At 43.1% G+C, this 72089-nt stretch overlaps 1 protein-coding gene across 1 annotated transcript; it reads right to left on the bottom strand.

Annotated features, from left to right (window-relative positions):
- Positions 1–25441: 25441 nt before the first annotated feature.
- EHF (ETS homologous factor) lies at positions 25442–66252 on the bottom strand. Its single transcript, XM_019738605.2, has 9 exons — positions 66095–66252; positions 45781–45880; positions 41791–42036; positions 39510–39572; positions 36768–36836; positions 36582–36650; positions 31473–31535; positions 29983–30178; positions 25442–29877 (listed from the first exon to the last, which is right to left on the bottom strand). The coding sequence occupies exons 2-9, from the start codon at positions 45875–45877 to the stop codon at positions 29778–29780; spliced, it is 903 nt and encodes a 300-aa protein (XP_019594164.1). The 5' UTR covers positions 45878–45880; positions 66095–66252; the 3' UTR covers positions 25442–29777.
- Between the last annotated feature and the right edge of the window lie 5837 nt (positions 66253–72089).

Raw genomic sequence — 72089 nt, 5'->3', positions numbered from 1 at the left:
ATCAATGTTTACTTACATTGTGATAAGTGTTATGAAGGAGAGGGAGAAATCCTATGAGATATTCAGCAAAATGTGGTGGTATGCTGGTGGGAAGAGCATCCCAGGGAAATGGAACAGCTTACAGGAAGGCTCTGAGGCAAGAAAGAACATGGTGAGTCCACCCGCTCCCTCGTCGCACTCTGTGCTGAAACAGCGATGAACCAATCATTGTCCGCTGACCACATCTGCAATGATGCCTGGGCTCAAATTGTTTCCTCTCTCTGCCCTGTCCTTATCCATCACCTATCTCCCACCACTTCTGTCTGTCGAAATGTCAAGATTACCCTTCTTTCCCAAAGGTTTTTCCATGAAATCTCCCTTGGTCTGGAATTTATTTCACTGCCTTTGTTCCCATTTGGTATCTCTATTCTGGTATTTATCTCATAATTCAACTCTCTATGTGTGAACTACATGAGGGCAAGGGATATGTTTTATTCAGCTTATTACGTTTCTGCTATGAGAAATCTCAGTTTGGCCATAGTTTGCTTATGTGGCAAAGTTACAACCAGATTGTTGTGCAGTGACGTCAGAAACTGCAGTGACGTCAGAAAAGAACTTCCAACTGGTTTACCAAGAGAAGGCTTTTTGAAAAATCAACCATGCCAAACCACAAGTTCATGGGGCTTTGGACAGTTAGCCAAGACCCAGGACCTTTTTCAAGCTTCCTTAGAATTGTGAACCCATTGACTAGACATGAAATCCGAAGCTCTGAGCTACATAACTTGATTTGGCCACGTTGGATAACGCCACCTATCCAGCTCTGCAGGCAGGGAGTTGATTAGGGTGGTATGTTTGACTCTTTCCCTGCTCCTAAGGAATGAATGCTAAGGACTATCTACCCCAAGTCATGCTAAGTTGGAGGACAAAGTGCCTGGGGTGAGAGGACACTCAGGTGAGCTTAAAGCAAGAGTTAAAATGAAGACCCACCTACCAGATGTTTACATATTTAAAATTTATAAACCAAAATTCCCAGTTATATAAAACATGCTTTATCATCCCACCTTGACAAACACAACTTGAAAACAACAGAAAAGGCTAGGTTCCAATGTGGAATTCTCTAGCGCTTTGCAACATGGTGCTCAGGAAGAACCAGCCCCTGGCGTTCTTCAGGATGCCTCCTCCGTCTCTTTCTACCCCTGACTCTATCCTATACCAAGAATGTCTTGTATGCACAGCTATGTAGGTGTCCTAGCCTACATACCCAAGTTCCATCATACGTCTCACAAATTGGTGCCCATGGGCCAACTCTCGCAGAGCCACAGTGCATCCTCAGGAGAATAGACCCAGGCAAGAAGCAAGTCCCCAGAAGCAAGTTCAAGACCATCTAAGCAGGGGAATTGTGGTCTTAAAGGAAGGATATGAGCTTCAGGTGAGCCCCTTCCTTTGATTCCATGGACCCTTCACCTTATAGGGAGGGTCATAGTAAGAGTAGGACCAGAGTAGAGTCTTCTAGAGGGTGGGGTCTGGGTCAGGAGCCCCTCTTACTTGCATCTAAGGGTAGCACCATGGAAAAGGACTGTGATCCATGTACTAAATCGTGGCAAAAAAGAGGAAGGCAGCTTCCAACATTTCAAGGTAGTAAAGCCATGACCAATATATCTTAAAATATCTTCTGTATTTACACTCACATCTAGATGATCTCATCCAGTTTTATGAATTTCAATATCACCCCTATCCTGACAATTCCCAAGTTTTAATCAGTAGCTCACACTTCTCCCTGACCTTAGAGTTTAATATCTATCTGCCTACTTATCTCCATTTGAATGTCTGATAGGCATCTGACTTAACATGCCCAAATCTGAGCTCCTTGCATTTCCCCTCTAAACCTGCCCTCAAGAAGACGCCCTGTCTCAGGTATTGACAACTCAAACCTTTCATTTTTCTCAGGCCAAAATCTTTATCCGCCTTGATTCCTTCTTTTCTTCATATCCCACAACGAATTATGACATTTTTATCTTCAAAATATATGCAGAATCTGATTACATATCTGATTATTTATCACCTTCACTGCTACCCCTGGGGTTCAAGCCACCACCATCTCTTTCCTGGAGTATTGCAATAGCATCTAGCTGATCTTCTGGTTTCTACCCTCGTACCCTACATTTGCCCACTCCCCTCACCACCCATTTTTTCTCAACAGAGCTGCCAAATTCAACTTTTTCAAACATTACATTATGTCACTTCTGTACTCAAAAGAGCAGCTTTGTGTCTGTGCTGTGCACCTGAAGCTGAAGCTGAATAATAATGAATGTCAACTACAATTATATATATATATGTGTGTGTGTGTATATATATATATATTTATAAGGAGTACGGCATTAGGAATAGAGACAGTGGAAATGTAACGGCTGTGTGCGATGTCAGAGGGGTAATAGATGGGGGCGGGGGGGCTGTCACTGTGTGAGGGATATAAGTGATAAATGTCTATTACATTGTTTTGTACACCTGAAACTAATAAAAAAAAAAAGAAAGCCAGACAGCAATAGCCGGCAGGCCCTGTGTGATAGCTCTGCTGCCTACTTGCCTGCCTTCCTATGTCCCCGTCGCTCTACTACTCCACTCTAGCCACACTGGTCTCCTTTTATTTGAATACATCAAGCAGTTTCCTGCCTCACAGCCCATGCTCTTTGCTCCTTGTATGTTAAATACAACTGATTTTTGTGTATCAACCTAGTATCTTGTAACTTTGCTAAATTCACATTAATTATAATGATCATTTAATAGATTTCTTAGAATTCCTATGTAAGAAAATTTTTCATCTGAAATGGAGTTTTCATTACTTCTGTCTATTCTATATGCCTTTTATTTGTATGTATTGGATGTTGTTATCATTATGTGTGTTCTGGGTAGCAAAATTCATTCTCTCAGTTCAATGTGTGACCTGAAAACATGGTGAATCCTCATGGGCTTACTTGCCTTTGCTGCTATCCTGAGATTATACTGAGGCGGGCAGGAGTGTCTTCTCTCATTAGTGGTTCACATAACTTTCCTTAGAAACTACTGCTAATCATTTGAAGCAATGGTTTAAGTAAGCTGTGTTTTGTCTGGGGACAAAACAGATACAACCTTCTAACCTGGAAGAAAACCAAACCACCTTGGGTTTATCTTGGGCTGGGTTTCCAGAAACAAAGTCTGAGATGGGGTGATTGATTAACTGAGAGAGTTCTCCAAGGAGAAATCTGTAATGACACAGGAAAGTAGGAACATGTAGAAGAAGAAGCTTGGCATGGATATCATTTCAGAAGACGCCTAGTCTCAGCCTGATTCAACCAGGAGCCCTAGAGTATAAACAAAAATTGTCCTTCTCAAAGGGAAGGGGGATACGCTCTTATATTCTGGCTTTAATCAGTCAATGCCCACATGGCACCTCACAAAGTGAAGTTGTGAATCCTTCAGGAACAGAGCTTCTGTCAGGCAACTGGCTGGAAAAGGATGCAAGTGTGATCCATTAGCATCAACACCCAGAACAGCTGGGTGGGGAAAAAACAGCATCTGCTACAATGATGATTCTATCTATGAGATCCTGAATTGTGGTAGGGGCAGGCGCTCCAAAATGGCATCATAGAACTTGATTCTGGGAAAGCTCGGGAGAGCCAAGTGGAAGCAATCACAAAACCACAAAACAGTGTGGACACAGAGGCTGGGCAACTAAGAATGAACATAAAACAGTCACACAAAGTAAGACTTCACACCAAAATTCCACCAGAAAAAGAAATAAAATGCTAAGAAAGTCAGTAATTAAGATCAACAATCAAGACACAGATTCACTCCAAATGAAATTAATGTTATGCAGCTATCTGACAAAGACTTTCAAATAAGTCTTCTTAAGATAGTCAAATAAACAACAAATAACTCCCAAGGAAAAGCAAAAAATTATACAACAAAAATAGAAATGAGACAAGGAACATAGGAGGATAAAAAAGGAACAGAAATATTGGATATAAAAATACATACTCATAATGGAAAGAAATACAAAAGATAAATCAACTCTAGATTAAACACAGCCAAAAAGAGTGCTGGTTAATTATAATGCTGTGCCAGGGAACTCAAACAAAAGATAGCACAGAGAGACAAAGATGTGAAAAAATTAAGATAGCAGCTAAGAGACGTGAAGGATGGATCATCGTGGCTCCAAAAATCATTTAATAGAAATCCCAGAAGGCGACAAAAGAGGTACTGGTGGAGAAGCAATATGTGAAAAAATAATAGCTAAGAATTTTCATAATTAAAGAAGAACCTGAACCCTCAGATTAAAAATGCAGTCTGAATATTAAGCAGGATAAATAAAGATAGATCTATATTTAGGCAAAATGTGATAAAATTTTCTAACAGTGAAAGTAACTAAAAATATTAAAACAGACAAGCTACAGCAATAATCTCATTAGCAATATTGATTTTCAGAAGCAATAGATTAATCTCTTCAAACTGTTTAGGAGAATTATCTGCCTGTTTAAAATTGTATAACCAGTTAGGAAATTATTTAAGGGCAAAATTAAGACATTTTTAGACATAAAAGCACAAAGACAAATTACTTTACAGATTCTAAGAACTATTATAGGATATGTTTCATTAAGAAGAAAAGCAGACCCATAAAGAGGATGTGAGAGCAATAACGAACACAAAACTGTATAAATTATGCCAATAAATTGACTTCGCTAGTAACCGTAATTTTAAAAATTGCATTTTGTGTGTTTTAGAAGATGAAATGAAAACTTCAGACAACACAAACAAGAGGAGGAATATGCAATGGATACATTTAATATGGCCTATGTTCTGAGTCTGTGTATGAAAAGATGCTGTAGACTTTGTTAGAAAAAATATGTGGTAAAGTATGTGTGGGCAAGTTATAATTCCGCTCAACATATTTTCTGCTTCTTATGGTGTTGCCCTCCCTTTGGAATATTGACATTAGACATGGCCATTTGACTTCTTTGGCCATTGAAATGCAATTGGGAATAGTATGTGTTATTTCCAAGTGTAAGTTTTCAAAGCCAATGCCCGTGTGTACTTCACCGTGATCCTTTCCCCTGTTACCAGACTGGTTACCAGATGAAGTACAGCATACTCAGTTAAATTTGAATTTCAGGTTAAAAAAAATAATAATAATTTTTAGTATAAATATGTCTCACATAATATTTGTGACATACTTACAATAAAAAAATTACTCATTGTTGATCTGAAATTCCAATTTAACCGATATAAATACCCTTCACAAAAATTAACAAAATGGATCACAGATCTAAATGTAAAATGCAAAACTATGAAACTTCTAGAAGATAACATAGGAGAAAACCTAGATGACCTTGGGAATGGCAATGACATTTTAGACGTGACATCAAAGGCACAATTCATGAAAGAAATAAATGATAAGCTGGGCTTCATTAAAACGAAAAACAACTGCCATGCAAAAAAAAAAAAAAAAAAAACAACAACACACAAAAAAACAAACGTTAACAGTCTGAGAAGACAAGCCACAGACTGGGAGCAAATATTTGCAAAAGAGACATCTGATAAATGACTTTTATCCAAAATATACAAAGAACACTTAAAACTCAACAATAAGACAAGAAATAACCTGATTTTAAAGTGAGTCAACAACCTTAACAAACACCCCACCTAAGATATACAAATGGCAAAGAAACATGAAAAGATGCTGCACATCGTGTGTCATCAGGAAAATGCAAATTAATACAACAATGAGATGCCATTGTACACCTATTAGAACAGTCAAACTCCAGGACACTGACAACACCAAATACTGGCAAGGATGTGGAGCAACCGGAACGCTCATTCATTGCTGTTGGGAATGCAAAATGAATGGTATGGTCACTTTGGAAGATAGTTTGGCGATTTCTCACCAAACTAAACATACTCTTAGCATATGATCCAGTAATTGTGTGCCTTGGTATTTATTCAAAGGAGTCGAAAACTTGTGTACACACAAAAACATGCAAATGGATGTTTTTTTGTTGTTGTTTTTTTCCCCCTTCTTCCGCACCCCCCCCCCCCCCAGTTCAAGCCGTTTGTAATGCAGAGACTCAGCTCCCGCTCCCCGCACAAGAACGCGGGATACAGTGAGGCCAAAAAGGAACAACAACAGAGCCATGGATAGGGGGTTCATACCACTATAGTCTCCCTGGCGGCGAGGGTGGAGATACAGGAAGCAGGCTCCACACTGCGCAATCCTCCTCCGTCTGCTTCTCTACCAACCCACAACCAACCAACTAGTGTAGCCACAGCAGTTATATTAGTGGCTAATGGCTAACCGGTAACAGCTGGTGGCCACCCAGTCACAGTGGATGGCCATCTGATTACAGCTGATGGCCGTCTAATAACCAAGCCAGCACCTTTCCCCTTGAGCCTGGAAACTGGAACTCTATCCCCACACTATTGTTTCTCAGCCTCGTTGTGTAGGACACAGCTCACTGACTCATGCTGGTATTGGGAGCCTTGCGCTCCCCCTGGTTGGCCGTTCACAGCAGCTCATGGCAGCACACAGCAGCCCAGCTATAGAACGCGCAGCTCCTGTATAGAGGGTGCAGCTCAATGGCCCATTTGGGAATTGAACCGGCAACCTCGGCGTTAGGAGCCCGGCGCTCCAACCACCTGAGCCACAGGGCCGGCCCACAAATGGATGTTTTAGAAGCAGATTTTTTCACAATTGACAAAAGTTGGAAGCAACCAAGATGACCTTCAGTGGGGGAATGGATAAACTGTGGTATATCCAGACAATGGAACATTATTCAGAGCTGAAAAAAAATGAGCTATCAAGCCATGAAAAGACATGAAGTAACCTTAAATGCATTTGTTAAGAAAAAGAAGCTAATTTGAAAAGGCCATGTACTATATGATTCCAACCGTGTGACGTTCTGGAAAAGGCAAAATTATAAAGGAAGTGAAAAGATCGGGAGTTCCCTGGGATTGAGGTGAGGGAGAGGGACGACTAGGAGGAGCACAGAGGACATTTAGGGCAGTGGCATTACATATATTATACAGTTGTCCAAACCCATAGAATGTACAACACCAAAGTGAACCCTAAGGGAAACTACAAGCTTTCGGTCATAATCATGTGTCAGTGTAGGTTCATCATTTGGAACAAATGTCCCACTCTGATGGGGGATGTTGGTAACGGGGGAGAGTATGCGTATGTGGGGGCAGGACGTAGATGGGAATTCTCTGTACCTTCCCCTCAATTTTGCTGTGAATCTAAAACTGCTCTAGAAAAGTAAAATATTTTTTAAAAAGGCAAGCTATATACTCAGTACAGATACTCGTAACATATGTAGTCAAAAATTGGCTCCTGTCCAGAGTATATTAAAAATGCTTCCAAAACATTACAAGAATAATCAATGCAATGAAAAGTGGGCCAAGTATGTTAACAAGCAATTTAGAGGAAAGAAAAATGTAAAAGACAATAAATGTTTGAAAATGTGCTCAGCCTCACTCATTTTTGCAGGATGCAAATGTTAACAACCAGATGCCATTTCACATCCATCACATTAGTGAAAATTCAAAACGATAGCAATGCTAAGTGTTTGTGAGGACACAGAGTAATGGTGACCCTCACGCTGGCTGATGGGAGGGGAAATTGATACCACTGTTTTGGAAAACATTTTGGCATCATCTAAGAACACAGAAGATACTCATACTCTTTAATATAGCATCCTGAAGAAATTCTAACACATGCACAAGGAAGCATGTGCAAGAATGTTTATTGAAGCTTTTTCGTGGAAGCAAAAATTTGGAAATAATTTCACTACCAATAAAAGAATGGATAAATTGTGATCTACGTATATAATGGAATACTAGTCATCACTTAAAATGAAGCTGACGGAGCAGCATAAATGAATATTGGTAAAATTTAGAGAATGATACAGGCAGCATAAGATCATCTATATAAAGCTTTTAAATATGCATAACTTTGCTACTTATAGCTTAGGCATAGATACATAGATAGCAAAAGTGTAAAGTTAAGCATGAGCTTTCAGGAGTGTACTTATCTCTCAGGAAAGAAGGAAGAGAATAGAACTGGTGGTAGGGCACCCAGGTGTCTTCAATTGTATTTGTCATAGTTCTTTATTTCTCAAAAAGAAAAAAAGTCATACATTTTTTTTTTGTTTAACATATTTCACAATCATTTAAAAATCCAGAAGGGAAAGTAAAATCAAGGTTTTAACAGTGATCATCTCTGGGTATATGTGAATTAATTTTGTTGTCTTACTGTCATGTGGAGTGTCAGGCCCGGTCTCTTGTCCCGCTCCCCACATAAGAACACAGGATATGGTGAAACCAAAAAGGAACACCCACGGAGCCATAGCCCTATAGTCTCGCTGGCAGCTGGGTTGGAGACGCTGGCAGCTGGGTTGGAGACACGATCTGCAATCCACACTCTGCCCTTGCTAGCCCCCATTTTCTGCTAGCGTAGCCACAGCAATTATATTAGTGGTCAATGGCTCACTGGTTACAGCTGATGGCCAACTAGCCACAGCTGATGGCCATCCGATCATAGTTGATGGCCATTTACTACCCGAGCCAGCACCTTTCCACGTGAGGCTGAGAGCCTAGAAACTGCACTCCTGGTTCTGTCCCCACACTTAGGATTACTTTTCATTTTTTTCATCTTTTTATTGTGCAGAGGGGCTTTTTTTTTTTTCCTGACGATGAAATAATTAAGCTTTTCCCTCATCTAAATACTTTGTGTGTGTGTGTGTGTGTGTGTGTGTGTGTGTGTGTGTGTGATATAGCACATAGTCCTTTAGTAATAACAGTTAACACAATTGGAGAAATTTTTTTCTCCATTAATCATTTAGGACGTTTGGTAAAAAAAAAGTGATTTTTCTGGACTATGCAGATAATAATCTCAGAAAGGTCTTGGCATGTGTGGAATGACGTCACCCACGGTGGTTTCCAGAGTTTGGATGGAAACCAGTTTCTGGCTATTTCACCACCACAGGAGAAGTGAGAGGTATTGCTCCAGGGGCCCAAGTCAGCACTGCGTCTACCTGAGAGGCCTTGCCCAGCCATGCAATTGTTTCTGAAACTAATGAGATCAGCGGCTTTTTATGAAACCATGAGTCATCTCGTTTGGTGAGGATTTCCAGGAGCCTGAGGAGTGCCTTGAAGTGCCAACTTCACCAAATGTGCTGGTATCACCAACCCTTCCCCTAACACTAAGCACCACATCCGGCCCATTGCCAAGGGTCACAAGGTCACCAACAGCCAAAAACCCCTGCTGGGCTTCAGATGAGGACCTGTAAAACTAATGCAATCTCAATTAAAATTCCAGTTGAAATGTTTTTCAGGAACTTGATCATCTAATATTTATATTGGCTCACGACGAATCAAGACATTATTAATTTTGAGACATATTAGAAAATGAGTAATAAAAAGTGTGATACTCGTTCCAAACCAGAAAAATCAGCCAATGGAAGACAGGCAATTAGTGTCTAGATAAAGATAGGTAGATGATAAATAGCCAGATAGATAGATAGACCCACAGATTCATTGAGAAACTTGTTTAATAAATAGTGGGAAACTAGGAAACTATTATAGGAAGAAAACCGAAGCTAGATTCCTATCTAATTCCATAAACAAAGGTATGTTATACATGGATTAAAAACCGAAATGTGAGCAGTAAAAGTATAAAATTAATAGAACAAAATGTAGAATACCTTTGTGACCTAGAAGCTGGCGAAGTGGGGGCTCATAAAACTTCCAGAACACAAATGCTACAGCAAAATTTAAAAAGGATGGATTAGACTATAACAAAAGTAAGGATTTTTGTTCACTAAAGGGTACCATGACCAAAGTAATAAGTGAATGACAGAACAGAATATATTTGCAATCTCTAAAACCAGTATCTAAAATTTTCAAGAAAATTCAATAAAAGACAATGCCCCCTAGTAGAAAAATGGGCAGAGGGTGTAAAAAAGACAATTTATGGGGGGGGGGGGGCGGGGCGGGGGGGCGGGGGGGGAGATTACTTAGTATATGAAAGGCACTCAGGACACTCAAAATTACTAGTAACCAGAGAAGAGCAATTTAAAACAAGATATCCCCTTATACCTACTGGGTATATACAAAGCTGGACGATGGAAGTCTTGGTGAGATCAAGGAGCCACAGGAAGCTTTGTGAACTACAGGTGAGAATTTAGCCCTGGGGATTCCACTCCTCGGTTTATATCTTGCCTGAATTCTTTACCCAATCCCATAAGAAACCAAGTACCAGAATGTTCACTGCAGTGTTATTGTCATGGTGTCAGAGCACTGGAGACAGCGAGCACATTCGTCAGTGGAAGAGGGAAGAGGTAAATTGTGGGGACACTTACCTGGGGCATTAGGTAGTAGTGAGAAACGATGGATTGGATGTAAATAGACAGAAATGCACCGCTTAATGATGGGGATGCATTTTGACAAATTCACCTGAGGGGATTTCGGGGTTGTGCAAACCTCACAGAACGCACTTATACAAACCTGGATGACCCAGTGTACTGCACAGCTGGGCTGCAAGGTGAAGTCTACTGCTCCGAGGCTACAAACCTACACAGCATGTTACTATAGTGACTACTGGAGGCAGTTGTAACACGATGTTCGGATTTGTGTATTTAAAAATGTCTAAACATAGGAAAGGTACTATAAAAATACAGTATAAAAGATAAAACATGGTACTTCTTCATAGGGCCCTTACCATGAATGGAGCTTGCAAGACTGGAAGTTGCTGTGGGTGAGTCAGTGAGTGAGGGCTGAGTGAATGTGAAAGCCAAGGACATGACTGTAGAATTTATAAACACTGGCCCACAAGCCCTCCCTCTGCTTCCTTCCAACAGGGTCAGAAATAGAACATCGAAGCTGTCAGTGCTGCTTCATGAACAGGGATGTGGGCTGGATTGATTGGAAATATCAAGGAGAAACTGGCTGGGTCAGGCCTACATCACCATAATAGCAACTGTCAGAGGGAGTGAAAGGCGGGCTGTGGGTCAGTAGGAATAAGAATCAAGTTGGGTACCACCACTGAATGAGCAAACAAATGCACGGGTTGGGGGGCCAATAAATGTGCCTACAAAGAATCCATCCTATCACTTATTCCCACCTGAGAAGGACACTGCTCACCAATCACAGCCGCCTGGGATTCTCCCCCTGACTCTTACCTGAGACTTACAATGCTGCTCAATACAATAATCTACCTCTTTCCTTCTAATCAGTTCAAACTGCACAGCGGTGAAGCCTGTCTCTGGTCTGGTGCATTATTCCTCCCCAGGATATTTATACGTAAACTGTTAATATATTTGATTAAATGTATTCGATAGATCAAAACGTTAGACTAAAGACAAAAACTCAAGGTAGAATTTTAGGGAGCCAACCTTTGGGAAAGATTTGGAAAGAGGTGCCTTTCAATCCCAACAACCTCATTTTCTTTTCCAAAAACAAAATTGTAGGATTCATGGCAGAGTTCCGTGTTTTAAGTCTATGTCAGCATTCCAGATTTTTCCAATCAGTCATAATATCAAATATTCTACCACTCAAGCTGGTCAGGCAATGTGATCCAACCTTGGTTTTGCCCCTAAGTTCCCATGAACTCATCCCTTTTCATATTCCAGGCACCTGGCTCTCAACAGATTCTAAATCAATCGGCTGCCCAATGATCAATTTCTCCTAGCAAAAAGGTCTCTTTCTTTCTCAGCAAAGCCATAAATTCCCCTTACTGTGACTTTGTTCCTCGCCTCCTCCAATCTACTCTACCAGAGAGGTAAACTGTGGGACTGACGTGTGGCCTGTCCTAAGAGCCAGTTTCCCAGGAGATGAAATGGGTGGTCAGAGCCATGCCATGCCCACGCTTTGGAAAGCCACTGGAAATGACTGGTAGGTGAGTCATTTGGCTGTGTCACTGTGGTTGTTTACAGGGACCAAAACTACATTTGTGTCCATCCAAGCTTACAGATTCAGTAAAGAAACAATCTCAGGGAAAAACCAGAGACTCATATTACTCCAAATTATCTGCAAAAGGTAGGGTGCTAGTCTGCGAGCAGGTGGAGGTAGGATAGCCTCTGAAACTCCATTGAAAGGCTACAGGCACCTGTCCCCGTGTCATGGGTAGTTTGCAAAGAGATGTTTACCTATGAAAGGCTGTCCTCCCATATACCCAGAGGGGCAGATGGGAGGCGATTCTAGGACAGCCTTTGGAATTGCTGGTTGATGTGGCAGAAAGAACCTGTGACTTGGTTCCACAAAACCTGCCTTCAAGTTCTGTATGGCAGTATAATCTTGGGTGAGTCTGTTAACTTCCCTGAGCCTCAGTTTTAACATCTGTAAAATGGTGGCAAAAATTATAGGGTGTTGTGATGAACAAATGAGACAACTTATATAGATCTCCTGGTATGTAGTAGGTGCTCAGTGAACATTTCATTCCTTACCCATTCTCTTTCCAGTTTTTTCAGATATGGAAATTTAGTCTTGGAGAGATTCTACGACTTGCCAAAGAATCTGCCACTTCAATGGTGAATGACAAACATCTGTTCTCTGCAAAGTGGGAGAACTGGGACTCAAGTCTATTTTTCTAATTTAAACTCTAACGCATTTTCTGAAAATTGGTTTTCTCTTCTCACCTACCAGTGTTAGCTGGGGGTGGGGGGTTGGAGGGAGGACTAGTTGGGGCTGAGATGAAGGAAGGGAGCCCAAGTTCTTTGGGCCAAGAGAGGAGAAAACCCAACAGGAATAACTCACTGAGAGAAGCCCTTAGCTCTGTGGTGGTATTGTCTTCCCCAGCCAGAGAGCCAAGCAGAGGCAGCACATGGGAGGGTCCACCCCAGTAGCATTTCATGTGGGGGTTCCCAGCGGTCACCCGGCACAGCTGACCCAACACCATGTCACAGTAACAGCAATTACCATGTATTAACACCTCCCATTTACTGATTGCTTCTCATGAAGCTAGTGACAGGCCAAATATCCCACCTCGCAAGGTTGTTGTGAAGCTGCAATAAAGACAACGCATCTCAAACACTTAGTAGAGCTTGTAGCATATAGTAAATGCTCCACAAAGGGTAGCTGCTGGTGTTTTACATGCAAGGTCTCATTTCATCTTTGCAAGAACTTTATGAAATGGTTATTACTATCGTCTCTATTTTAGCAACGAGGATACTGAGGCTTAGGGAAATAAAGGAACTCGGCCATGGTCCAAAAGCTGGCAATCAGGGAAAATCAGGATTGCAACTAGCTACGTCTGAGTCCAAGGCCTCATTAGGATGTGCTGGCTCCCAAGCCCGTTCGTGGAAGTTGGGACACGCTGAACAGTCTGTTTAACGTTGCCAGAGTTTCCCCTTTCCCTTGGGGCCAGGACCCTGACATTAGCACAGCAGAAGGGAACAAGATTCCGTGTGCTGCCCAGAAAAGTCTGGCTCCATACGCAATCTTCATTACCAGGAGCCTGGGAGACAAAAGACTAATGGCTCAGCAGGAAGGAACTGGAGTGGGTGTTCACAGCAGGGACCTTGGAGGTTACCTCATCAGCAAGGTCAGGGGACTTGTTTGTTTGTTCCAGTTTGATTGGTTTGACTTTGCTTTGGAACATTTTGCTCAAATGAAATTTTACAGGAAAGCTCAAAGTGTAAAGTCAATAAAAGTGGAACCACTGGGTTGAAAATGAGTGGGAGACCCAGAGCCTCACCTCCTCCGAAGAGCCTGGACATGTGCACCTCATAATTCAAGAAGGATGGCCATGCATCTGGGGACAAGGGACTGTGTCATGGAGACAGTATGGATAGTGGAAAGTGCGTGGGACTTTGACGTTAGACAGTCCTGGGTTCAGAGCTCACCTCTGCCCTTTACGATGTAATTTGGGCAAGGAAAAGAACCTTTCTGAGCAGGTTTCCTCCTGTGTAAAATGGAGCTCTGATTCCAACCTGAGAAGGTCGTTGAGGGAAAAGTGCAACCATACATGAAAAGGGCCTCGGACAGCAAACGACATGCAGGAAGGAAACAACTGTTAGCTATCAGATCACCAATCTGGGTTTTTGTTTTGGCTTATTTTGTTTTGGTGGTGTGTCTTGTTTTGTTTTTAATGGAAGGAGAAGGAGATTTTTGAAGGGTCAAAATGCATAAAGAAAATATAAGTTAAAACAAGTATATATCATCCCAGAGGCTGAAAAATGCACATCCTTGCTTTCATTCCACACTTACCGTGTCCAGGACGGGGTGGTACTGAGATGGAACAGGAATATGACTAGTGCCTGCCCTAGTGCTCCCAGTTCAGTGTATGTACAATCACACACACACACACACACACACACACACACACACACACAATTTCCAAACTCTTCCCACTGTGGCAAATTATAACAATGCAGCAGCTTAGAGTCCTGGACCCTGGGAATTCCTATCCTGGTTATTGTTACAGCAGAAAAACACCAGAGGCTTTTCCTATGGGTCAGGCTTCCCTAAGGTCTTAACAGCTCAGCTTTGTATCTTTCCTGGATCTGGTTTGACCCTGGGATTTATTATCAACCTCTGCTTTGATTTTACTCAGGTCCTCATATAACAAGATGACTTGAAAAGCCTTTTTCTTTCCCACGAGTGCCCCTTCCACCCCAACCTACTCTCTGGAAAGAAGTATGAAAATCAGAATGCAACAATTTTAAAAGGATGCTTTCCTCAGGAGCTCAGACATAAGCTTTGTTAGTCAATGGGTTGAAATTTGTAATGAAAACAGGCCTAAAAGGAAACAAGTGTCCCCACAGCTTTTGGATGCATAATAAGGCCTGATTTATTATCTCTCAAGGATATTGGTCCATTCGTTGCCATGGAGACGGGCCAACCCAAGTCAAGAAGCCTATAGTCTAACCATCTTGCCCCATCTGACTGAAGGCAGCATGTGAGCAGGAGAAAGATCTGGGGGAATAAATATCACGATCAAGAAGGCAGAAGGCAACTCATTGGTAAGGAAGAGACAAGCATGGGAGGCAAGGATGGAAAACCAAATACAAATGCATTAAATTATTCCACAAATATTTATCAAGCACCTATACGGGGGATATTAGCATCTATTGCTGTATAACAAATTACTCTAAAACTTAGCATCTTAATTGTCACGTCCAGCACAACAAGAGTTGTGGGAAGCGAGGAGAGTGGCACAGGGTTAAGAAAGACAGTAGCCAAGAGTAGAGTGCAAGCGGAGCCAAGGGACTCCAGCCTCAAGGACTGAGCCCCGAATTGGGCTAACACATAGCTTTTATTACTTAGGTGGGGAAGTAAAGGAGATAAGGCTTGTCAATCTCATAGATCTGTGAATCCCATACATTATAATAGGAAACTGATTCAAACCAATCACCCTTCAGGCAGTGGAATCGTAAGTCTCAGGATGTATGTACCTCCCCAAGGGACCAAACCTTTATGCCAGGGGTGTCCAAACTTTATTCAACGGTTTTCACCAAGGGCCATGTGCGGTAAAATACACAAACTGCCAGGCCACTCACTCGAGGGGAAGTACGTATTGCCTCACCTGGTTTATTTAAGTAAACTAAATATATTTTTGGAATCTGCTGCGGGCCAGTTAACAATGGGTTGTGAGCGTAAGTTGGCCCGCAGGCCGCAGTTTGGACAACCCTGCTTTATGCATATGAATAGGTGGAGAGCACATCACTGAGTCACTTCCCCTGCAGGTTGTGGGAAGGAATGCAGCCACAGAGGCAGAAACTCTCCTTAGCCGGGGGTAGGTGGGGGGCTGTGCCCACCTCTATCTATCCCGTGAGTTCCCCAGATGGTCCCCATGCGACTGTGTCTGGCTTGGGTTGCCCCTCTCCCCCGCCCCCGCTTCCCCCCTCCCCCACCGTGGGGAATCTTACCCGTCATTGACTAGCCAGCCATCTTTTTGGGGCCAAACAGGGAGACATAAGGTGTAAACACAAAGGTGAAGCAAAATCCCTGAAAGGATCCATCTCACAGACTCTCCTTTCTTTAGGGGCAGGTACTAGGAGACAGACAGGTAGGCTGCTGTGTGGTAACATTTAATGTAACAAACATTTATATCCTTACACATTTTCTAAGGACCAGGAGTCTAGCAGCTGCTTACCTGGGTATGGCTCAGAGTCCCTCGTGAATTTGCAATCAAGCTGTCAACTAGGGCTTCAATCATCTGAAAACCTGATTGGGGCTAAAAGATTCACTTCCAAGTTCATTGGTGTGGCCACTAAATAGAGGCCATTGTTGCCCTCGTGTGGATTTCTCTATGAAGCTGCTCATGACATGGCAGCTGGCTTCCTTCAGAGCAAATCATCTGAGAGGAGGGAAAAGAGAATGCCCCATATGGAAGCCTCACTAACTTCTGTACTAATGTTAGCACTGACATACCATTCCTCTGCCATAGTCTATTGGTACAACAGACCAAACCTGGTACATTGTGGGAGCATACCAGGAAGTGGGGATCCTTGGGAGTCCATCTTGGAGGCTGGCAACCCCGAGCTGATTCAATCTTCAATCCATTTGCCCTAAAGCAGCGAGTCAGACTATTATCCTCCCAACTTAGACGATGTGGAATTCTAAGACTTTACCTGAAAAAAGAAACTTTTCTATTATCCTTCATCCAACAAGACCAGAAAGGTAAATATTTCAGATGAAATCTAGTGATGATACACTTATCCCTTTCATGGACTGAGTACTGAATGCACAGACTTTATACAAATTATCACTGGACTTGAAGCTACTTGAGAGCAGGGAGTTTTGTGTTCCTAGAGATGAAGGAAAAGACAAGATGATCTTTTCAGGTCCTTTCTGAGTCTTATGTAAAAGTCTTTATATGGCCTTAACATTTGAGAATATTTTTGCTGGGTATAGAATTTTAACATCTTGACTCCCGTGCATTTTTCAGCCCTTGATAAACACTTCCTGTGAGAAAATAACTTATACTATGATAGGCAAGCTGTCACCACAATGTTCTACTCCTCTTTAACAAGAATAAAGCCCCTTATAACTTGAGAAAAAGCTAAATTCCCAAAGGTTAGGCCACATGCTGTCTGTTCTCTGGCCTCCAAAGCTTTGTTCATGCTGTTTCCTCTATAGGAATATTCTTTCCATTAGCCCTTGTCACCAGCTACCTTCACAATTGTATTAAGTAGTACACTTCATACTTCATTTTGCAATCAGAAGAGAACACAGAAATATAAAGTAACGATTTATATAGTCTTCTATAAATGAAAAGTCTAGTAGTAGAGAAGCCTTCAGGTGCAGACTGACCCAGCGGTCCATGATTCATCAGGGATCCAGCAAAAGTTTTCTGAAATTTGGTTTGTTCTGCCCTCCTCAGTGTGTTGACTTAATCCCAAGCTAACTTCCCTTACAGAAGGAAAAAAAGTTGCAATAGTTCTATGAGTCACATCTTCATATTACAGAATTTTGAGGAAGGGAGTTCTATGTCCCAACATTCCCAGCAAAATGTTCTGATACTCACTCTGATTGCACCAGTTTACATTGTAAAGATAATCTTCAGCAAGAGCATAGAATGCTCTGATTTGCTCAGCCTGGATCATGTTCTCCATACTTGGAGGTAAAAGAAGAACTGGTTTTCTCAAAACTACATAAATCCCTAAAGGAAAATGAGAACTACTAGAAAGAGAGAAGAATGTGCACTCAGGAGGAACCAATAGAAATTTATTACATTATGAAATCCTGACACCCAAAAAGTGAATCATAATAAAGATATACAAAAGGACTGGTGGCAAACATCTAACATTTAAATTTAGATCTAAGGCTAAACAACTTTGGAATTTTGGGTTTGATTTTGTTAACAAGAATAAACATATTTATTTAATCCTCAGCAATGTAAAACTAAAAATCTACTAACCCAAATCAGCAAATGGGGAAGGGAAATGAGAAACAACACAAGGGTTAATTCTATCATCTCTCACAAGGAGTTAATCAATCCTGTCTAAAACGGAAACTTGTACTTCTAGAAAACATAATTACTCCAATGTCAATATTTTCATACTTTGGTTTCATGAAGTTAAGATATCTTTTTTGAATGAACATACCTTATACTAAAGAAAATTTATTTGAATTCAGAGATTTCTTTCTTTTTCTTCAAGTCGAGTTCAAGTCAAATTGAACAGTTTTTAATTTTTGAATAGTATGTCACATTTTAATAAAATTATTCCTGCCTATACACCTATCCAGTTGTTCAACGAATAGCTAATACATTAATATGCTTCAGATACAATGTTTTACAGTAAGAAGTCTTGCTTTCACCCACATCTTCCACTCTCCCAATTCCAAGCCTTCAATACATCTATCATCTTATTAATCTAGAAGCCTCAAATCATGTCCACCAAATGTGTACAATGGTTATTTTGAGTAGAAGGATTTGAGGTATGTTTTTTTTAACTTTCTTACTATTTTTCTATATTTCTCTTTTTTTCAAATAATCATCAGACATTGTTTTTTGTTGTTGTTGTTTGTTTGTTTTTAAGATTTTGTTGGGGAAAGGGAACAGTACTTTATTAGGGAACAGTGCGTACTTCCAGGCCTTTTTTCCAAGTCAAGTTGTTGTCCTTTCAATCTTAGTTGTGGAGGGCACAGCTCAGCTCCAGGTCCAGTTGCCATTTTCTAGTTGCAGGGGGCGCAGTCCACCATCCCTTGCGGGAGTCGAGGAATTGAACTGGCAACCTTGTGGTTGAGAGGATGCGCTCCAAACGAGCCATCCGGGAGCTCAGCGGCAGCTCAGCTCAAGGTGCCGTGTTCAATCTTAGGTGCAGGGGGCACAGCCCACCATCCCTTGTGGGACTCCAGGAATTGAACTGGCAACCTTGTGGTTGAGAGCCCACTGGCCCATGTGGGAATCTAACCAGCAGCCTTCGGAGTTAGGAGCATGGAGCTCTAACCACCTGAGCCACCTGGCTGGCCCCAGACATCATTTTTTAAAGTTATTGTATTAAAAATGAACTCTCCTTCAATGGCCGATTAAACCCCACTCTTGTGAAGAGTTTGCTGGTTGTCAGGACCAGAATTTACCTTTCTCTTCTCCATCACCTGAATCCATTACTCTGCACCACTCACACACCACACATACTCTCCGAGGCCAGTGCTATTTGTGGATGTGTAATATATTCCTGCTACGGGAGCTCCCTGGGAGTTCAATCTGTGGTTCCACTGTTAGCATTCCCGGGACCAATCAGACTCCATAAAAGGCACTATCTGTCACGAGTTTTGAATTTCAAATTACACCCAATGCCGCCAGGACCTGTTTATTTTTGGCAAAATTCTAGTTCCTGTTTCTAAGAAAGCATACTCAAAGGAAGAAAGGACTTCATTCAGCTGTTCAAACCTCAGCTAGTGCTTCCTTCAGCAACTTAGGAGTTCATGCAGTACAAGTGTCATGGCTTGGGAGCTGAGTTTAAGTCATAATTCTTCCACCTGGACAAATTGTGTAATCATTCTGAGCCCTGTTTTCCTCATCCGAAAGGAAAGATAGTAATAATGAAATTAGCTACCTCATATGATTAAACGAGATCAAGCAAGTAAAGTGCATGGTGGTCTGCCTGACAGAGCAAGCAGCGCTAGATAAATATCGGCCATCACTCTTACCCATGAGCATATTCCCAGGAAGCAGTTTATCATGTGGAGACAGAGCTCTTAGATCACAAAGGGCAACCTCTCCTGGAAACTGGCCACAAACATACAGGGACCCAGGCTCTGCTGTTTTTGTGTCCCCTTTAGCTCCCCATCCCATGCCAGGGAGATGAAGATAGCCATTTCTAATTAGTGTGGCAGATATACACAATGAAATATTATTCAGCCACGAGAAAGGAAGACAGCCTCCTACTTGTGGCAGCATGGCTGGACCTCGAGCATGTTATGCTAAACAAGATAAGTCAGACAGAGAAAAAAAATGCACTGTATCATATCACTTATATGTGGAATCTAAAAATGTTAGAACTGTAAAAACCAAAGAGTAAGGGGGAGAGTGATGGCGTTTATGGGTACAAACTTGCAATAGGTAGTAAATAAGCCATAGAGACCTAATGAACAGTATAGTGAATATACACAATAATATTGTACTATGATTTTGTAATGTGATAAATATTGCTACATCGACAATCATATTACAATAGATAAATGTACCAAAGTAACATGTTGTGCACCTTAAACTTACATAATGTTACATGCCAAATTTCTTCAATAAAAACAGAATTTACAAGTTGCTTTAATAAATACTGGGGGTGCCAAAAAAAGTACACATTTTAAGAGATGGTATCTATATATTACTTTTCGAAGTTGAGTTGGATTACGGTAGCAATGTGTAGTATGACGCTTGCTCAAAAGATGGCGTTAATCAAATGAATACTAGCGTCCTTCATTGTATTACAATTTTAATACAGTTTTGTCCTTTCTTAAAACGTGTATACATTTTGTGGGGAGCACCCTCTGTTTCATTTAATTGGTTATCAAAATAAATTAATAGAATGGCAGAATCATAAACATTTAAATAAATTTTGGACTGCATTCAAACTTATTTTCATAAATTCCTGGAACTTTCTATTTGAAACAACCTCAGAGATGATCCAGCCTAACCTGTTGATTTATAGATGAAGAAATCAAAGCAAGCGAGTTTAAGAAACTTGCCCAAGGGCCCACGGCTAGTTAGTTAGTGGTGGAGCCGTGACTGGAACGCAGGTCCCATCTTCCTGCATTTCCTGATTATCGATTGCACTGCCACTCTGGTTATTTGCCTGTCTCCACCATAAAGTATTAAGCTTCAACTTAGAACACCTGCTTGTTCATGAGGAAGCTGAAGGTTAAAGAGGTAAAGCCACTTGCCCAAGGTCACCCAGCTTGTAAGTGATAGTGTGAGATTTGGAACTGGGGTTGTTCCAATTCAAAAACATGTGCTTTTTACTCTGTTGGCCTGTTGGTCAGTCCTGGTAACTTAAAGATACTTCCTTCCTAAAGAAAGAATGGGCATCGATGGTAGCAGTTCAGCAAAGTAGAAGTGGGCTCTCACACTGGGCCCTGTGTGAACTTGGACCTGTCACTTGCCTTTGCCTTTACTCTGTCTTGGGCACTGTGGTAGCAGCTGGTGCGGTGCCTGGCGGTGATCAATGCATAGTTGAAAATCGTTGAGCACGTAAAGTGATTTTTTCCCTGTGTGTCCCAGGCAGCCACATCCTGTACTTTGTGGTTTCCTTCTCACGGGGAACCTTGGTGGAGAGTCCAACATGAGCCTGGAGTCCTGTGTATCCCCATTCAGGTGAGACGTGTCCTCGGGTCAAACTTAAGAGATGGCCTCTGTTTTCACAGCTTCAGCAGGGATCACCGACTCGATCTAGTGTGAATACACTGTTTGTTTTCCTTCTTCTCTTTCTGTTTGCCATTGGAAAAGTCCATTAGTGCTGAATGACATGACTAAATAGTCAAGGAGAGAACAGTTGATGTGTTAATAACTCTTAGGTAAATACCATTTGTTATTGTCACCACTGAGGCTTTCAGAGAGGTGGCACCATTCCTGGTCCGGGACTGTTCTCTTGTCAGCTTTCTGTCTTTCAGCAACCTGGAAAGACAGGTTTGGAAGAAAAAAGAATCTGAAAGGGCCTGATGAGCAAGAGGAAGGAAGGGTATGGGAAAGAAGCTGGGACTCTGAAAGAGACACAGAAAGCAAGGGAGAGGAGGGCAGATACACACACACACACACACACAAACACACACACACACACACGAGGCAGAGGAGAGATATCAGAAAGCTGATGATTAAGGGATCTTTTTACCAGATTCCATACTCTCTTATGCTCCTTCCTTAGTAGTGCTGGGAACCTCTGCATTCATGGTTTCTTACCAGCTCTGACGTGGTCCCCTGGTTCCACATCTGCTCCTCCGTTAATGTCTAGGATGTGCAGTTTCTCCTCCCAGACCTGGCTGGGACCCAGCGGGGAGATGATGTTGACTGGATTTGAAGATTCAGTATAAGAAAGTTACAGAGCATCACCGTGGAGGCCAGGAGGCAAAGGCGCTTTCTTGAGGCTGTTTCCATGTTGGGTGCGGAAGACCTGTGTGATGAGGAAGAACCCGTGGCCAGGAAAGCTCACACTTGGGCAGAAGGATGCATGAATGGGAAAACCAGAAAATTGGCTTCCTTTCCTCGCTAAGAGCCTGGGTGACCTTGAATCTGTGCATTAAGCTCTGTTCCCTTATGATGGGTTTGCACCAAATGGTCTTCCAGCTCTAAGCATGTCTGGGACCATGAAGGCAGGTCAGACATCAAATCCTCTGTAGTCCCTGGTAGGGATGATCAGGTCTGACTTTGACACAGGGTGAAATGACATGGCTGGAAGCCACCCTTGTTGACTAGATATCATTGCATTCCCAGACTAAACGCTCTAAATACCTCTCCTTGAGTTGTCACAAATGTAGTTAGAATGCCTTTACTTTGTTCAGCTCTTAATTTTTCCATAATGCTTTCCAAGACAAAACATGAACATGAACACACAATGTGATATATAGATGATGTGTCACAGAATTGTACACCTGAAACCTATGTAACTTGACTAACCATTGTCATCCCAATAAACTTGAATTTATACAAATAAAAAATAAAGAAACAAATAACTTTTAAAAACATAAAGAAGGAAAATGAATAGTGTCCTTCACTTATTCAACAAATATTGACAGAGTCAGGTACCTACGTGATGTACATCCTTGCTCTAGGAAGATACGAGCATGGCAGACAAGGTCCCTGCTCTCCTGGAGCTTACCTTCTGGCAGAAAAAAAAAAAAAAAACACTAAAAAAGTCCACTAATAAATTAAAAATATAATTTCAGATGGGGTAAGTTCTGAGAAGATAAAATGAGGATAATATAATATAATAAGAAGTGAGGGGTGGGTAGGAGAGCCGCTGAAGCCAGATTGATAAGCAAGGGTGACTTTTTGAACTGAGACCTTCATGAGTAGAAGGAGCCCAGCCACATGAAGATCGAAAGGGCATTTTAGGCACAGGGAATAAGCGAAGCAACGTCCCTGAGGCCGGGATGTTTTAATATGAACTTCAAGAGGATATTTTCAGTGACTTGATGTGAACAGAGGCCAGATAATGATAGCTAATGGAGAAGAAGGGACTTACATGGAAATAGCCTACGGCGTAGACTACTTATTCAAGAAGGTGGTCTTCAAAAGAAGGAAGAAAGTGGTCTTAGGTCATTTATTGTAGACAGTAGGCAGCGCCAGCCATTCCTCTTTGGGGATTTTCCATTTCCCTTCCCATATCAGTGATCTCCCCTCCACGCCAATATTCTCAACCAGAAAGCCACAACCTTGGAACATTCATTTTAATGACTGTAGGGTATTTGTGGGGTTTGGGGATAAGAATAATCAAATCCTCCCAGTCCAAGGCTCCACTGACAACACCAAACATGTTTGCACTCGCAGATACTGTCACCATTCCAGCAAACAGAGATATTTGCTTTGGACCTTTATTTTTTTGTTCTCTACAATTCAGGGTCACCTTTGGTTTCCAAGGCAAACTGGATCTCATTTCAGTGTTGGTTAGTTTCGCTCACTCCCTTTATCCCATCCTCCCAGGAAGTTCTGGCGTAGTACTGTCCAGTAGAACTTTCTTTGATCATGGAAATGTTCTATATCTGCTGTCCAATACAGTAACCACTAGTCAGACGTGGCTGGTCAACACTTGGAAAGTGGGTAGTACAATTAAGAAGCTACATTTTTTATTGATATAATTTTAACTAATTTAAGCTTAAACAGCCACACGTGGCTAGTGCCTGTAGTTTCGGACAGATAGTTCTAAAGAGTTCAAATTCAGGAGAGTTCATAGCTCCCAAAGAAGAGTCACTTTGAAAGTTCTATGTGATTACTGAGAAATGCATCAATGAAAATAAATAATGTCCACAGAAGTGAGGGAATTTCTTCTCAATGAGAAAAAAAAAAAAAAGGAATATGTACAAAGTTGGCCAAGTTGGATTGTGCATAACGTTATCAGCATACTAATTTGACCCAGACATGAAAATACTGCTTCTGCTAAGTCAGAGAAGTAATCGCTAAACATCATCATTTCCCTAAGTGTGTTATAAAGGGTACCGGTTTCATAAAATTGTTGATGAAAAGGTCCATTGGGAAATTAGGAACACTTTATCCCTCTCATGGACTCACAATCCACATCACCCCAATAAAGGCTTTGAGAAATCATAACAGTAAATAGCTCTGTAATCCATTGTTTAACTTAGTATTAATAATGAAACTGTGTGCGTGTGTGTGTGTAATATTAGTATCCTGACTAACTAGAGAAATATTAGGGCTACGTGTATGGACTTTGGGAAAAAGAGATCTGGGTTAGCAATACCAATCTCCCACTTATTACTACGGTAGGTGTATAACCTTAAGAAAGTTATTTCATCTTTCTGACCTTCATTTCCTCTCATTTGAAAATTGGGGATAATATCTCCATATCACAGAGTTCCATGAGGATCGAAATATACGTAAAAAACATATCACAGTTCCTGGGACTAAGGGGATTTTCCCAAGATGGTTAGCTATGAGGATTTTCATTATTATTTATGAAGTTAAGTGACTGAGACTTTCTGAGCCCCAGAGAAATACTGTTATAAACAGGTAGGGTTCACATACTACCTTGAAATATTTTTAAGTATTTTATTGGAAACTTGGATGTGAGAGTGAGCTTTTCTATTTCCTTTTATTCATCCTTGACGAAGAATGTACACTCAGCATTGAAAGCCTTCCTGCAATTCATTCTCAATACAACAGCTAGAGGGGTCCTTTTAGAAGCTGGAGTATGTCACTCCTCTGTGGCCCCCATCTCACTCAAAAGAAAAATTGGAGGCCTCATTAACAGCCTCCAAGTTCTATATGATCTGGCCAGTCGGTACCTCTCTTATATTATGTCCTCCTCTTGCTCAGTGTACTCTGGCAAACAGACTTCCTTGCTATTCCTTGGACATGTTAAGGAACGCACTCGCCTCCAGACCTTTGCACTTGCTGGTTTCTCCCATGGGGTATCATTCCCCCAGTTACCTTCATGGCTCTTTCCCTTACGTTCTTCAAATCTTTACTGGAATGTTTCCTTCTTAACCCTGCCTAACTTTGCAATACATCCCTCCATTCTTCCTTGCTCTTCACTTCTTGACTATACATCTGACATGCTGTTTTGTTTATTTGTGACTGTTTTGTTTCTTGTCTGTATCTACCCAATAGGACACACTTGAGAGCAGATGTTTTTGTCTCTTTCATTCTTTGATATAAGTCAGTGCCTGGCACAGAGTAGATACTCAAATAAATGCTTATTGAATAAATAAATGTGGGAACTGCCTATATTTTGTTGCTATAGACTGTATATAGTTTGTTCCATTTTCTCTAAGCCCCTTGTAGATGGCTTGTTGAAGCACGAAACACACAGTTACAAGATGGTCTCTGTGGTTTTTATTAGTGTTTTTCAGGGACCCATCAAACAAAAAGTCATATTTTGAAAAATATAATCCTTTCATAAAAGAGAAATACTCAACTTGAATTTAACATAGTTTAAAGGGCAAGATTTCTGATTTTTAAAAAACAGCAGCAGTAGGGTTGTTTCCCACAATTTGTCAACCCCGAAGCCAGATGGGAAGAAAAGCAAGAATTATGCAGATAGCTATGGAAAGATTAATCCCAATTTAGCTAAATCTGTGAAGGCTTATACATTTCACTGGTTCACAAGGCTTAGTCTCTACAGGTTTTTGTTAAATGCTCTATCTGTTAGTCCAGAAATGGAATCTTGAGGACCAACACTGAGGTTAATTCAGTTCTGATGTTATGACTGCTGTACTTTTCTTTCTTTATACAGTAAACGTCCATTCAGTAGGTTCATATAGAGTATCTATTACACCCTATATAAGTAGATAAGCTCCTACACATGGTTGCAGGCTGTGCACCTAGTAGGCACTCAACAAATGCTTTTTTAACTATAGAAGAACATAACTGCCTTTCCCTCTTACTATTTTACCTTTTCCTATATTTTATACATTTAAAAAACAACACACTTGCAAAACTAAAATCTAACATGCCTGACTCACCTTATCAAAAGATCCCTCCATATTTTTCAAAAAGAAAAAAAAATATACATGTATATATATAAACCAACCCCAAAATACTAAAACTTAGAACTGCTTTACACTTAAATAGCAATTTACATCATATAAACACATTCATAATCTTCATTGGTTGAAACAGGTCAAAGGTTCATTACTGGTTTCTTAAACCAGATAAATCTCACAGTTCCTAATAAGGCAACAGAATTCTCATCCAACACATGACTTGCGGAAGCAAAGAGCCTGTTTTGGTTTCATTTCAGCGCAAGTAGGAAGGCAAAGTAAGGCGTCTCACAGTAAAATGTTCATCTAATAGATAATATGTCCTTGACGTTATGGCCCTGTGCTCTTATTCTAGTGAAGAAATGATTCACATCCGATTATGGAGATAGCCGCCGAATCCGAGGAGTCTTCCAGAAGACTTTCATTCATTAACTCAACAAATATTTATTGAGCACCGATTTCATGTTAGGTACTGGGGAAAAAAAATATTGATAAGATATAGTACCTGACCCCAAAGAGCTTACAGTCCAGCAAGGCAAAAACTTTGAGGAAGGACCAGCATGTCCAAAGGAAAACTCATAACTTGGGTCTGCCCGGCTCATACGGCAAGTACAAGAAGCTGTAGGTGTGTCCCAGGGCCTTACTCAAGTTTCATCAAGTCAAATATCTAGAAGCTTCAGATGATCTGAGTCTGATAAAGTCTTAGCAATACATTTCCTGCCTCGAGTTCCCATGAAAACTACAAATAAGCACCCGAGCTTAGGGAGGGTTCGAGGAGACCATGTGTGGTGACCATGTGAGCATCTAGAACAGACGAGCATCTTCAGTGAGAAGCTGTGTGCCCCCCAAAAGAAAGGGGGCTTCACCTGATGCTGGCTTATCTCTGGGATTTTGCTCTCCCTTTCAACACTGTGGTAGGAAGTATTCTGTTCACACCCCAAGTTGGCAGGGCTTGATTACCTTGAGTTCTCCAAGTCACGAACAGCACATAGAAAATGCATCAAATTCAAGCCAAGACAATAGAGAGATATGCTGAGAACTTAATACTCCAGCCTGTTTAAGTAGAAACCAGCTGCCAAGAAACTGCCACATTCAACAAACAACACGATCTGCTAATTCTCTGCAGAACTGTTCCAGTCGGTACTCCCCAGACTCGCTCACTACTTAGCAAAGATTGCTGTTCAATGGAGAGGGCGCGGGAAGAGCCAAGGCTAATTTAGAGAAATGTAAGAAACTTACAGGTCTGGGGAAGGGTAAACTCAGAGAAAAATCTAATCACCTTAGGTGACGAACAGGCAAAGCCAGGAAAGGAACAGCAGAGAGAGAATTAGCAGATATCCCAAATAACACAATTCAGACACACAGGGACACAGTGACATTACATCAAATATCTGCATGTTTAATTCACTCTGTGGGAAGTATAGAAAAGTGCTGGGAAAGCCTCATGCTTCTTTAGCCTTGTCTGAAAAGCAAGGTGTGTCATGCAGGAATGTCTCGGATCTGGGCTGCTGCTTTGTTATTTCTCTCAGTCCCCTCAGTAACTGTTACTTGACAACACTGAGCAACACCTTTGTGGAGGTGATCAAGCCAGGTAGAAACAGAAACAGACTTTGTTGGACTTTTAGAAGGTCATTTATCTCACTAAGCTGGTACCCCCAAGGTCCCATTCATAATGGTTCTCATTATAGTAGGACAAAGTCTTAACTCTTATTTCCAGCCTTCTGAATATATTACAAGCACTTTGCACCCCTTTGACTAAGAATTGCTCACATCCGCTGGGTGACCCACTGTGGCAGGTGCTCCATTAGTTGATGAAAAGCACTCTCTCTTATTGGTACGTGTCTTCACCCCCATACGAATGCTCAAGAGAGGCAGATGGGAGGAGAAAGCCAAGGACATGGGGCGTCAAGAAGAAAAGTTGCAAAAGGAATCTGGATGGCCAAAGCCATTTCAAAGTGTTTACAGGCTCACAGTCTGTAAACAAGATTGCAGGGTCCGGTGAGAAGTCTGCAGGGACCCCAAATTGTCCCGTCATTGCCGAAATCTCCAACTGCTTCTGACCATAGCACCTGAGCTGCATTTTCTGGTTTTCTCTTACATCCTTCCTTTCTTTTCTGTCTCATTTTTGAACATTTCTCTGGTTGAAAATCTAGGCAACATACCAGTCACTTTGGGATGAATTCATATGAGACAGGAAAGAAATGATCCAAAAGAGGAAAGATTATAAGAATTGACATCTGCAAAGAAGATTTTCCCTGGACCTTTATCTATCTATCTATCTATCTATCTATCTATCTATCTATCTATCTATCATCTGTCTATCTCACACAACACACAAACACACACATGCACGTACACACACATTTTTTTCTTTCAGCATTTCCTTCTGCAATATAATTTTTACTCTGCTTTGTAATTCTAGTGAAAGTGTCTTCTTTGTAGTTCTTGCTACATTAGCCTGTTTAATTTGTCTGACTTTGGCTCTCATCTGGGGTTCTAAAAAGAAATCCTTCTACATATTTAAACCCATTGTCCCTAATATTTTAAAAATTAAAAGGAAGTTGACTTGAAGTCTTGCTTTTGCTTCTTTCTAGGGACTGAAAGATCTTAGACATCTTTTTATTCTGAGAATAAATCACCATTTTCATTTTGACTGGCTAAATCAGTGGTTCTCAATCAAGGGTAATTTTGCCCCCCTGGAAATACATAGAAATGTCTGATGACGTTTTTGGTGGTCACAACTTTGGGGTCAGGAGTGCTACTGGCATCTGGTGGGTAAAGGTCGTGGATACCGCCCAACATCCTACAATGCACAGGACAGCCAAATAATACACAACAAAGAGTTACTCAGCCCAAAATGTCAACTGTGCCAATCGAGAAACCGTGGCCTATAGGAATACAAGAGCGAACTCATCACATCCTTTTTCCCATTTATTTTTAAGCAATTGGGATAAAAATAGCCAAGGCTGAACTCTTTCTCAAATAACTAAAAGTGAGTCGAGGTGGCAATTAAAGATTTTTTACCAATCATCCAAGGAGGAGGAGGAAAGACAGCCTCGGCATCAGGAAAAGCATTCCTGAATGAGTGTAAAGCCCCCACTACTGTTCTTTCTGATTTAAACATTGCAAATCATCTGACCCTTGGAAATCCTCATTCTCCACTCAGTGGCTCCTAAGGGTCAGATTAAACTTCCCAGCATCCTCCGGTTCATCCCATCAGTCTGAGACCCTGGAGTTCATCCTAGCAGCCCTGCCTGTGGATGCTTATGTGCGAAGGACACATCACCTTTTCCTAAATCATTTTATGTATAAAAACATTTAATGCCCTCTGATTTTTTTCTTTCTCTTAGCAAGAAGCACAATGCAACAAACCCTGTTCTTCTTGCAGTGGAAAAGAACTTCACAATAAAGGCAAACACAAATCACAACCACATACAGCATCATAGTTCACAGAAAACTGTGTACGTTTGTTCCCTATATAGGACATACTTGAAAGTAACAAAATAATTTTATCAACTGTAGTGTTCCTTCTTCCCATTAGAAGTAGATTTTTTTCCCCCATCGTGGTACATAAATATCACAGAAAAGTCGTCTTTGAAATATTTACGTCCAGGAGTTCTTGGGTTGTTGTGATTTGGGATATGTTTGGGTTTGTGTTCCAAGTGTCAGCACCTTCAGTTTTCGTTTTCTCTCCATCCACGTGCATTCTTCCCAAATTTATATACCAGTCTTCGTCCATCCACACGTTCCAGAATTTCTCTTTTGTAGTAGTATCTGTAACAAAAGACAGATTGCGTAAAGTGGCTGGTCAAACGAAGCCTGCCAGGAAAATTACTGGTCGTGTGGCCTTCTCATGTTCAGAAACTAGAAACTGCTCACCTCATTGCTCGGCTGAGCTTTTCGTAGGTCATGCTGCTGTTGTTTTTCTTTTTCCCCCACAGCTGAGCTACAGCCTCCGATTTCAAGAACCTAAAGATGCCCTCAGACCGGTCTTCCCACTTGATTAACCCTGGATTCTTGTCTGGGTTCAGGAGGATGTCGCGGATGAATTCCCATAAGTGAGTCCCTCGCGGATCTGAGGAAAAGCGGAAAAAGGACCTTAATAATGGCCTCAGTCACCGCAAATGAGGGGCAGAGGAAGCAGTTTTCCATCAAGTAGCAGATACTCAATTCTCCCCTATCCATCAGCGAAGGCAGATCACAGAATCCCCAAATATTTGATTTTCTTTTTTTTTTTCAAGGTATTTGAGAACGAACTAGCACAATTTTTCAATTTGCAAATCAGGAAACTGAGACACAGAGAATTTAAGGGACGTGACCAAGGTTACACAGGGAACTAGTGGCAAAGCCAAGATGAAAGAATAGGTCTTAGTTGTCCTGTACCAGGGGGAGCATCTTCTAAGTATTGCTGACAAATTGCTGAGGAGTCATTTCAACTTGTTACTGCCAGGGACAGCAACTTGCAACCACTTCTATTCAGCACCTCAATCAATTAAACTGTGCCCACCTAGCTACTGTGCTTCAGCCAAATGCTGAACCCAAACATCATTTGGGTTTTAGAATTTTAACTCCCAGAATAGACTGGGGCGAGGCCTCACAGGGATTGAGGGGCCCAGTTTGAAAATGAAGCAGCTACCGCAATGAGATTAGCAACCAAATTGAATTTTACGCCTACTAGACTTGTGACACACAATGCCATCCCCAGTCTTCCCGTCTGAGAGGCTGTGTTAATTCTGTTCTGTGGGGTCACCTGGAGTAGCAGATAATAAAGATGTCCAAGTCCCTATGATTCCCAGATTATACCATCTTGATTTCTTTCTGTGCCTCCCCCAGCCCCACCCCCACCCCCACACACACACATATACACTGTGTCTCTGAATACACTTTCATAAGGTTTAATTATTGGGGGAAATACAACTCCCAAGGAGCACTGTTGCATCTTAAGAATAAACAGTCATTTCTTGAAACATTAACTGCACAAAGGTAGGGAGCCAACATTCAGCAAAAGAAAAAAAAATACATCTCTGTTGTTTCTTTCCATCTTTCTCCTCATCCCACCCTTTTTTCTGGAGAAAGGAAAACCTCTACCCCCATGCCTGTGAGCAGTTCTTATTTACTGGGTGTTTCCGTTTTAGAATAAGTAGAACAGATTGAGAGGGAAATCACCATTGGAGCACCACTTGGAGAAGCAACTGCAGAGAGAGCTACTTTGCCAGCAAGTGATGCCTCCACTTTCTCACCATCCTGAGTTTGAAGGGAAGAAATGGAGGCAGCAGGCAGAGGCAATACTTGTCTAAAAACTAGTGGCCTCTAGTTAAACTCAACTTGAAGGAACAGGCCAAGTGCCATCTGAAAGCCAGACAACTTACTGTGCTTTTTGGTGTGGGACTTGGCAGGGTGGTCTTGCTCCTTCTTCATATCAGGTGACTCTACTAAAGAGAAAAATGAGAGCTGCTTAATTCACCTTTTTCCTACTAGTAACATTTTCATTCATTCATCCCACATTTAACCAATATTTATTGAGCACCTACTACATGGCACTGTTCGGGTATGTGGTAGTGACCAAAACAAAACAGAGATGATAAGTACTATGGAGAAAAATATTGCAGGGTAAGAACTAGGGATAGAAGTATGGAGAGGGGACTCATTTGCAATTTACTCTAAAGTGGCCACAGAAGACCTTTCTGATAAGGGGACTAGAAGGATGTGAAGGAGACGGTCATACAGAGAGCTTGTGGAAGGGTCTTCCAAGCATGAGAATAGTAACTGCAAAGGCCCTGAGGTCCGTGTGTGTTTGCTGTCTCCACAGAGCAGAGGGAAGCCACTGTGGCTTTGAGCAAGGGGCAGAGGGCAGCAGCTGAGGTTCAGAGCATTAGAGCTTTGTGGGCCTTTTTTAGGATTTTAGCTTTTATTCTGAGAGATGGAAAGCCATTGAAGGATTTAGGTCATTAAAAGGTTTGTTGTTGTTGTTGTTGTTGTTTTAATAATACAAAAATGTGAACATTTATAACAAAGAAAGCCGGCTTTTAAGCCAAAGGAGTGCCTTTTTGGCATGCAAAGTTATATTTTAATCAGCCTGACAAAGAGGCCATTGACTGGTCTGATCTCAGCACAGAGAGCCACCACCGACTATGGAAACACAGATTAGTTTAACAAATGACTCATTATGGTCACCCTTGTGACCGTCACCAAAGAGACGACAGAGGCGGATCTGTGAAATACAACTTGAAAAGAAAACGCAAGGATCTAGCCAGCTGTGTGTGTGTGTGTGTGTGTGTGTGTGTGTGTGTGTGCACTTTGGGTGTCAGAAGGACCAAGGTAGATCTTACCAAAAAATCCCAGAATCAAAAATCCACCAATTTTCATACAGAGTAGTCCTTAAATGCAAGCTAATCCTGTTAAGAAATTGGGCTGGTAAAATGCATTTCTTCTGTATGTGTTCCATCAGGGCTTCCTAACCTAGGGTTCACTGACCAATGTGGAGCCTCCAAAGGCATTTCATACTGACCAGAACTACATACAAAGGGCGAGGGCCCATAGCGCTCATTCAGTTGCCAAGAGCGGTGGTCCATTATTCAAAAAAGTCTGCATATCCACTATAGCTCCTAAGTAAAATGGTTAAGAAGAGTAGCTACTGTTTGTTGAGCACTTACTATGTAACAGGCACTGTGCTAAGAAAGCATTTTACATGAATCACTTTATTTCATTCATACAATAACCCTATGAGGTAGGTACTATTAGGATCCAAAGCTTATAGCTGAGAAGAAGCTGAGACAGAGAGGTCAAATGTCTAAAATCATACAGCCTGAGAATAGAGCCAGGATGTAAACGCACAATTTGATCACAGAGGTTCTGCTCATACCACCATTCTATGCCATTTCCAAAGCTGGTGGCACTGAACAGATTTCGCGAGTCTTCCCTGCCAAGAATCAGGCTCAGTCCTACAATGGTCTAGTTAGTGGGGGAAAGACATTCCAGTGATGCTTCTGTATTTCCCAATGTGCAGGGACACATTCACCTATCTGATCACCCAGCTTGTCATGGCTCAGCATTCCCAGCATTTTCCCTTGAAAGCCCAGCAGGATGGAGGAAGGGATTTAATAAGATCTGGTTAGTAAAGAAACCTCTTATTCTGGTTAAGAATTTCTCCCCAGGCATTGTCAGCAGGAGACCTGCACTTGACTTGGGTTTCTCTGAAATCTAAAAGGACAAATTCAGGGGAAATGCAAGGAGTCTCCACTCTCCCTCCCTGTAGGTTTCAGGGTGAGGTTGCAACATCTCATCAGGATGTGACAATATTGCAACAGGTCTGGCACCCACCCTGGTTTCCAAGTGATACTTCACTCTGACAGGGCCACGTTGTTCTGCAGACAAAGAGTGGCATTTACCCAGCAGGCCACAAGCAAAGCTCATCTTCAGGTGGCAGCCAGGAGGGGTGCAGGGCCATTATTCCAGAGCCAGAGTGGAATTTGGAAAAACCCAGTGTCTCTCAGTTTATTAGCCTCAGTCATTGTGTATGGGTTCCAAGCTGATATAGAATCAATTACTTTGGGGTTAAGGTAACTGTGAATAAGGTGGAAACCTTGGACCATGTCCCCAGAAAAATGCACATATATGTCCACTTGTGAAAAATCTGTAAACAATTTCACAGGTTTGTGGCTTCAGATTAAAAACCCCCAGACAGGATACCATGAAGAAATCTTCTCTTTGAGATGTCAGCCATTTTACCTAGGATATACCTCCATTCAGATTAGAAAAGATAAAATTAAAACAAAAATAAAAAATTCCCAAATAAAAATGTTTTCATCACCATATGGGGGAATATGCAACCAAAGGCAAAAGGAAACTCGAATTTCTTCCAGCCTCCTTGTCCCGTTCCCAGTGTGCAAGAGCAAGCTGTGGAACCACTGACCTGCCTTAGTACTAAAATCTTTTGATCTGAAACCTCCCTTTAATATGATGGCCTCTCCCCCTATGCATTCCCCTTGCCCCCCAAACAAAAGTCAAAACCTTTGAAGGTAGCCACGTGGTGAAGTGATTCATGCCTATAAAAGAATGGTTTGTTCTGGGGAAATGGTCCAGCTTGGCTTTCTCTCACTCCACTCCGCTCCCAGGTACCTCAGGCCAAGGTCCAGTCTGGACCTGGGCAGCACCAAGTCACAGGTTTATGATGCAAGCTCCAGATCATGACTTCAGCTAAGCTGCTTCACAAAAAGCAAAGATTAGAAGCATTTGCATATGATTCAGCTGTGAGCCATGTCTTGACGGGATATACAAATTTCAGTGTTATAATAGACTGTGCCACCCTAGCTTTAGGCTCAACAAGTCAGTGAATAAACAGATCAAGGCTGAGTTGGCGTGATTGGCTCGAGGACTATCGGGCAGATCAGGAACACCGGCGGCCATTTTATGAAATGGGCAGATGACAGAGAAATCAAAACAAGGCCCGCTTCCCCACCTGCATTTATCACAGAGGGCATCAGTTTATGTTGGGCCTCGCCTTAGCTCAGCTTGTAACTTGCATTAAAACATAGAAAGATATTTAACTGCATTCAATTTAATGGGAGCTTGAAATCTAAAAACTCAGACAAATGACAAAGGCTTTTTGGGGGGGTGTGGGGGCAGGGGTCTCGTCCCATCCAATAGAGACTAAACTGTTCTGAAATGAATTGACCCAAACAAGGCTGTAATTAAATATCCTACCGGAGGGCTGTTATTCCAAAGAAATGTGCCAACCCCTGACACTGAATTGATTCTTTAAGTAATAATTCTGATAGAGGGCCTGGAGTGCTTATCTCATTTTTCAGCCTGTGTTATGATCACGGGATAGAAATGAGGGATGAGGGGTCAGGGAGATAATGTGGAGCAGATTTGTAAAGCCCGTTTTAAGAAATACTATTCAAAGCCAGTATGGGTTGACTCAGGAAATAGTTCTCTGTTACTGCAAATAGGAAAGCAGAAACTGGCCTCTAAGGCCCCTCTAGGGTGAGATTCTAGAAAGTAAGTCAGGATATAGAAGACAGAAGAGTAGCCTGTGATTATGGTTTTTAGGTTTCCCAGGTGCCTTAAGACCTAACAAACCCTCAGGCTCAAGAAGTGGTTGGTTCAACTTTATTTTTAGTTGGAATCTTTTGCCACAAGCCAAAGATCCAGCCGGAAGGACATGGGAGGAGACACCTTAGGAAATGCGAGAAGAAGTCTGAGGGTGAGCAGGGTGAATGGTTTCCTCAGCTCTGAAACCCTTGCTCTTGACTAGGTGGCCAAGATTGCCACAGAAATTTTACCTGGATTGGCTCAGCTCCCCCAGAATGGCAAATCCACTGCAGAGCCCTTCCAGTGTTTGATCTGTTCCCTAATTTCAACAAATACTTAAAATGACACATAATGCTATGGGTCGTTGGGGGGAGGGGAAGTAGAGAAATGAATTGGCCTCAGTTCTTAACCTCAATTCCAGAAGCATTTACACTGGCTCCCAGCCCTCTCATTCAAGGGGCTTGACCCAAACAAAACCTCAAACCAAAAGCTTTCATTATTTCAGTTCTCAAAAACACACTCAACAAAAGAAAAAAAAATAAAGGAAGGAAGGAGAAGCTGTTGTTTGATTCTGTGCTTTCTTTCACAAACACTCATTTAAACCTGAAGTTGCCCCAAATTCAATTCCAGGAAAAGTCTAAGCTCTATTTCATAGATCAGACAAGTTTGCACCCAGATCTAGGAACAACACGAAACCCTGTATTCACCTCCCCGGTGCATTCATTCCTACACAGTACATGCCAATGCTGGTGTATTTATTTATAAAAGGAGGGGGGAATATAATCTGAAGGCCCCGCTCCTAGATTCCCAGCCAACCAACTTTGATTGAGTCATGGATAGCCCCCCGTTGTATCCTGTCTAAACCACATGAGACTAAAGTGAACATAATTCATAAAGTGTACATTGTCTGACTGGAGAGTCTCGATGAGCCATCAGGGTCAGACTTGAAAAAAGTGACAAAATAGTGTGATTCCGGGGGTCCTGAAATTTTCCAGTTGCTCCCCCTCGACCCAAAGACCATCGCCATAGGTTCACGGACTTTTGAATGTCACTGTTAGACATTTTTTCTCGAAAGCCAAACGTTTGTTGAAAATTAAACATAGCCTTCTGGCCCCATAAGTATACTCAAGTATAAATAATTTTATCAGATAATTTCCCAAGAGCAAGTTCTTGTTAAAAAGAGAGGTTTTATGGTCACAAGAGAGTTGTGACTTGGTTTCACAGGAGACACACACTTTTCCTAGAGTCATCCGTGCCGGTCATCTTCAATGTACAAATATTGGCTCAAAAGCAGATCTTTTATAAATAGTATCTCCATTCCTTTCCTAGCCTTTTAATGAGAAAGACTCCAGCAAAGTGGAAATGTAGAATGTTGGTAATTCTCATTCATGCTCTGTAAGCACTTGCATGAGGCACACTTATGCTCTGATGTCAGGACAACTTACCAACAGGAAGGTGACTGGTGGTTGTCATGGAGATCTGGGCCCGGCAGAACGTTTTGCTGTCTAACAAATCTGTAGCAATGAAAGAAAAGGGACAGTAAGAGCCCCCTCTTTACAATGGAAACTTCTTACTTTTAGAAAAACAGAATAAGAGTGTAACAGGGCCTTAAGTATTGGGGGGTTAGTTACCTACTGTGCTACCATAGTTGGTGTCATATAAATAGTTTTCTTCTTTCCAGGTGTTCATGATAGAAGGGTCTACAAAGGACAGAAGATGGGAACAGTCAGCAGTTGTCATCCCCGGCGGAAGAGTTTGCCTTTTCTATTTTCTAACTCACTGCTCATCCAAGAGGTGTGGGACATAGGGGGTGGTCCTCAGAGAGAAGGGATGCGATTCTGCTTCAGCCATATTACTTTATAATAATGTTACCCCATGCTTCTTCCAGTGTCCTGGGGGAAATGGACTTTGTTATGGCTCTCTCCATAGGTTCTACACCTGTTGTATTTTTAGGGAAGTGAGGGAATTTGCAACAGTGAGATCCTGTCCTAGACCAATGCTTTGGCTTCTTGGGCATTTTCTCAGTCTGCACAGGGCAGGGGGTGGGTTCAGGAGTCTGGCATTGTCTTGCCCTTTACTATATAATCACCAAAATACTTTTACACTAGAAAAAGAAATTGTTAGAGACAAATACATTCATGATTAATGAGCATATTTTTCTAGTAATATCCTCCTGGGACAATTACAGATTTATTTTTTTTTCCAGGAAAAGTTTAGTCAGTTTTATCATAGCATGTTCATTGCTGCAATCCAGAGAGATCTCTCCTCAAATTGGATGACAGCCTGCCCCCTCTAGGATTTCTCCAGTTAAATTAAGGGAGATATAAAATTCTCAAGACAAAACTGAGGAGCAGGGGAGGGGAGTATTACCAAACCAAACAACTTTTAAGAGTAGGGTCACATCATTGCCTCATCTTAGAAAAGCATCTCTCTCTCTCTCTCTCTCTCTCTCTCTCGCTCTCTCTCTCGCTCTCTCTCTCTCTCTCTCTCCAATGTGCTGGGTAAGCACATCTCATTCCAATTGACTCGTCAGATTTCAGACTCAAAGAAAACTCCCTTCCACCTACCCCAAATGAAGCCCAACTCCTACACAACCCCCACATCTGGGCTAGTCTCCAACAAAAGCATTATCTTTCCTGGCTGGCCAAGAGCTGTAAGATCTGGCAGGAGCTCTCACCTCGTCCCCACCAGGAACTTCCTGCTTTCTTCTCTTCACCGATCAAGGCTCCCCTCCTGCCCAGGTTCTGAATTTCAGGGCCAGCGTGGTAAACTACTGGCCGAGTTTCATTTTGTTTTTATAACATAAAAGGTATAAAACCTGACTCACTGGCTAAGTCCTCCTGTTTACGACATAGGGATTTAGCTGGTATTTTAACTAATAGCTACGTGTTTGGGCATCCCAAGCCCAATCCATTGGGGTTACACCCTCTCTCCTTGTTGGGTCACCTCATACACCTGTTGTTGTCTCTGAAAACAAACTGAACCAAAAAGGTTTGGGGGTGTTGGCCCCTCTGTGAGCCTCTTCTCCCCTCCTCCCAGGGTGGACCTTCTTCTCCACCCTTTGGCTCAGCTTTTCTGAACTGGCAACACCAGAATGTCTGGATGGTCAAGAAGGAATTATCAAGTCATTTGTGACCTCTCCATACCACCCTGGCTTCTCCAATGGGGCTATCTGTGGGCTCACAGTGGGCTTGGGGGGTACCATCTTTCTGCCAAGTCCTGTGTCTGCTTCTAGGGCAGTCTGACTCATAAAGCACGTAGACCATCCAGGTAACCCAACCCCTGGTCTGTGGGGGAAGGGCAGGGCTAGGAAAACCTAATTAGCATGCTTAGCAGCTATTGTTTTTTCTTTAATAATGGTAGACTAGCCCCCTTATAAAAGAGTAAATAACTGCATGGGGATAATTTTGGCTCTGAGTGACTCAAAAATCACCCCTAGGTCAAATTCTGCCCTTGGTGACTGGCACGCAACCCTCAGGCAGGGCTGTGGCAAACTTGGTCAGCCCACGTGGCTTGCAGTCTCCCAGATGAAGGCCTGCAGTGTGACTCTGGAGCAGTGGCAGCTGCAGTTTCATCATAGCCAGTGGACTTTGTGGGGCTTGCATAGGTTTCCCTAGACTAAGAGGCCATAGGCCAAATATCAATATGCAAGGAGCTCTGATTGGTGCAAGGCCACGGGGCACAACTTCTTGAGGTAGTTACTGTCCCCTGCAAGTCTCCAGGAGAGACAGAAAGTCCCCAGGAGAGAGACGGGACAGGGAAGGAGGGATGATTGTAGATACTATGGGATTGCAGACCCTCCTCAGAGCCCAGAAGAGTGTCTTTCATCTAAAAGTGCACTGAAGGCAAGAGTTGGGTTCCACAGTTCCCTACAGAAGCCCCCTAGAAACTACAGTAAGTACAACAGCAAGTCCATATCTTCCTCCTTTTTGGGTAACACCCCCACCAAGGGAGGAAAGGAAGAGGAGACATTGACCCTTCTTCTTCTCTCCTCTTGCTTCTCCTAGCTTAGCCAAGTCCTCTGACTCTTTGAGGTGAGAAGGAGACACACTTAGTCTTGGCATTTTTCCCAGCGCTCCCGGACTGGAGCCTGTATGATGCCCTGACCAGCAGTGGGAAGCACAGAAGTTGTGGGCAGAATTAGGCTCACCATCCACCTAGAAATCAGAACTAGTTGGCAGGTGGCTGGTCCCAAGCACAAGAGATGTGGCTCATGGAGCATGGCCCATTGGAGACAGCGCGGGAAGAGGTGTCCCTGGGTTTTCTGCCAAAATGTTGGCTCTGTCCTGCTCCCACACTCCTTCGTATTCCCTCCCAACTCTCCTCCCCAGGGCTTTGCCTACTAAGGTGACTCTCTGTCTGTTACTACTCACCAGTTTGTTCGGTCTTGACAATGACATTGTGTGTGGACTGGAACAGGTCACTGCTGCACTGGCCTGTGAAGGACGGATTGGGAAAGTCAGAGAGGACTCACAGGGAGCCAAAACGTGATACTTAAACAAGGACAGAGCTGGCTTCTTGAAAGAGCTTCTGCCAATCCCACCGCCTGATGACCTCTGTTTTCTTACGGGAGACACTTCCCTCTCTGCATCTACACTCTCCAGGCTGGAGTCCCTGGCTCAGAAAATTAGCAGCTAGGGCACCTGTATCAGATGGAGTTATTTGGTCTTATATAAGGAAGTCATCCAGTGTGGTGGAAATAGAACTTCAGAAGTCAGAAGGCAAGTTTTTCCACTAATAACTGCAAGGCACTTCACCTTTCTGGGTCTTGGTTTCCTCATCTGCAAATTTAGGGGATTCAACTAGATAAAGTTATTAGATAGCCTCTAAAGTGCTTTTCAATACTAAGATATGATACAAAATGAAAACAAAAGTGCAAAGAAAACCGTTTTAACTAGTGTGATTCTCCTTTAACCTTAAATTTAATCAAGCCCATTTTGATTAGATCCAATCTATGAAATATGTCTAGATATATGCAGTGAGTCTTCCCTTATTTATGTCTTTCAACTCCTCTCTGGATGTGTCACATATAAAAGCACATATATGCATGTGAATGACTCTCATATGTTTTTACTCCCAGCCAGATTATAAATATCTCAGGAGTAGGGGGTCATGCCTTTAACCTCTTTGACCCTCAGTTTTCCCACCTGTAAAATGGGAACAGTGTTTTTTCATAAGGTCATTAAATGAATCAACTCACTTAGCATGCCTAGTATAAGTAAACACCTAACAAATGTAAGTTAATAGATTGTCTATAAAAAGGCAAACAACAAAACAAAGGTGAGAAATCTGGTCATTAGGCACTTACTGAGGCACCAGCAGCACACAGTTGGACTAAGCAAGTCATGGAAGGTCAAAGATGGAAGGTCAAAAATGGCCACATCACCTCCCAGGACACCTTGCCTTAGGGTTTAATCAAGGCAAAGCTTTAAAGGAGTGGATTTAATTGGAGATGGGAGGTAAATATTTTTAATTCTTCAAGTGTAAGTCTGCTCTTTCTGAAGATTCCTGGGAGTTATTTATAGAGTCTTGTTTGGTTTGGTTCTAGTAAAAGAAAAATGAGCAACTACCTCTGTGACATGGGTGGGAAGAAGGGAGTGCCCAAGAGCTGAATGAGGTCATCCAAAATGGATGACCATGCTGCCAGCTCCTCTGCCAGACTCTGGGTCCTCCTCAGTGTTGATGGCAGCTGTCAGGGTCTGAATCTGGTTCGTTGCCCTGGAACTCATGCTTTCCAAAGCCCCAACTACCTGCCTAAATACAGGTTCTGCTAAGATAGACTTGCTCATGTGGATGTGGACAGACCAGCTCACTATTCTTACACATCACTGCTTTCCAAACTACCCATAGTTCTCAGAGGAGCTAGCTTTGTCCAGCCATTATCAGGGGAATTTTATGCCAGTGTCAGACATTCTGCAAGGTGAGTTTTCTGCCCTTCCATATCTTACAGGCTAGTGTAGAATGTGTATGTGTGTGAATAAACTATCACCGATGGACAGTGTTTGAATGGTGCCTGCCTGGGTATAAATGAGACCTCAAAAGAGAGATATTTGGGCCTCTAGGGCAATGCCAAACTCCAGAAATCACTGCAGAAACATCCCACATGTGTCCTGACCATTAGTTCTAACCTCCATTTTTTTAATTAACAGAACTTTAAGAACCTGCTGAAATAATATAAGTATTTTCCGTTCCCAAAACACAAACATAGATCTAATTTTGCATATGTTCTTACCTCCCTTAGGTTCCATCTTAAGAACTTAGGTCTAGACATTTAAAAAAAAAAAGAAAAAGTAGCCACGATGATCTTAACAAGCAAGTAATTGGGAATTAAACTATCAAACCCTGTTGGCAAGGGAAAGAAGAAAAGTTTTTTTGAGAGTAGCAAGTATTCTGTGACTACCTGGCTAGCCTTTGTCTCCTGGAAAATTAATCATAATGAGAGAATTAAATTACACTGGGTTTGTAGAAGATTAGACACACCTCGTACCCTAAGCTTCATGCCTGTCTTCTCACCTCCCTCCTACTTTCCTGTCTTGGAAACAGTGGTTTGGAGGGGAGGCCATCTTTTGATGCCCCTGCCTAGGAATCCTGCCAGCTGCAGAGTCGCTGCTCTTCTCAGCTGGCTCCTAACAAGATAGGGAGAAAGATAGTCACCATTCCACTTGAGATGCTGCAAGTTGCTGTAAAGGAGCTGCCCCGCCGTCCCCGCCGCCCTGGTGAACTCCTGCAAACTCATGTTGCAGAGGTGCTCGCCATTGATGTCAAACTCCTGGAAAGGGATGCAGCTGGCATCCAGCTGGTTGGTGTCCAGGAGGTGCTGGAGCCACTCCCACACCTGGTACTTGGTCCAATACTGAGGATGGATTTCATGCCACTGGCCTCCAAAAAACCCGTTGGAAACTGAAAAACAGGAGGTGGTTCTGTGAGTGAACCGTGGCTGTCCCTGGGCATCTTCCCAGTCAGAGGGATACACCGCTGGCTGCCAGATGTCATGGGAAACACAACCACAATCTGTATGCATCAGTGGGGGTTGGGGCATGAGATCAGTTCTAGAGAGGAGGTCCTGGGAAATGTGGTTCTTTTCCCAGTTGTGATGGGGGCCATTAAGCCTCCGTGCATCTTCATGCCCTCCTTAGTATAATTCTTACCCCTGGGAGCTGGATGCGGACATGAGACCTGAAATGCTCTCAGATCATGAGCTCATTCCCCTACCTCCCCGAAAACTACCATGAAAACTAAAGCATTGCTTTAGCTTCAGCAACTTATTAGCTTATTGTTCACACCCACATAGTTCTCTTCTTCTCTTCGTCCCAGTCTGTCTCTGCCACCTTTTTCCTTCTTACACACACACACACACACACACACACACACACACACCAAATTCAGAACATTTTCAGCCAAAAATGAGGCCTGAGAGTAACTTTCTTTTCTCTCTGATACCTTTGCTGGTCCCCAAAGTGGTCCCCGTTATCCATCTACTAATTGTGCTGCATACCAGCCCCACACTGGTTAGTATGGTATTATGACGTCATTTCCCTGCTCAGGTACCTTCAGTAGCGTCCCATTAGCCACTGAAATTAGGCACCAAACTGGCAAACCAGGCATTGAGACTCTTCACTAACTATTCTTCAGGTGAACCTCTGACTTTTGTCTTTTTTCTATGTTGTTCTTTTAGCCCAGTTTGTATTCTACAAATCACTCCCTGTTGAATTCCGACCCAACTTTCAAACTCTGACCATGTGGCAAAGTCATCACAGCTTCCTGACTTATTATGAGGGCTGCTGTCCTATGAACCTCCAGGAGTCGTACTGGGTATTTATCCTAACCGCTTTTGTCATGTTCTGCTTTGCTTTACCAGTATCTAAGTACTGTCTTCTGTTCCTTTATAAACTGTATGCTCAAGGTCATGGACCCTGTCTTACCCATCTCTGTATCACCTATAAAAACTACCTTAGAGACTGCCATCATAGGTGCTCTCTATAGATTTCTTTAGGGGACTTCGTTGCTGAAGAAGAAACAATGTAGGGACGTGGAAGTGTTGTGAGAGGCCTTCACAAGATGGTTAATTCAAATGCCAGTGAAGAAGTGCAGTTTACTCAAACCAATAAAAACCGCCGAGCTTGCTACGGGCTAACCATCTGAGTATGTGGCTCTCCTGCTCACTTCAGAGAACATCACAAAGTCAGCCCAAAGTCCTGGAGGATGGAGAAGATAGAAGCCAGCCTCTGGGGGCCTAGAACAGGGCTGAGAGATCTTCAAGTCCCCTTGAAAACAGAGGTCAAGGGGAGGGGCTCTCTTCTGGGAAAGATGAGGGGCAGGGGCGAGGAGAAGACACTATTGCAATCCACCACACTCGAGCAGGGGAAATCCAACTGAACGTGACACACAGATATTCCCACAGACTCAAGGATGGACCAAGAGAGAAACACATAGCACAAGAAAACTCTCCCTAACTTTTTCTTCGTGCTAGATGTGTGCTTCTCAAACTCTGGTGTGATTCTGAATCACCAGGGAGTGTTGCTCAAATGCAGATTCTGATTCCACAGATGTGGGGTGAGGCCCGAGTTTCTGCATTCCTAACCAGCTTCCACTTGATGATGATGCTGGTTAGCAGATACAGTTTGAGCTGCAAGAAGCCAAAGAACCCCAAAAAGATGGATTCCTATAATGCCCATGGCCTAGCCCATAACACCCCCAGAGGAGAGGCTCTCATTTTTCTAATCCAATCTCACTTTTGCTCATGCCCTCAGAATCCATCCAGTACTTCCAGACTTCAGAAGCATTACGAGCAGGAGGTAGAGATCATTTAGGCGTGAAGGTGACTGCCTTAGGTAATTCTTGCCACTCACAGTGTGTGCTTTACTCCTCATACTTCAGGGCCAGGGAAAAGCAGCCCTAAACCATCAGCTTGGGCCCCAAAGAGGAAGCCAGTGGTGGAGAGGAACGAGGGCAAGGATTGGGAAAATTAAGTCCAAAAATTTAGTTCCGTAGAAATATTCCCAAATATACAATCATGCAGAGTTTAGACTGGATGTTTCCATTTCCCCTCAATTTTGGAGGTCTCACAAATACAGTTGTTTAAGGATGGGATACATTTTTTATGGTTCCTCGAGTCTTTATTCTTTTTTTTATAAAATAATCATGATGCTATGACTGTGCAGCTTAGGGTGTGTAAAAAAGAGGCAATAACTCTCAATAACCCAACAACTTGCCTGGAGTAATTTCATCTCTCAACTTCTCATGACCCAGATTACAGGATAGTTCCTGAGAGTGCATCCTGTTAGAACTTGAAAGAACCAGAGAATTTTATCTGCAGTCAACTAGGAAATTCTCCCCATCAGCCAAGGGATTCATTCGATTCCTGAAATTTCAGGAGGAACACTGAAAACCCTATGAATTCCACTCTTCTCTGTCTGTCATTCAAGTGACTTCCCCCACCTCATCAATCATGACTGGGAGCTGGGCTTTCTTTGGGCCTCTGGAAGTTAAGCAGTAAAAGTGGCAGCCGATTCTCCCCCCTGCTAAACAAATTGCCCCAGCTCCGTCCAAAGCAAACAGGAGGGATGCTGCATCAGTCCTCAATCGAGGAAGCAGGCACCTGGGGATGCCAGAGACTTTCCAGTCTGCAGAACCCTCCTGTCCTATTCGAAATCCTCCTTTGAGGTCCCCGTAGGCAATCTGAGGCCTACAACAGAAAATGTCACGGCCCAGAAAAGGCAGCACTTTGGTGGAACAGGTGATCAAGCAAGGGAATGTCACCTGTTCACGCTTTCAACTGTGTTTGGCTGAGGTTCCAAACTGAAAGTGGTAGCGCTGCAGATGGAGCCACTGCTTGGTGGAAACTACAATCTCCCATTATCTTCCCACTGCTTCTTCTCAGACTCTGCTCACTAACTGGCCATTTCCATTTTTCAGAGGAAACAAGAGCAGCAGAGTCTATGGCAAGATTAGCAGCAGGGGAGGGGTGGGAGAAGACCCAGAGCTTCTGCCTCAACTGAATGCCTTCACAGTGGGGTGTGGGGCCCCGATTCAGCAACAGCTTTATTCAGTTTCACTTTTACAGTAAGCCATCGGCTTGGTCACCAAACCCTCTATAAGCCCCACCAATAGGTTCTCCATTAAAGCACTAAAGGAGGGCACATGGTCTCCTAACAAATCTCTCCCCTTCAAAGGGAGGTCACTAGAAGATGAAATGGAAAGATTAAGCTGCTACAATGCTCTCCGCCTCAACTTCCATGCTTCCTTGCAAAACACACACGCACACGCACACACACTCGCGCACACACACACACACTCGCACGCGCGCACACAGCTTTCTCTCCTATCCTGTCTCGATATCCTAAGCCAACTACTGTTAAAAGCTTCAACAGGTGGCCTTCCCTTTGAGCATCTCTTCTACAATCCTTTCTGCCAGGCAGCCCACCCAGAACCTTGAATATTGGGAGGAAACAATGAAATATATCAAATGGGCTTCAGTCTGCAGCCCTATCGACCCATAGAAAACTCCAGCAGAAAGAGTTTTCTCCTTTCCTGCTATTCCTCACAGCTTCTGCTGTACTTTTCAAACATTAAATTTGGGAATGAAGTCTAATTAAAGCAAAGGAAACATCTTGATGGAGCATGACACCCACGCGGTCCCCTTACCATTGCACGTGGGGTAGCTGTCTGTCCAGGCTGTCTGCTGGTGAAGGAGATTGTTGCTGGGGTTGAGATTCATTACACCACTTCCTTCCAGAATCATGATCTGTAAGGGGATCAAACAGCTTGTTCAGTCAGTGCCTCCTGGACAAATGTCTTTTGAGAGTACAGATCATAGAGTTAATTTAGGAAGAAAAAAAAAGAGAATTTGTCCTTCCAACCATTGCGTCCAAAGCATATTGCCACGGCCCTTTCAGTAAAAGCAAAACTCACTGGCAATTAAAAATTTCCAGGTTCAATTTTCATATGCATGAGGCAAGTTTTTACAGCCACCCATTCATAAATGAATAATCTCTGATCAGGAATGAAGCGGAGAGAAAATGCAATACCTGCTCCCAGGGCGAGTCTGGCCAGCAGCCAAGATTTTTTTCTTTCTTTCTTTTTCTTCTTCTTCCTTTTTTTTTTTTTTTTTTTTTTCAATAAAAGTGAAACTGCCAAGGAGATTTTGTGGGAACCCTGAGCTGAAATCAGATGTTCACAAAAACCAGCCACGGGGTGGGCTGGTATCAGAGGGCCTCAGCCATACTTTACCTAGAGCTCCTCCAGTATTCGGCTCCATGATAATATAAGAATCAACTGCTTTCCCTGACAAGACACTGCCCCTTCCCTACCTTCCTGGTAAAAATTCTGACCAGCTTTCCTCCTCGTTTTAGAGACCTAGAGAATCCCACAAGCTCCGAAGCTGACTGAAAGGTGATTTTCTGTTTGAGGACTCATTTTTCCTCAGTCGTTTTCCCTGGAAAAGAATCTTTCTTCCATGAGTGTGCTTGGATTTTTTTAAACAATGTAAAAATTGTATACTTTAGAACTATTTGCTTCAGTTCTCTAGCCTCTGTAATGTTCTCGCCCCCAAGCCAGGCACCCTACACCTTTCAGACTCCAGACTCATTTGAATGAATGTTCATTCAGAAGGAGAGCAACCCATTTCCAGAGGGTGCCTGAACATTACCCAGAGGCTATATAAAGGTAACTTGCTCTTTCTAAAATGTCGGGGTGGAAAGAAAAACCTAACTTTACAGCAGTAGATCATGGAAATTGTTCTGCCTGTTTGGGAGAAATCTTGTATCCTTGTGTGTAACCAGTGTCCCCAGGATCAGAATAGCCCACGCAGGGTAGTTCCAACCCTCAAAACCCCTTCCTCGGATTTGGCTACTGCTCCTCTGGTTCTGTGTAGGGCCTGAGGGGGGAGGGAAAGGACCTGAAAAAGGAATACAAATTCATTTGTGTATTCGTCTATTCCACAAACATGTATCAGCCCTATAATGGGCTTGCCCACCGTCCTAGGTCCTGGGGACAGAGCAGTGACTAAGAGTTGAGCGAGGCTAGCCAGAAACATGTGTCATTATGACCATCATCATCAGGGTTGTTTGGCAAATAACTAGACCTGAATCCAGCCTAAGTAGAAGATGGGGAAGGAAAGGCAGGGTGGGAACGATGGCCATTGTGACAGCGAAGGGACTGCAGCCTGAGAAGCCGGGAGAAGTGCGTTCCGTGTGGTTTCTATACGAGTTTCGAAGCCCAGTCAAGCTGGGTGTGATTCCAAGCTCCACCACTTACCAGCCAAGGTTAGCGCTAACACAGGTAAGTCATTAAGCTCTCTGAACCCCCGTTTCCTCATATGTAAAATGCAGATCAGCATACCTCCACGTGTTCTGCTGGGAGATTCAATGAGTTTTTATACCTTGAGCACTTGGCACAAAGTAGGGCATTGTGATGAGAGCTACTACCTCTCTGGATAACCCCAACCAGACACAACTGAGGGCCTCCTTTTCCCCCTACAAGCATCTAAAGAAAGTGACTAAATGGACTTTGAAATTCCCTTCCAGAAACCTCTTTGATTCTCACCCTCAGAGAAGGATAACCAAACCAAGTCAAACTTTCCTTTCTTTGTCACAATAACCGGGCCTTTTCCCATCCAGCTTTTTAGAGCAATTACCCTCTAGCTAAGAAATCAGATGAGGGACTTCAAGGCAAAAGAAAACCTCCCCATCCCCAGAGGGGTGGCTTGGGAAAGGAAGGGGCATGGCCAGTCTCCTGTTTGCTCAAGGCTGGGCTTGTCCCTCCCCAGCATTTGCTCAACCACAAGCAGTAGAAAGGTTACTGTTTAACCCTGAAAGGGCTGCAGCTCAGAGCCCAGCCCATCTGCATGGAGGAATAGGCCCTCCAGGCTGGGGGGGCGGGGGGGGGGGTGAAGAATGGGCAGGGAAGACTTCCCTGAAATTCTTTCACAAGGAGTTGCCTGGAGGGCTATTTCAAAGTGGCCATTTCTGTATAATCGAGACCTGCCTGGGCCAATTCTGAGTTATCACCTTAATTGGTTCAGAGATTCGCACCCCCCCCCAAAAAAAAAAAAAAACACTTCCCAAAAAAGACCAGAAGTCAGGGTGGAGTGACAGCTAAGTACCTCAGCTTCAGAGTTATGGAGATTTGGGCTCAGATCACAGTTCCCTTGCTCATTGTGCATGACCTTGAGCAAGTTCCAAGTCTGTTTAGCCAAAAACTTTCTGATGCTCACTTTTCCCCACTTATAAAAGGGAAACAACCCCACACTCAAAGTACTGCAAGAATCTAATGAGGTCCTGCATGTAAAGAGCTTCGTGGGTAATAAAAAAAGAATTTAATAAATGTCACAGGACAGTGAGGGCCAGTTTCCCTTTGTGACCCGTTGCCCACAAGCCCCTTTCCTCAGGGCAGGCGTCATTTCTCACCATTACCTCCTGGAGTCATCCAGAACTACTCTCAACCCACAGAGAAGCCTTGAGGACTTCAGAAGTACCTCTGGCCTGTCACCACTCAGCCCCCCAAGACACTGGCATGTGTGAGCGCTGTTCCCTGCTGGCACCCCCTTTCCTAGGGAAAGCCAGCATGGTGAGGAGCCCTTTTTTACAGGGCACCGTAAATGGTTACTACTCATAAAAGAGTTTATGTGGCTTAACCCTTAGTGAGTCAGAGTTTGCTTGAGCTCACCCAGGCTTGTGAGGAAAGAAGGTCAGCGTCCCCAATCCAGCATGGAGCTGCAAGGACAGTAGCCTCAGAGTCGGCTCAGGAAGGCCCGGCGCCCCCACAGCTGGAGCCCTTTCACCAAGTTCTACCCGCCTCTGAGACCCAGTTCTTCAGGTGTGAAATGAGGCCATCTACCACCCCCCCACACACACACACAGCCTCACAGGACTATTGTGGAGATCAAATGAGATAATGGATAATAAATGTGCCTAGGGAATTGTCAAAAAAGAAAGTCATTATAAGCAACTCGCCTGTACTCCCATATTCTAATAGAGACTTTCTTTGGTATATAGTGATTACTTTGTGGTGTAAAAAGCTATCCTTTTAATTAAAAAGTATGAAGGTTATTTAACGCTCTTCTTTAAGCTTGCAACTTTACCTTTAGCATAGCTTTTATTACTTCTTACACACATGAAAAAGCATCTAGGATGTGAGGTAGAGACTTCAGAATCTTTGAAGGCTGAGTTAGAATCCAGGTTCCACCTTTGAGCCATGTGACCTTAAGTACATTAACCTTTTTGAGACTCAATTTCGTCCCTGGTTTAAAAGGGTGAGTAGGGGGCACATTGCCGTCCTCTAAGCCTCAGGACTGCTTTAAAAGATAAATAGTATAATAGGTTTAAAGGTATCTAGTTCAGTGCCAGCACGCATGCCCTCAATAAAAGTTAGTTTCCTTTCTTTAAACATCAATTCTCAAGGTGTTTCTTTAACACACTTCTTCCAGGACTGAAGAAGTATATTCAGAGCCTTTTGAGTCAAAAGCAAGCTAGGAAACAGACCCACCCCTCCTCATCTCTAACTCAAGGGGGAGTTCTGGGGGGTGCTCCTCAGTCATATGTGCCAGGTAAAAAGCAGTTTCTCAACCTCTGCATGACTGACATTTTGGGCTGGGATGGTTCTTCAGTCACAGGGGCCGTCCTGTGCATTGCAGGGTGTTTAGCCACATCCCTGGCCTCTAGCCACTAGATTCCAGCAGTACCCACCCCCCACCCCCACCCCCAAATGTCCCCGGGAGCCAAGTCACCCCCAATTGAGAACATTGGTTAAAAGTAGAGCCTGTGGAGTCTGACAGCTCTGGCTTTGATCTTGCAAGTGTGGTGACCTTGGGCTGTTAATGTGCGGATTAAATAGGAATGTAAAATCCTCAATATGTTATCTCATACATGGCAAGTGCCAAGAAATGTTAGCTATTGTTATAGGGTCTGCCCACAGGTCTCTCTTTAAACTGTGTTGGTTGCATTTGGGGACATTCTTGGGACCACAGTAGACTCTTCAGCGGCAGGGTAGTGTAATGGTTGGTAGCTCTAGGTTCTGGAATCCGATGGCCATGGTTCAAATCCTAGCTTTGCCAATTTACTAATGAGGCAAGCTTGGACAAGAAATTCAACTTCTCTGGGCCTCAGTTTCCTCATTTATAAAGTGGAGATGATATGAAAAGTCTTATTAAAAGATAAAATGAGAGGATACCTGTAAAATGCTTAGAAAAGTATTTGACACGTACCAGTAAATACTTATGTTAGCTGGTTTTTATAATACCATGTTTCCCCAAAAATAAGACCTAGCCAGACAATCAGCTCTAATGTGTTTTTTGGAGCAAAAATTAATATAAGTTCCAGTATTATATTATATTATATAAGACCTGGCCTAATACTATAGTAAAATAAGACCAGGTCTTATATTAATTTTTGCTCCAAAAGATGCATTAGAGCTAATTGTCTGGCTAGGTCTTATTTTCGGGGAAACATGGTAATACTTGTTATTTGTTGTATTGACACTAGTTTATTGAATCGCCAAGGAGGAAATTGAGGGCCAAGTTCATTTCAAGCAAAGCCTCTAACCTCTTCTAGCTACATAATATTCCCAATTCCATCTAGCAGGCACAGTCCAGCCAAGGGTTGGATTTCCTGCCTCTCCCCCCGCACCCCCCACCTCTGGGCTGCTGTGTGGATACACCATTCTGCTGAGCTATGAACAGCATCTGTCAGCCATTGCTCACAGAAGCCATGCTATGCCTCTCTGGTCATGGTCCTTGCTTGAGGAACTGAAAGTTATCCCTCCTGCTCCCGTTCCTCCCACAAGACACATGGTACCCAAGACTGCCAGGAACAGTGGGAGGGCATACCTTCACAGGTTCTGGGTATCACCCTGCGTTGTACTCCCATGCATCATGGCTGGTTTGCAGGGCATCACATCTAAAATGTGAGCTCGTGCCAAAGAGTGGCCAGAGGCTTTCTCTATCCTTCGGGGGTCCCTTAGCACGAGGAATGCTCAATTACTGCAAAGAATAGAGCCTGGGATTTGAGCTCATGGGGACAAAAAAGTGAGGAGAAGGAAGTACCACTGGGACTCTGGGAGGGAGCTGGAGCCATGCACCCCAGAACCCAGGAGGCTCTGCCCAGTTTCAGGACTCCTAACAAGGCCAAGAACTTCTCAACTGGCCTCTCCTCCAGAGAGAGCCTCCCAGCAGAGACAAACACAGCCCAGCTTGAGCCTACTCAGCTACAGGGAACGTCTTCTGCTCCATGGTAGGGTTGCTGAGACCTAGGACTGAATGCTGTAAAAATAATAATAATGATGATGATACCATAGTAGCTAGGACTTATTGAACACTTAAAATGTGTCAGCTCTGTGCTAATAATTTTAAATGTGTTATCTCAGTGGAGAGTCACGATAAACTTACAAAGCATTATGTCATTTCACAGACGGCCAATCTGAGGATCAGAGGGGTTAGGTAACTTCTTCAAGGTCACACAGCTTAGCAAGAATTAGAGTTAGAAGAGAATTCACACTGGGACTGTCTAGCAACAAACCCTGGGACCTTAGCCACTTTCTGCTGAGAAGAGGGTATTTTGCTGGTGAAAAATGTTGCCCTCAACTTATCCTCACCTCCACCCCCATTCCGTACATAGTCGCAGCATTCTTCCTATATCATCTGGGGCACCACACCTTTATCAAGCTTCTCCAAGATTATAAAATTCCCTGGCCCATTCCATAATGCAGGGACCCTGATTGAGACCCTCTTTCCACTTTGCCAGAGCAATCCGAAACCATCCTTCTTCCCAATTTATCCAAGAGCTCCTTTCAGGAGGAAAGAATAGAGAGCTCCCTTCATTTTGCCACGTAGACAATATGCTCAGGGAGGGATATGTTAGTGGTTCAAATGCAGGACCAGTTTAACTCATGATACTCTTTTAACCATTAAAACAGATCTATACATATAGTGGGGGTGCCAAAAAAAATGTACACAAGTGGACACTTGGTCAATGTTGCTCAAGCAGTAATTTGCCATAATCAGAAGTGTCTGGATGCTGATGGTAACCACTTTGAATAGCTCTTGTAATTGCAGAAGTCAAACGTGACTTATATTCATCTTTTGTTATCGGTATATATTATTACAATTGTAATGGTTTTTTCCTTTCTTAAAATGTGTATGCATTTTTGCGCCCTCTGTATGCATAACATACCTATATGTACACATATATATGCATACATACATATATATTATAAATACTGCCTCTATGATTCAATAAAGTTATTTTTATTCTATATTTTGGAAATAAACTGGTCTATCGTTATTTGTGCTTTATCTGAATTAGACCACAAGTCAAAAAGCACCATTTGCTCTTGCTGAGAGGGTAAAGATACACTGGGAGCTATCAGGCCATAGAGCAGATCTTAAGTAAAGTTTGTGCCTGTAATCTCTGTCCCTAGCCCCAAGGGACTGGGAGTCAAAGCCATGGTCTGCCTTCTTTCTAGTTCCTTTAATCATTCAACCACATCATCCACAAACTGCCACAAAACTGGCTGGCATGTGGGTATTTTTACCCTTCAAGCCAGAGGAGCAATTAGGCATTTTGAATAACTACTTTTGCTATGACAGTGATATCCACACCATTCTCAGCTCTTCATCTAAGTTACCAGCAGGTGAATTCACAGTATCTGCCTTCAAGATATTGCAACAGCTTACTGACTTCCTGTTTCAGTATGACTGTCATTTCAAAAGAACTACTCCCAAATAGGAGAAAAGAAAATTCACGTACATATGAAATCTAACAGACTGTAATACAAACGAAAATTCATGTTTTTCAAATGAATCAAAATGTGAATCAAGCTTGGGGAATGTATTTGATCCTCCCGGGATTACATCACAGGTAGTTTCATAACCTTGTAATGTGTTTTGAAGCAGATATTTCATGCTCCCAGGGGCAACATCTGAAGTATTATTCCTGGGCTTTCAAGCGTTTTCATGAGCAGTGATGCAGGATTGGGAGGCCAAGTGTTGATCTATCATAGATACACTTTACTGACTGGAAGCCATTTGGAAATATACATATTATACTGATTTTTATCGTTCTCGGTGCCAGACAAGATGCAGATACTGACAGAGGACAGGTACCAAAGTTGATTGAAAGACAAGATTACCTTACGTGACCCCTGAGGCCTTCATCAACCCCCTTCAGACATGACAAACTAAGAATAGGGCAAACTCTGAATCTTAAAAAGGGCACAGAGCCTTTTGAAACCTTAACAGAAGCTACGGCTCTCTCCTACCAAAAATGCACACCCACACCTTGTTTGGCATGTATTTTGTGGGGCCCCAGCCCTCCAAAGACCATCTCTTGACCCTTACAGATCGATGGACACCATGGATCTTTTAAGACATCTCTCTTGCACTCCGTTTGCATTGAAATTTAAATAAAACTTTTTAGTGGAGTCAGGGTTGGGAGACACATGTTTACGCTAACCTGTAAGAGAAGACCTGAGAGATTCTATTTTCGCTCTCTTATTTGGGTTGGATGTTGCTTCGCTCCCCTCTAGGGACACTAGAAAGGGCCCCACTGTCCCTCTCCTTCAGCAGCTGAAGTAGTGACCGTTCATCCAGCATGGTCCTTCTGGACCTCTGTTTGGCAGTGCAGTGAAGAATCCACCCAATTTTTTTTTTTTACCACATTGTACCTCAGTGTCTGTGTCTCCACTAACCCCCTTTATCTTTCATAAAACCAAATGATCAGAAATTAAAAAAAAGTGTAGCAAAAAATGAAAAACAGGACTTACTTCTTATAATAACCTTAGGTCATTTTTGATATTTGGAAAAGCACTGGTGTGGGAACTGGAGCATCCGAGATTCCCCTTATGATGCGTATTTTCCCTACGTGGTTGAAGAGGCCATACAGGTGTTTCTCAAAGTTTGGTCTATGGACCACCTGTATCGTCACCACTAGAGAAGGGGTTAAACTTGACGTTTCCTGTGGTCCTACCCAGGACCGCTGAATCAGGATCTACAGTTCTAAGAACCTCCCTAACCAATCCTTCAGCACTCTCACAGATGAAAACTTCTGGTCATCAACTCACCTACTTGCCTCCCCTCCATTCCCACAACATAATAACTAACTCCAGGAGAGCAGCCTTGAAGGAAACATCCATCATCTCCAGGAAATCCTGGAAAAGTCGAAGACAACACATTCGATCTGGAGAACTCGAGCTCCAATCTGTCTGTGGAGATTCTATCACTGTATTATTTGCCAACTTGAAAGAAAGCAGCTCCCAGTGCTCAGTACCACCAAATTGGCAAATTCAACAGTGCTCAGCTATTTATAAGTACGAGTCTGTGAAGCCTGAGCAAGCAAACATGGCCACAGAACACAACATTTGCAGAGGATATTTTTGACGATTACCTTTATGAAGAGAGTTTCATGGTCGGCTGAGTCACCCCTTACCTGATCCCACCCCCACCTTAGCCCGTCAAAAGATTGCTTAACCACCTGGATTTCACTCCTCCCTGATTCCCAAGAAAATTGGTGTCTTAGCCTTCGGTGGAAACGATCATTAAGCAATGCTTGTCCTGCTACTATAAGTGTTTACTCATCCCCTCCAATTTTAATACATATATTTTTCGAATGTCTACTAGACGCTGGCCACTACGCTAGGTACTGGGGCACAAGAGTGAACAAAACACAGACGCTCCCCTGCCCTGATAGACTATTTAGCAGGGACACCACTTCTAAAACAACAGTAGCTCTCTCCAAAGTCGTCTGAGCTCATTCGCCACCTCCTCTTGGGGATGGAGTCGAGCAAGAGCAGAGAAGACACGGGCAACCTGCTCTGGCCTTCGGACATGACCGACCTTGAAAAGAACTTCAACAACGTTCAAAAGCAGGACTGATCCTCTTCTCTCCAGCAACCCTATGCCCTTACCTTCGCAGGAAACCCTCACTAAGACATCAACTTGGCAGACGAGGTAATGCCCCTGAGTTTCACAAAGTAGCCTCAGCCAAAACCAGTCTCCACTCAGAGCAGAATAAGGCCATTGGTTGTCTGGACGGCTGAGTGTCTCTCCCTAGACAATGGTGTGTTTATGTGTAAGAGGGTTAGGAGCAGGTTGTTAACATAAAACCCACCGTAAACAGAGCTGTTAATTCAGTTGCTGGCAGGGGCTTCTGTTATCTTCTGAATACCTCCCAGAGGGGATAAGCCCTACCTTGTCATTTGAGTTGGCAGCAGGGTTATTTTTTTGCACCTGTTGCTCTGCTCCGATAACAACCAGTTAAGCATTGATTTGTTGGAAAATAAACAGAAAAAAGCAAAGAAAGGCATCTGCCCAAACAGCCTGAGCTGGTTTGACTGAGCATTCATGCCAATTTGTTTTTCCTATAAAAACCAAAAAAAAAAAAAAAAGAAAGAAAGAAAACGCTGCATTTTCAGTTTGGATGCTACCCTCCCAGTCCCTCAGAAGTAAAGGAAGTATCAAGTGGGCCAGCAAGAGCTGTCAGGGCCAAGAAGCCAGAAGACACTGTACTTTTCCATTGGCTGGCTCTGTGAGGGCACTGAGGGGTATCCAAGGTCTATAGAATGGCATGGCCAGCCTCCAGCCAACCCAGGTGAAGATTGTGAATCAGATTAACAAGGGCAGAGAAGAGGCTGCTGGGATATGATCAAAACCCAAACCACACTCTTCCCAACTGTTGACTTCTGAAAGTCAGTATGGTTCCGGGAGTAGGTGTAGTCTATGGGTTACCTCTTAAAGCAGAGACTCAGAGTGCCTGAATCCTGGTCTGGCCTCTCCCACAGACTTCCTACATCCAGCCCTGGGCAAACAGCATGATTTGAAAACCCCGGCCCCAGACCATAGCTTTCCCACTGGGGAAAGGAGGCTACCCATGCCTACCTCAAAGGTGAACTGTGTAGGCTCACTCATGTCCTGCCAAGTGACTTGAGGTCCCAGGTCCCAGGTGGAAAGGACCTGAGATGTCCAAGGTGTGATTTCTGCATTAATCCAAGCATCATCGTATTCTCATTTCTCATCACTTTGTCAATATCACATGATGAGCTCAAGCCAGAAAGGGCGACAAAGAGCTAAACAAATCACTCAAAAGGAGATCATGACAACACTAATTAAGCAATGGCATCACCACTCAGCCTTCAACACACACAGACAGACGAAGCCTATTAACATCTCTGTTTACGCTTTGAGAAGAAAGGACAGGACGTGGACAACGCAGGAAGTTCCCCTAGATTACCCTCTTCCCTCAGCTTTCTCTCAGCCATGGGGCCTTTACCACCACCAGACCACTGGCTCAATGGGGGAGTCACGGCCATGGGGAAAAGCCTCGGAAACGCTGCTTCTCGAGGAGCATTAAGAACAGGGTGTTCCACTGGGAAGGGACATGGCTGGCTGAGCATTCCCAAGCATTCTCGTCATGAGCAGGGCAGGGAGTGGAGTGCCTCAGCACCAAATCGGGCAGCCAGAAAAAGAAAAGATTTAACAACACCCTCAGTTGACTGAGAAATAAATAAGACCAACTGCACAGGAATGCGGGAAGGGTGGAGGGAGGTAAAAAGTGGGCATTGGAGCCAGGGAGGGGCTGCGATGGACTGGGACAATTGATTTGATCATTTCGAGGTTCAAGTTTCTTCCCGAGAAAAGACCAAGATGCTCCAGCTAAGGAAAGATCAATAGCCACCAGTTTGGAATCTCACAGACTGTGTAATTACAAAACAACCACCATCACTATGAAAGTGATGGTGGTTTACATTTGTTGTGCATTCCCGATGTGATAGGAATTGAGCTAGGCTTGATATGAATGATTTCATTTAGTCCTTGCAATAACCCCAGATAGTGATACTAATATTATCCCCATTTTACAGATGAGGAGGCACTGAGAGGTTAAGCGACTTATCTAAAGACACAGAGCTAGTAAAATGGACTGGATGTATTGTAATAAATATATTGGGGGTGGAGGGGGGAAGTGCAACAATTCTTTGTAGCTTTGAAATGGGTTCTCGTTGTTCTGAAGAGGAGATCTCTTAGGATCACACACTTTTTTTTTTTTTTAAATGGGGAATATTGGGGAACAGTGTGTTTCTCCAGGGCCCATCAGCTCCAAGTTGTTGTCTTTCAATCTGGTTGTGGAGGGCGCAGCTCAGTTCCAATTCTAGTCACCATTTTCAATCTTTAGTTGCAGGGGGTGCAGACCACAATCCCATGCAGAAATTAAACTGGCAACCTTGTTGTTGAGAGCTCACGCTCCAGCCAACTGAGCCATCCGGCCACCCCCAGGATCACATACTTTTATCTGAGTACAGCTCCCATAATTTTTTCCCTAAATGTGAATAGTAGGCATACTAATTATCCGTGTGCACTAATATGAAAATTCCCTTTAGCAGTGTGGATGCTACAGAAGCACTAGTTCACAGCCACTCAAACCCATCCATCAAATCTTCAGGCTGCCTTCCTGTTGAACGCCCCAGATTGACTCAGGGGTTGGGCTTGGCTGCCTGAAGTCACCTCAGACTTATTAGCCACAATAAAAGAGCAGCAATAATAATAAGAAAAAAAAACTGTTGAAAAATTAAGGGGAAATTATGGCTCCTTTGGAAAAGCACCTGATGACTGATGTCCCTCGTGGGTCCTGATGACAGACCTGCCATGTTGTGGACATCACACTGATGAGAGAAAGACTGGATGTGTCATTCCAGGAGTCTGAATTCCATCGTTCCAACAAACAGACCTAGGAAAGTTCTCACCCACTTCCACCGAATTCATTGATCTTGTTTCAAACTTTGGAACAGTTTCTAAAAACTTAGCAGTAAAACACAGCCAGAACCTCATAAGGCTTATTCCATTTTCATCTTTGCAGCTTACGTAGCAAATAATATCTGCATTTTCTCACAAATCAGAGGATCTCTTCTCTAGAAGAATTGGAGTTTTCTTTTTGTACAGATAATCATTAAATGACAGTAGGCAAGAAAGCTGAGTTTCTTTTTAGTGCCTTCCTACAAGAATGATAGACTAGGTACAGTGGGTCCCATTTTCCCTTCCAGGACATACTTTGCTCTGCTTCTCCTAGCTCACTGGTCTACAGAAGAAAAGAAAAGAAAAGAAAAAGAAAAACCATCCGCAAGGCAAGCAACTCCTTAGCAGAAAGGTTTTCCAAGAAATCAAATCCCTTTCAGCTGATTATTCTACCATTTCTCCAGTGGCTACAGAGGAAATCTTTGGTGCTCAAACAAAATTATAAAACTCACCAACTCAAAAACAACAGCATCCCTGCTCGACAGGCCTCAGCTTCCCAGCAGAGGTTAGCTAGACCAGCGAGATAAGAAAGAGCAGGGGACTCTCCATAGCAGGGTCCCAGCAGGGGAGTCATCACACATGCTAACAGTTTCACCACATCCAGAGGCAGGCCCAGCTACAGAATTTGTAGGGCTCAGTGCAAAAGGAAAATGCGGGGCCCCTTGTTCAAAATGTGTTAAGAATTTCAAGACGGCAACAACAGAGCATGAAACTGAGCCCAGGGCCTTTCTAAGTGTGGGGCCCTGTGTGACTGCACAGGTGGCATACCCATGACACTGGCCCTGTCGGTGGTGGTGGTGGGGGGGGGTCAGGCCCCACCTGTGCCTTCATCTGCATCAATGCTCTATCACCACAGGGGATGAGAGGGGAATTTTTTCTGTCTTTGCCCCATGGAAGACCCTCTGAAGTAAATAAAATATGACGTGGAACATGCCTGTAAAGGCACCTAATTTACAGTAGGCACTCAAAAAATGTTAGCTATTATTACTATTTATTATTATTATTTTTATTATTGCCATTATCTTCATTATGTCAAAATCCCACCGCAACACTGAAGCTACCCATAGGCAGGAACAATGGATGGGAAAAATATATACTCCTATTAGTTTGGTGCAAAAACAATTGCTGTTTAAAAGGTTAAAAATAATTGCAAAAATCACAATTACTTTTGTACCAACCTAATATTTTGACAAAGACCATCTGTTAGCTGAAGCTGTTCAGAAGTCATTTCATTAGCGCTATATGATAGAATGCTCTAAATGAGGGAATTAGAGGTTCTTCGCCTTTTATTTATACCACAGATCTATTTTGCAGTCTGGTGCGGCCTATGTACCCCTTCTCAAAATACTTTTAAGTGACAGAATAAAATAGGTAAGATTAGAAAGGAAGTTTCTATTGAAATACAATGATCAAAATATTTTTTTAGGGCCAGCCTGGTGGCTCAGGCGGTTAGAGCTCCATGCGCCTAACTCCGAAGGCTGCCGGTTTGATTCCCACATGGGCCAGTGGGCTCTCAACCACAAGGTTGCCAGTTCAATTCCTCGAGTCCCGCAAGGGATGGTGGGCAGCGCCCCCTGCAACTAAGATTGAACACGGCACCGTGAGCTGAACTGCTGCTGAGCTCCCAGATGGCTCAGTTGGTTGGAGCGCATCCTCTCAACCACAAGGTTGCTGGTTCAACTCCCGCAAGGGATGGTAGGCTGTGCCCCTGCAACTAGGAACGGCAACTGCACCTGGAGCTGAGCTGCACCCTCCACAACTAAGACTGAAAGGACAACAACTTAAAGCTGAATGACGCCCTCCACAACTAAGATTGAAAGGACAACAACTTGACTTGGAAAAATGTCTTAGAAGTACATAGTGTTCCCCAATAAAGTCCTGTTCCCCTTCCCCAATAAAAAATCTTTAAAACAAAATATTTTTTTAAATACATGTGTGATGTCATAATAATATACATACTTCTTTATTAACACAGTAAATAAGATTATCCAGTGCAGGTCTAATAACCCCCACGATAGGTAAGTAGTGATAATGTCGACATTTCGAGACAATCTGTAACAAGTGTAATGTGACATGAAAATGTCTGTAAGTTCTCTTGGTGACAGTCACAGTTACAGCTAAGCTACTGCAGAGTTTCACCTACATTCATATTGAAAAAAATCTTAAATTTTGGATTAATGAACATACAAACATGACTTGTTTCATAGCCAAGTTCCTAAATTCCCTGAGTTCTCTCCATGGACACCAAGAAAACCTTGGATCCCAGGTTAGGAATGCTTGCTGTTTTCTTAACAGCAAAGACTGCTCGTTCAACTCAAATAGCTTCTAGAAATCACTTCCAGAGGCAGAATCCTCATTTGAACAAATTACAAGAGACAGGCCCCGTAGTGTCTTGGCATAACAAGCAAGCAGGGATGTTTTTCAAAGCCTCTAGAATGCCCAGGGTAATGCCCTAGCTGACGTGGTCAGTAGATATCTAAAAACATTCTCAAGAATTTTAGGGGTGGGTAATAGTATATGAAATTGAACTGCCTGGAGTGGGATGAGTTTCTTCTAGATGCTCCTACATGACAGGCAACAAGACACAGGGACAGGAAGGTGCTGTGTCCCGGCCCCAGGTCTTCTCCAGCACCCGCGTGGGTTGAGGTTTGTCGCCTGCTCAAGATGAGGCTCAATTTGGAGTTCCCCCCTTACCATGGTTCGTCCCATCGCCCCGCCACCCACCTTCTGCAGTGAAAACCCTATTGCATTTCTTCCCCAACGTCCCAGTGTGGAACCAACGTCGATCATTTCAAAAAACAAAATCCCAGAATTATTCATCCACTTTGACCCAACAGAGACTCACTGAAAACACCCATGTTGAGGATGTGTCCTCAATTTCCACTCTACACATTACTGATTATTTGCTCACAAGCATTTGTCTAGGTGCTTTCAGATTCTTTGTCTAATTTAATCCCTATAACAGTCTTGAGCAGATATCAGTAACCCCATTGCCCATGTGAGGAAACGTCGATTCTAGCACTTATATAACTCACTCGAAGTCACTCAACTAACCATGGGCTGAGCCAAATTGGAACCCAGGTATTCTGACTCTAAACCCAGTGTTCTTTGTACTACATTCCATCTGTTCCCAGGCAACCGGATCTCATAGCTTCCTGCCCCTTCTTAAACACAAGCAAAGCCTTCCCTTCATCTGTGTTCCTCAACCCATAGCACCTGGCCAGAGGAGTTACAATGGGTGAAAGGGGATCTAGGAGCTCTCTAATTTTACAAGTGGACATAATTGAGACAGAGGCTGATTTGGGCCAAATCTAAAGCGCACTGCAAAGATGAAATAAGTTTTGTCAGTCACCGTGAAGACAGGGCTGAAAATAGCTTCACCTTTCAGACCCCATTTACCTCGACCACCAGAATATAGCCTTAGCCCTACCGAGGGAATTTTTTAAAGCTTCCTAAGAGGGATCCCAACATAATCTCTACAAGATAGCCATATTCTCCAAGCTCCACTGTCATCTGCAAAAGATAGAAGAGCCTCTTCATATTCCAAGAAAGACAGTTCAGGGTTTTGGAAGAACTTGACATCAGCCTGAGAAAGGGCTAGCAGGGTGAAACTTCTCACATCCATAACCTGGCAAATGAGGCCCAACCCCCAAGATTGCTTATGTTATGTCTGTGATATAGAGTAAGGGGGAAGTGACCGAATATGAAATTTTAACTTCACCACAATTATAATGACATCTACACAAGGTCACACAAAAGTGAAAATAAGTACTGACATTAAAATAGTGGGTTAATGAGGTGGTCTATTAGTCTAATAATTAAAATATATTAGGCTTTGGGGCTCCTTTTTATGTTTGCCTTTGTTTTCACCAGAAAGCATGTTTTGACTGCACCAATGCTGGCCATACTTTAAATAAATAGGCAGATAGCTTTAATAACAATAAAGACACTTCTGAGAAAGGAAGGGAAGGAGGCTGTGAGGGCCAGGGTGTGGAAGAAGATTGGAAAAAAACACATAATCTGAATCCAATGAACCAGAACAAGGCACCCAGCCCTGTAAAACAAACTGAAGACAGAGTGTGGTTAGGTACTAGTGAAATCAATTTTTAAAAGGGTATTTTTACAGGGTGTCTCTTTTAAAACAAGGCCAATTAAAACCCTGGGAGCCTCTTTAAATGGGCCACCCTGCTTGACCCTGTTGCAAGTGCTGGTTGCCCGGATGCAGGCTGAGGCCCTCTGAGAACACGGGAGTCTCCAGGCTGATTGCCCAGTGGCTCAGCCAGGCATGCGCCCCTTCTCTTATCCCTAGGGTCTTCCTCTAGGAGAGGGAGTGCTTGTCCATCCAATCTACCCAATAATTCATGGGCAATCAGTCAAGCGAACTGATCAGCACCACACAACCTGAGTCGACTCCCTGCGTGCCTAAATGTGCACTTTTCAGGAGGCTGCTTTGGTGTTTTAGAGAAGAGGTCATTAGAGTACCTCCTCGTGTCCACCAACGGTGCCCTGTGGTCACAAAACTGTCAGTGTCACCCACTTCTATACTCCCACCAACTTTGGACACATGAGGCAAATTGATGAAGGTCGGATGCTATCATGGAGCAGCCGCTGACACCCCCCAAACAGGGCCCAGGTAGCCGGTCTGAGTACTTCCACCAGCTCTGTCTCTTATCCAAAATTCTGAAGGCCCCTAAAGAAAGCATTTAAAAGCTCCTACTTCTTTTCTTTCCTATCTATCGCATCCTTAGAAGAGCATCTCTCACCTCATTCTCAGCTTTCACAGACTCAAGTGAAACCTGGTAACCTCTAGGCATAGCTGGTTCTCCCCGGGCATCAGAATCTGAGGGTTGCAATGGATCTCAAAGACAGTCAGGTTCAAACTCATTTATCCAGATGAGGAAACTAAAGCCCAGAGAGGTGGAGTGTGTCACTCTGGGCGCACAGCTTTGCCAGAGATAGAAAACCAAGTCTCCTGACTGCCAGTTCTGAGCCCTGCCCTGCACACTGTCTTATCCGCATTGTGCCCCAATCACTCAAAAACCTGAAATTCTTCAGGAAAATTCTTAAAGAAATATCTTTTTTTTTCTCCCTCTGAAGTCCAGTAAATTTTTTATCAAATAACTCTAGGGACATTTTTACTCCAGGACATCTCAGCTTCCTGACATCAATGCCATTCAACTTAAACATACGGTACGTCCCATCTTAATATTAGCACCCTTCTCCCCACTGCACTGTTTGTTTCCTGTGCAGCTAAATATTCTGGCCCTTTAAAACCTTGTCCAATTTAAATAACCATAATAGTCACATATTTCTAAAAAGAGCACAATTGCCTGCTCCTTGGGACAAATCATATTATTTAAAATCTTATTGTTAAAAATTCAGTAAGAAAACATTAAGTAGAGTTTATCTTCCCCATCTGTTCAGTTATTCAGCAACAGATTTAAGAGAATCCATGCAAGATATGGCTGCTTTCTTGCCTCTGTCTTCAGATGAAAATCCCCAACAGCAGATTCGGCTTACCCAAGCTAAAAGCCACCGAGCTCCCTGGGTTACCCAGTAACAAAGCCAAGGTGAGAAAGCTTGGTTGGTCTCTAAACACCAAGCCTGCAGTGGAGTGGAGTGCCTCCCAACGAGGGCCCCACCCACAACAGAAATGATTGTCACTTCCATTCTACCAGAAAGCGATCTTTACAAGAGAAATGGGCTGAAACGCAGCAAAAAGGTGTTACTGAAAATCAGGTTCCAACTTTATATTTGGTTCCTTAAAACTCTGGCATGGCTTCTCAAGTGTGTTACGAGTTCTACTATGGCATTCTTGGTATCCACCTCCCACCCCCCCACCCCCACTCCCAGAGGCCTTTGAAAATCACATCTCTTTAAAAGGACTTAGAAATGATTCCGTCTGGAGGAAGAGGGAAAGACTGAATAACTTTTTAATGATTTGTATAAACCCCTATGTCTGTGCTGGATGCTTTAACATTGGACAGGATCCTTACACTGGGCTTTCAGAAAAGCAAGATGGTCTAAAGAACACAACCCAGGGCTAAAATTCCCTGATTTGGAGGTGGGGAGGATGAGGAGGAAATTAAACATTACAGATTCCAAAATGCTCAATTCTACTTCGTAGAGGTGAACTTTGGCCCAACACACTCACATTCTGACCTGAGACCTGATATGAGTTCCTTCTAGTTTCTAATTAGCTAATTGAATGCAGTTGACTAAATATTTTAACCTCCCAGTTTTCGTTTTGTCTCAGCCCCTCAAGAAGTCCAAAAGATACTGAAAGAAGATCTGGGTAAAGTTGGTAAATTAATGGGAGCATAAACATGGACTCATAAGTGGTTCTATCAAAATGTAGAAGGCTTTCTCAGAGGTCCAGAAAGGCCCAAGGCATTTTCATTTGGGAGAGCTCACAATGTATTAAAAAATGGAAAAAACGGGGGGGGCGGGGGGGGGAGTGTTTTTTGAATTTAACAACAGATGGTTTTTAACACAAAAGAAAAAAATATAATTGAATTTGAGCTGTTCCGTATATATGCAGCCTGGATCAAATGCATCACCCTATTCACAACCATCCTAAAAATGTTCGCCATCTTGAACAGTAACTCAGGAGAACTTACAGCACAGTTGTTCTCTCTAAGTTACTTTCTTTTAAAATGCCTTTGTAAAATACTTTGGAAACATGGAGAAGGAATGTCTTATTATTTTTTCAAATGTAATTAGAAACTTCCAAATGACCCCCATTTCACGTTTTATCATTGTTTTTAAAATATATCCACATGAGCCATTAGCAGTTGGTGTGGAAGTGATGTGATCCTACATAACTTCAGTTTAAAAGAAGATGGAAACAATGAGCTGTTTTATAGTCTCAGAATTCTAGGTCTCAAAAAGAGGACAATGGAGCCTTCTGCAAACTCCAAATGAACCTATTAAAGTCATTCTTAAAATCTCTTAAGAGCCTTTTCTGCTAGCGTCGCTTACTCATGAAGTTCATCCTCATAATATGACTTTATCTCTCTTATTGGAAATTGACTCTTCCTTTGATCTCAGTGGAATTAGCACATGGTCCCTCATGACCCCAAACTACCCTTTTTATACATTGAAGGGCTCTATTTGAACACACCCATGCCTACAGAATTCACTCCTGAATTAGACGTTTCCTCAGAGAGTTTCCAGAATCCACACACTCACTCACTTTCTTCCTGCTACTAGGGTCAGTGCAAATAACCAGCGGAGACACCTGCGCCCTTAGGCTCACAGAATTTTACGTGTCCTCTTAAAACTATAACACGCATCCACAGTACTGGCAGTATACTAAATCTTGGCACAGACGGACGGCTAAAATGTTGTTGTTATTTACCAAGAAGATTAATTCTCCACTGTTCCCAGTTCCATCCTCCCTGGGGCCAACACTTCTCCGTGGTGTCCAAATAAAATCAAAATAGTCTCTGTCTTATAAGGCTTTTGGTGTTGCTGACCCATGTCTGCCTGTGTAGTCAGAGCACCCCATTATGAAACAAACAAAAGGTTAGTCACCTTGTGATATGGCAAAATTCCTTGCCAATTTTTTTTTTTTCTGGACAGAATCATTTTAAGGTGTGTAGCTCTCCCCAAATTCCCTTGCCTACCCGATCTGCCTGACCACTTTTTCCAGTGTGGATGCATACGCCCTTGCTTGTTTCCAGCCATTTTCTAACACCAGAATATACTAAAACTGAATCTGCCTTTCCCTACAACTGAGTCAGAAAAATTACCAACAGAAAACATCTCTAGAAAGTGAGAACATGTGCTCTGAGCTTCAATAACTATTGAGTCTACCAGTTCTTCACCGAGCTCTATGAGGATCACCTATCCCCAGCTGCCTATTTGGTTTAGAAGCCCAAGGGAATGGCTTTGTCACACAGACAGAGGGAAAGAAACCTGGAGCTTTTAAATTCGCAGTCACTGGCAGTCCAACTCAATGCAGGGAATTCACAGATAACATCAACAGTGCCCAGCTGCCCCCCCAAATGCAATTCTAATAAGACTCAGTGAGGTAAGCGCAGGTGAGACAAGCTTACTTCCTGCCTGCTGCCTCCAGGAGTCTGTTTTAGTTGCGTCTGTCTGATTCAAGGCAGTCTTTTCTTTCCACTCAGGTGCCTGAATTTCAGATTCAAAAGAAGGACTTTAAAAATAAGAACTTACCTCATTTACCTAACGATTCTGGGTGGGAAATCCAATAGCTGTGGCTAATGGAGGGGAGGCAACAGGCAGCCCGTCACGCCAGCTCCTACGGGGATGGAGAACCAGGGGTGTTATCACGTCTGAGCCCTCATCAGAGTGGAGATAAATGCATATGACAATAATTTTAAATCATTTTGTAGGATGTTAAGCAATAAGCCACCAACCGGGAATTCCCTAAGTCACTTCCTCCTCTTCTGATTGGCTGCCGGGCCCTTTAAAAAAATAAAATAAAGGATTACAAACATTGGCTCATTTGCATTTGGCCAACTCACACGTTAGTGTTCAAACAAAACAGGTCTAACCAGGTTATGCCTGTGTCTCAAGAACAGAGAGACAACCTGTTAATGGATGAGGAATTGATTTGGTGGTGACTGTTCTTTTCGGCTTAGCAGAGGCTGTTTCAGGTGAAAGCACCATACGTGCTCCCCAAAGACACTGTCAGGAAGGGAGGATGTAAAAGCAAAGTGAGCAGAAACTCAGATCTGGAGAAGATGATGGTATAGGGGAGTGGCATCTATCTCAGGTACTAATCTATAGTTATTATAGCCCACTCTGCTTTGGTGTCAAGATATTTGCCCTGGCTGTGCGGGTACCAGGTTCTGATGGGGCTCCCAACCAGGTGGCCCACAGCATAGGTTCTCTCTTTAGGCACCGCGATTGTCCCTTTGGCAGTGACCCTTGGCAATTATAATGAACTTTGAAAAGCCAGTCTCCCCTGACCCCAGGTAAGAAGAGCCTTGGGAAAAAGTTTGAAGGGAAGGTCCCAGGACAGAGTCCCTCTGAGTTTTTCAGTGGAATAGTCAACTCTCAACAAGGCAAGGGCTGACCGTCCTGTTGGCGGATTACCCAGGGTCTTTACTTCCTCTTAACACTTATGTGGTCTTTTTTACTATTTATTGACATTTTCTATAGGAGCTAGAGAGGGAAAGACGAAGATGCTGAAACAGCACAGTCGGGGCAAGAAGAAGGTGGAACCAGGGGAAGCGCTATGGATTTCAAATGGCCGTGCAATCCCCATCCCCCTGAGCCAAGGCCCTGCTTCACTGGGTCACCAATGTACTCCCACCTGCACAGGTGAGGGACTGCTCCTGGCAAGGAAAAATACCCTCTCCTAACCATTAACTTTCTCTCAGGTCTTCCTGGACACTGGCCTAGCATGAACTAAGCGTCCCAGAAGATTTCTTTAACTCACCAGGCCTCCCTTCTGTGGGAGAGGAAAGGGAAATTGAGTTTTGGCAAAGAGACAAAGATTTTGTGATCAAAACCAAGAAGATCCTTGTGTAAAAAAGAAAAGTCTGTATATGAGCAAAGGCTGAATAGAACAAAAAGTAAATGGTTGTTATATTAAGGTGAGTGAGCAGTAGTAACATTCCTTTCTTGCTTGTTTTCCTAGTTTATGCAACATGAATGCAGAGGTGTCTAGAGGTGAACAAGACTTGAGGGGAGGGCAGGGGTGGATCGGGGAGGGTCTTGGAACTCAGGTGGGCCTGAAAAGGTTTGAAGGTTTGGAAGTGCAATTTAGGGAGGCTCTAAAAAGCTCCCATGCCTCCCTCTCTTTACTAAATATTCCCACTATTCCCGTGTTTTTCGTTGTGTTTCCCAAGGGCCCTATTAATATGCAAGTGTCTGATAAAAACAGTAAATGTTATTATTGCCCATTATCACATTAGCCCCAATTAGTCTATCAGCTCCAGATCTGAGAGCAGGGCCCTGAAGGAAAGGCATAGTGATGGTTTTGCGTAAGTGATGAATCAGGAGCCTCTGAAGTAGCAACTCCTCCCACTGCAGGGTGTGTGTGTGTGTGTGTGTGTGTGTGTGTGTGTGTGTGTGTTGGGGAGGCAGGGTATTATTAGTGCCAGTGGGACTCCTTTACAATTTTGCCTGAGACTAACCTGAAGAGGGGGCGGGGGAGTAGGTAGGGGTTCTGTGGTCAAGAGGTGGTGAACTTCAAAAGCAACCCCAAGAGTGATGTCACTTTCTGGTCCAGTCCCAACCACCTTTAATTATAGGCCCTTTAATTTCTGGCTGAAGAGTTCCAGTTATATATCTCTTCCTTTATCCATTTTATCCTACCCATTGTAGATCAGGGGACTGCTCCATTAAGGCACTCTTTAGAAGAGTCATTTTGGGATAGTGGAGGTAAAAGGAGACGGAAAGGTGTCACCTCATACTCACGAGCCACTGTATTTGTGGAGTCTTTATGTATATAAAGTACCTAACAATGTATTGGTTCTTTCCTTGACTTGGGACTTAGTTGAACCTCCCAGAAGAAAAACAAAAACAACGTCCCTCCCCCACCCCTACCCCTTAAAAAGCTAGAGTTTTAGGCATGTCCCATGCATAGAGAAATTCCCTCAGAGTATGTATGATGTCTTTCACCTTCAACAACGCAGCACTGCATCAAAATAGAAGGATAGCAAGAGAGGGTGCGGTGGGGGGAGGGGAGGATATATAGAATGGATACAAATTCTGATTTTTAACTGAGAATGTTAAAAGTTGGATTTGACTCTGAGGCTTTCTATGGCAAGAGTCTCAAATATTCAAGCATGTCTCGTGTATAAAAAGTTTAAAAGTGTAACCACAAAAACATCCAACACACCAGAGCCTTACTATATGGACACATTTTTAGTTTCCTAAAAGTCATAACCTACTAGAGCAGGAATCGGACAAGAGTCCTGTTATCAGCAGACCCCCAAACCCACCACAGATTCCATTTGTTTTATGATCCCAGTGTTCTCTGGGAGACTGATAAAGACACAGGGAAGGAAGTGACTAGAATGATAAGACAAAGCTGATTGCTTGGGTTTTATGAAAGGGAAGACTTAAGAGAGAGGCAAAGCAGCTTGCCTTCAGGTCAAGATCGAGATAACACTGGGAACTGGAACCAACTCTACAGACCCCATTGCTCCACGTAGAAATCTTCCTGGTCTTCCTTCCACGTCAGGACCCTATCACTGTCTTCCACCAGCACAAAAACATGGAGGGATTTGAATGGAGTCTTGATGCTGGTTCCCATGGAGGAAAAGGGAGCAGAGCAAACCAGACCAGGTTGTGTGCAGCAGGCTGGGGACCCTGCATTTGGATTGTCTACTAGAAGATACACATCACAGAACAGAACCAAAGAAGCCCAGGGACCTTAATTATCAAATCAAAGCCAAGACAAAGAATCTCTCTAAGACAAGTATCAAGCCCTAAGGGGTCTGAGTCTTAATACAAACACAGGCTGTGGTTACAAGGTTAGTAAGAGTTGTGCACTTGCTCTGCAAGAAAGAGGATGCTTGCTTACTTTACACAGCACCTTTTAATGAGAAGCCCTGTATTTATTTTTTAAAGGAAGTGTGTGTTTATATATGTTTCTGTCTATCATCCCCTCCTGATGACATGGAGTTACCTCCAGGGCAAAACATGACAACTATTTAGAGAGAGCCACAGAGGAATATTACGGTATGCCTGAGAGGAACAAGAATCTTTGTCTAGTGGGGGGGGGGGGGGGGGCGCGGGTTACATAGAGCAGAATGTTATAATTACCTTGGATAGAATCAAATAAGGAAGTAAGGTTAATATATGAGATCAGACAATTAAGTTCACAAACTCATCCTAGAAAAAGTACTATATATCTCATTGGTGAATATCACTACAGTCACCTTCGAAGTACTCCCCTTGGGAAGCTATGCACTGATGCCAGCACCTAGTCCACCCTTCAGAACAATTTGGAACTTTTTCTGGAATGGCCATCAGAGTTGTCGTCATATTACCCTTGATGTCCTGAATGTCATCAAAATGTCTTCCTTTCAATATTTATCTTTATCTTCGGGTAAAGAAAGAAGTCATTGGGGGCCAGATCAGGTGATTAGGGAGGGTGTTCCAATACAGTTATTTGTTTACTGGCTAAAAACTCCCTCACAGACAGTGCCATGTGAGCTGGTGCATTGTCGTGATGCAAGAGCCATGAATTGTTGGCGGAAGGTTCAGGTCATCTAACTTTTTCATGCAGCCTTTTCAGCACTTCCAAATAGTAAATGTGGTTAACTGTTTGTCCAGTTGGTACAAATTCATAATAAATTATCCCTCTGATATCAAAAAAGGTTAGCAACATCATTGCAACAACTTTGCGAACTTGATTGGCAGACCTCCTATATCATCTTGCCTCTTAACATACTCCCCACTAAAAGCCACATTCCCCAAATCTTTAGATTTTGGCTTAGATTCCTGAGGAATTTCAAATCCTCTTAGGAGAAGCATCATGGGCTCTGAAGGTGGAACCTTAATTTTGTTTGGGACGTCTGACAGTGACAGCTGTCCTAACAGATTTGCATGGCACCCTCTGACTGTGTATTTGTCATCACATCTGTCCTACGTGCTGAGCAAATCCTCTGCCAGTGGCACATACCACCAAACTACTGAGGTGGGGGACAACCTTGGTGCTAGAGTAGGAGAGTGCGGCCCACCGTTTCTGTAACGAATGACCCACTGCATATATGCATGCGTGCATGGGCACAGGGGCGTACACACACACACACACACACACACACACACACATCCTCAGGCATCTGAATATGTCCCCAAACTTACCTATGCACCAAAGTTGAATTTTCTGAACTGCCCTTTATATTTTAACTATTCTCAAGACACCGCCATTCATGCCTAACTTCACTAACCCCTGTGCGATTCCTTCTGTCTCACCTATATAATTATTCTTTTTCCTCACAAATAGCTGTACACGGTGTCCCAACTAATGCCAGCTTCACTGCCAACTTCACTTTGGTTCTGTTTCAGGAGTCTAAACAGTGTATCCATCGTTGTCTTCAAGAAGACTCATTTCTCAGTCTCAGAGCGGGAAGGAAGTCCCGGCAAAAGGTAGCCACTTCCAGGCAGCCTCTTGCAGCCAGGATTTTCTTCTTGTTTTGTGTGGGGAAGCTTTTCTTACAATGTTCGGACAACACTTTAGCAAAGAATTCTTTTTCCACTATCACAGAACCCCCAAATATAAAACAGATTAGAGACATGCCGCTGCATAAGGATTGGAGGGAGGCAGCCACCGCCTCCCCTCATCGGTCTCCCTTCCCCCCGCCCACAGGCACTCAGCCTTCTCTGCTGTAGCATCCTTCTGACTCTGTGTCCTGGCTCTAAGCTGATGGAGCATCACCTTTACAAGTTCAGATTCTTGAGTTCCGCCTTACACCTACCAAACTGGTACCTCCGGGGGTGGAGTGATAGCAGGAACAGTGATCAATTTTGCATCCATCACCATCCATTTATATGTTGTGGGCTCCCATATCCTTCCACTAATGAGAAACCAGAAGACTCAGTTTCCCGCTGTCCAAGGAGACATTTTAGTGGAGCTGACCTCGGGTGAAGGTCTCAGTGCCCAGGAACCATGAGAGATAGCAAACTAGAAAACATGTGAAATTGTCATCGAAATGTCTAATTATTTGGGAGAACCTGTGTTATTGGAAAACTAGGGACACTCAGGAGCTATTCCTTCGCCCTGAAAACACTACAGGGCTCAGCTTTCTCAGACGTAGCCTGGTAAGGCAGAAGGAACATAGAGTTTTAAGCTGAACAGACCAGGAAAACCTTGTCACATTGGTTTAAACTTTAGGTTTCAGTTTCCTCGTCTGTTTACTGAGGATATAAACATTCTCAATGAGCTGTTTGGAAAGTTAAATGAGAAATTGTATGAAGTATTAGCTGAGCGCCTGGCACTTGGTGGACTCTCAGGAAATGTTTACCGGTCCCTCGAAGTATGGAGCGTGAATCCCAAGACACCCCCTTAACCATATATGAAGTGACATGTGGGTGGTCAGAGAACTAACTCTCCATGTCTCCAAACACGAAGTAGGAGAAGAGGTAAAGCCGGAAAAATTATAGGAAAAAGGAAGAGAAATGATGACCATTCACATCTATTCAGTTTTAACCAGGTCCCGGTCACTAGACTAAGAATTTAACTTGCACC

This window comes from Rhinolophus sinicus, linkage group LG06, assembly GCF_036562045.2.
Source record: "Rhinolophus sinicus isolate RSC01 linkage group LG06, ASM3656204v1, whole genome shotgun sequence".
Taxonomy (NCBI): domain Eukaryota; kingdom Metazoa; phylum Chordata; class Mammalia; order Chiroptera; family Rhinolophidae; genus Rhinolophus; species Rhinolophus sinicus.
The sequence above is the reverse complement of the archived record's forward strand: the minus strand, read 5'-3'. Positions and strand labels throughout refer to the sequence as shown.

Coding starts and splice junctions, on each gene's coding strand:
- EHF (XM_019738605.2), bottom strand. CDS start 45,877: ATGATTCTGGAAGGAAGTGGTGTAATGAATCTCAACCCCAGCAACAAT. Junction 39,573..41,790: donor GCAGCATCTCAAGTGGAATG/GTGACTATCTTT, acceptor CGTCCTTCACAG/GCCAGTGCAGCAGTGACCTG. Junction 30,179..31,472: donor GTCCCACACCAAAAAGCACA/GTAAGTTGTCTG, acceptor GCTTTTCCTCAG/ATCCGCGAGGGACTCACTTA.